The 72,089-nt window shown below is 44.1% G+C and overlaps 1 protein-coding gene across 1 annotated transcript; it reads right to left on the minus strand.

Annotated features, from left to right (window-relative positions):
* Positions 1–20,155: 20,155 nt before the first annotated feature.
* On the minus strand, positions 20,156–41,089 carry RBM18 (RNA binding motif protein 18). The gene is made up of 6 exons (XM_068103737.2): positions 40,654–41,089; positions 38,870–38,970; positions 32,421–32,547; positions 22,380–22,469; positions 21,795–21,883; positions 20,156–20,542 (listed from the first exon to the last, which is right to left on the minus strand). Exons 1-6 carry the CDS (start codon positions 40,669–40,671, stop codon positions 20,383–20,385), a joined length of 585 nt encoding a protein of 194 aa, XP_067959838.1. The 5' UTR covers positions 40,672–41,089; the 3' UTR covers positions 20,156–20,382.
* Positions 41,090–72,089: the final 31,000 nt, after the last annotated feature.

Raw genomic sequence — 72,089 nt, forward strand, 5'->3', positions numbered from 1 at the left:
CCCTTGCACGAGGCCCTCCGGGGGAAGCCGGGCAAAGGTGACGTTACCTGGACCGAGCAGATGGACGCGGCACCGCCCAGCACCGCAGGCACGCCGCCCCCCGGTCCGGCACCCATCCCGGGTACAGCCGGGGGCATCCCACCTGGCATCCCTGCACCCCGGACGCCGCCGGTCGCCAGAGGGCGCTTCGGCCGGGTCATCCGTTTGCCCCGCAAACTGGCCCTCCAGGTGCGCGGGAATTCTGGGGGGGGGGGGGGGGGCGCGTGTGGCGTACACGAAAGCCCACTGGCGTGATGACATCATTCCTCGCACCAAGTGGGCGGCGGCCACGCCCGAGGGTTAGGCGTGGCCTCAGGATATACACCGGGCGCGCAGCCCGGAGCGCGCCAGTGCTACAGTGACCTCTTTGGAATAAAGAACTATAAACTTACCGCGTTGTCCGCTTCCTCCTTGGTAGCAAGTCACGCGCGTAGCACCGTGTGCTTCAGACGGATGGATGGACGGACGGACAACCCAAAAACATAATTAATATGTCTTCGTCCAGTATAAAAAATGTCTGATGATGCATGTGTGTGTGTGAATGTGCACCAGACATTGATTTTTTGGTGAGTTTATTTCATATATAAAATATATTTTCATTCCATAATGTGAATGTGTACACCCAAAATTATTAAACTTGGACAAGGACATTAGGAAGTGTGTGTGTATGTATGTGTGTGTACACGTGCATGTGTATACAAGTGTGTGTGTATGTGTGTGTATATCTGTGTCTGTGTCTGTGTGTGTGCGCGCGTCTGTGTATGTGCGTCTGTGTGTGTGTGTGTGTGTGTGTGTGTGTGTGTGCGCGTCTGTGTATGTGTGTGTGCGTCTGTGTATGTGTGTGTGTATGTGTGTATATATATGTGTATACATGCGTGTGTGCTTGTACAAGTGTGTGTGTGTGTGTATGTATATGTGTGTGTGTGTGTGTGTGTATGTATGTGTGTATGTATGTTTGTGTCTGTGTGTGTCTGTGTGTGTCTGTGTGTGTCTGTGTGTGTGTATATATATATATATGTGTGTGTGTGTGTGTGTGTGTGTGTATGTGTGTGTATGTGTGTATATGTATATGTGTGTGTGTGTGTGTGTGTATGTATGTGTGTATGTATGTTTGTGTATGTGTGTGTGTGTGTCTGTGTATATATATATGTGTGTGTGTGTGTGCACACGTGTGTTGGTGTATACGTATATATACACCTAAAATGAAGAAATAAATATACACATATACATACTCTGTTTTCACCTGTGCCTGGTCCACTGTCCGCCCCCCCCCCCCCCCAACTCCTCTTTTCGAACTTGACTAACTTCTAATAGGACGAGACAGGGATGAAGCGGCCGGTGGGGGAGGGGGGGGGGGGGTCTCAGAGTCAGATCAAGTCAGATTTTGCAACAATGGTTGACATGACACAGAAGAAGGATCATCTGTGTTGAGCTTGTCTGGTGCAAGACATTCCTTTTGGGGGAGATCCCTTCGACTCTGTCATCAGTAAGACGTCACTAACAAAACCACCCTGCACCCCGTAGTCACACGAAAAATGTACCAACCACCACCTGGTGGGCTCACTTAATGAAGACCTGGAAACGATCTGTTTGCCATGTTTCGGTGCAGACGAGCCCCCCTCCCACTCCACCATATTAAAGATAAGTACCTCTATTTCCAATAGTACAAAATTATACGATCATACAGGTATCCTACCTGTGCACCATGCTGTGTTACAAATTGATTCTTTGATTCCAACTACTTGTTTTCACACCTCGTCTGCAGTTTGTGTCCTAGTTTTACAATGACAGTAATTCCTATCCCTTGACAGTACCAGTACCAGGAGCTGGTGAGTTATAGTGAATATGCTCATTTGGTTCTTCTTCCAGCTCTGTACGTGGTACATTAATGTGTCCACACTATCAATCAGCACAATGTGATCGATGCAACCATGACATCACCATCCTGATCAGTTCATCAAACTCGAAGGAATGCGTATGTGACTGGGGTAAGAATAGCATTGATCATGTGACCGTGGAGGTTAGATTACCCTTGTAGCAGGGGACAATGTCTGATTGTCGGAGTGCGAAACGTGCACCGAAGACGTAGTGAGTTTTAACTTCAGAAGAAGGTATCAAATAAGTTTGTGTAAAACCTGTTTTGGGCGAGGCCAGGTAGGACTTGGACACAAAACACGTGTATTGTGCTTTAGGAGGAGACAGCGTGAACTGTTTGATTAGTGGACTGTCGGCCAGCCCGAGATGGGTCCCCGGCTCATAGAAGCGGTATGCATCACCCAAAATGGTGGCGCCAAAGTTTACCAGGGACATAACCACGGCTGATCACAGCAGTTCCGAGTTGAGTTCAGTATGAGTTCCACAGCGTGCAGTTCTGTTCGAGTTCCGCAGTGTGGAGTTCTGTTCGAGTTCCGCAGCGTGCAGTTCTGTTTGAGTTCCTCAGTGTGGAGTTCTGTTTGAGTTCTGCAGCGTGCAGTTCTGTTTGAGTTCCACAGTGTGCAGTTCAGTACGAGTTCCACAGTGTGCAGTTCAGTACGAGTTCCGCAGTGTGCAGTTCTGTTCGAGTCCGCAGTGTGCAGTTCAGTACGAGTTCCGCAGTGTGCAGTTCAGTACGAGTTTCGCAGTGTGCAGTTCAGTATGAGTTCCGCAGTGTGCAGTTCAGTATGAGTTCCGCAGTGTGCAGTTCAGTACGAGTTTCGCAGTGTGCAGTTCAGTATGAGTTCCGCAGTGTGCAGTTCAGTATGAGTTTCGCAGTGTGCAGTTCAGTATGAGTTCCGCAGCGTGCAGTTCAGTATGAGGTCCGCAGCGTGCAGTTCAGTACGAGTTCCGCAGTGTGCAGTTCAGTATGAGTTCCGCAGCGTGCAGTTCAGTACGAGTTCCGCAGCGTGCAGTTCAGTACGAGTTTCGCAGTGTGCAGTTCAGTATGAGTTCCGCAGCGTGCAGTTCAGTATGAGTTCCGCAGTGTGCAGTTCTGTTTAAGTGCCGCAGTGTGCAGTTCTGTTTGAGTTCCGCAGTGTGCAGTCCAGTACGAGTTCTGCAGTGTGCAGTTCTGTTTGAGTTCCGCAGTGTGCAGTCCAGTACGAGTTCTGCAGCGTGCAGTTCTGTTTGAGTTCCGCAGTGTGCAGTCCAGTACGAGTTCTGCAGTGTGCAGTCCTGTTTAAGGCCCGCAGTGTGCAGTTCTGTTTGAGTTCTGCTCAAATTAAGTTCAGTGGCTGTTCTGTCTAGAGCAGTTTGAGTTCAGTTTTGCTGCTCGTTCTCAAGGATTGCAGTTTGAGACTTCGTTTAGGCTTGTTGTACACCGCTTCTTACCTATTCCATTTCCAGGCGCCACATGACGTAATCGCCGGGCTTCGAAGGGGGCGTGGCGATGACGCGAGCTGAAAGGGAGTACTCGGTTTTCACTCCGGTTTCTTGTTTGTTTGTCCAGGCAATATCTCAGCCATGCTTTGAGCTAGAAAGCTGAAACCTGGGCAAACTTTGGCAAAAACGGTATTTTTTGATTAATAAATGAATTGATTAATTACTTAATTATTATCGATGAATTAAGTACTTATATATTTCCTCTCTTCTGGGCATTATCTCAAGCACCTTTTGAGTTAGGAAGCTGATATTTGGACATGCCAATGACCAAGTGATTTTGCTGCAAAGGCTATTTTTGATTTATTGATTAATCAATTAATCGATTAATTATATTATTTAATTATTCAATGAATGACTATTTTTAATTTTTTTTTAAAGATGCACATTCGGATGAAATGGTAGTGGTTTATGTATTCTATTTAATTAGCCAATTGATGAATTATTTGATTTTTATGACTATTATTTATTTATTTTAATTATTAGTCATTTATTTATTTTCATCTATATACATATTTCCAAGTGTTTGTACATTATTCTTTCATGGCCGAACCGTAGCACCTCGAGCCCCCAAATTTTGGGCGGAGGTACTTCAGAATTTGAGCAAGTCTTTAAGCTCCCACATGTTGGCCTTGAAGGCAGTTTTTAGGCATCCAAAGGCCGCTATAAAGTGTATATTGGGATGTGGGTTCAGGCAGTGCTGCCACCAGTCCGCAAGAAAAACGGTAATCACCATGAGGTCAATAACTCCATAGCTTTTCAATGTTCATCATGTCCGAAAGCCACCGCTTGGAAAAGCTCACCCAGGTGGACAACGCAGGTTATCCACCCCTAATCTCGAGCAGTGCCGGGTATAGCCCATGACAGTTGTATATCAAGTGCATGTCCTTGCCCACTTGTCTTTTGAGGGCCTGCTCTGTTCCGATTATTTATTTACTAAGGGTATTATTTCTTTAGGTACGTGGATGACTGAATGGCACGCTCTCCTACCAGTTCTTCTCAGCTAAGTAACCCCGACCATTTATGTTGAGTTTTAGTTTCCTTTTTTAAAATTTAACCTCCGCTACCAAAGGTGGATGGAGGTTATGTTTTCACCCCTGTCTGTCTGTGAACAAGATATCTCAAAAAGTTATGGACGGATTTGGACCGAACTTGGTGAAGATCTGAATATGGATTCGGATACGAGAGTTATTTAATTTTAAGCGATTCTTCACCATTGAAGGATCGGGTGAAAATCGACACATGATATTTAACAAGTAGACGAAAAAACATGTTTTAGGGCTACACACTTTTATTTTATATTTTTACTTTGTAAGCCAAATTTTTTTTTTTTTAATTAAATTTTGATAGATGAAAATGTACCAGAAAAGAGGACCGTGGGCCAAATTTCAGCTCTCCAGGACGTATGGAACCTAGTAAACGAACGGCTCAAAGATTTAAAATGGGACAAACAAAGATCAGATGAAGTTAAATAAAAAAAGGTATGGATGACTTATGACTAAACTAGGTGACAGGTGACGAGTTGGTTAGGTGACAAGAACAATCCAATTAGATTTTGGTCCAGATCCGAATCCAGATGCAGCCAATCAGTGGGATACAAAACAAACTGTTCAGCCTGGCGGAGGTATGCGCTCCACAGTGCCCTTCTAGTTGTTCCTGTTCATGATTTTTGTCGGTTTCTGTCCCAACAGTGTCCTGCTGTGTTGAATCGTTTGATTCGTCTCTGCGTCGAGTCTGGGCCTACCTACTGCAAGCATAGTCAAGTGCGTTTGTATACCATTCATTTATCTACAGTCCTTCTCTCCTTGTATTCCCCATTCATTGTGTCACGGATTCGTCACTTCAGTCATTGTGGTTTTCATCTACTGTAAGCATTTTTGGATCCATGTACGATTATTGTTATCGTTTAAGTGAAATGGAGATAACTGTTTTCAAAAGGTGAAAAAATTAGTTTTAAAAGAAATCGGAAACCGGATCGAGAGAAAACCGGAAGAAGAAGAGGAGGAAGAGAAAAGCGGAGCAAGAGAGGTCGGGAAGAAAAGCCGAGCTACTTTGAGGTCTCGAGGAGACGCTGGCGAACGTGGGTCACGAGCGAACTTTGGTTTTCCCGGGAAAGGGATTCCTGCGACAGAGTTGATATCGCTGTGACAGATAAACCTGCGTGTCGGGTTTTGCGGTTGATTCCGAAGAGAATCGTTGGAGTACAGGTACGCCTCCAGTACGGGCCCGTCGGCCATTTTGCCTCGCTCCCGCCTTTTCGCATCGCTTCAGCCTTTTCACCGCGCTCCAGCCATTTCACCGCACCCAACCGTTAGCCTGGTTTGCATGTGTAACGTGGATTTTGATTGGGAATTTGTGGTTCTCCGTTTGGGAGCCGTTGAACGTTCATACACGAAAGTGTGATTTCCCAATCGCATTTTGAGGGCACCTTTGCGCCTCTTTGGCAGCGTGACTGTCAGCCGACTTGGATTCTGGTCTCGAAACGACATTTTTCTTGCGATCACCGGAGCGTGGATCGACTTTGGCAATGTTATTTTCACTCACTTGGAGCACAGTGAGTTATGTTGTAAGAAACTGATGGTACCATCATAGGAATGATATAATACTTGTTGTACAATTGATTAATATTGTTCTTGTGCTGTTATTCTTGTGTGACCTTAATACAATACTTGTTTGTTGGTAACAATTGGTGTGGTTTCACCATTGGTCATAGACACACAGAATAACACATCTTTCTGCAGTGACTCCTTTCGGGGCTCGGAGGTACACCCTGACCGGGGTTTGAGGAGGAGCACGTAACTGAAATTGGGGGCCTTGTCCGGGATAGAATTCCCTAACATTCCCAAATTTGGAATTTTCTAACATTCCCAAATTTTTCAAAAATTGGAATTTTTTTGTGTGAAGGTTAACAGGTGCTAACTAAGTCACCATGGTGTTTGACGCAGAAAAGTTTGCGGCGTCCCCTAATGAGGCACAGTTCCAGGTGTTAAAAAGATCGGAACTCATATAAATTGGCCAAATATTGTAACTTGGAGGTCCGAGTTAGTATGAAGAAAGCAGAGATTCAGACATTGGTGGTAGAATCTCTAGTGGGACAAGCAACATGGGAAGAGGTAGCCTTGGATTGGTTACCAGAGGAAAAAGGAAATGTGGAGCTCCGGAAAATGGAGATGCAACTGCAGAGCCAGGAAAGGTTAAAAGAGTTGGAATGGAAAGCGGAAAAGGAAAGAGCAGAACGGGAACGAGAACTCGAGGAGAGAAGAGCCGAGGAAAGAGCAGAGGAAAGGAGAGCTGAAAAGGAAAGAACAGAACAGGAACGAGAACTCGAGGAAAGAAGAGCAGAGGAAAGAGCAGAGGAAAGGAGAGCCGAAATTGAGTTAAAGGAACGGGACATGGATTATCAGAAGGAACTTAAACTCAAGGAGCTGGAATTACTGGGGGAACGGGGAGAAGTAGTATCCATGCCGGCTAGTTCGACAACCAGTCAGAACTCTTGGGATGTTGGTAGGCATGTGAGGTTGGTTCCACCCTTCAATGAAAAGGAGGTAGCCAAGTTTTTTTTTTACACTTTGAGAAGGTGGCTCAAATGTTAAAATGGCCTGTGGGGTCCTGGACTATGTTAGTGCAAAGTGTTCTGGTGGGTAAAGCTCAAGATATATTTTCGGCTTTACCGATTGACCAATGTGCAGATTATTAGATAGTGAAGAAAGCCATTCTCAAAGCCTATGAATTGGTCCCTGAAGCTTACCGACAAAAATTCAGGAATGCCAGGAAGAGGGAGAGTGAGACCCATGTGGAGTTTGCCAGAATGAAGGAAACTATGTTTGATAGGTGGTGTGACTCGAAGGAGATTGGGAAAGACTTCAACCTTTTACGACAATTGATATTGGTGGAGGAATTCAAACAATGTGTCCACGTGGACATTAAAGTACATCTGGATAAAAAAAAGTACCCGAGTTGTATGAGGCAGCAACAGTGGCAGATGACTATGCCTTGACACACAGGATGGGGTTCCACAAACCTAACCTCCCACCTCGAGTTAGCCAGGGAAGTTACGGAAAATCAGGTTCGAAGAACAAATTTTCATGGAAGCGGCCTAGAGAGGACTATGGGGAAAAATCTGATACCGCGACTTTTAGGGATCAGAAGACTGAAGTTCCAAGACATACCTATCTTCTGGGGGGCTCAAGGCAGACCACGAGTTTTTCCTCCGGGCCTACTTGCGCTTTTTGCAAGAGACCTGGGCATTTGATGTCCCAATGTTACGCCCTGAAAAGGAAAAATCAAGAGCGGAGTCAGACTAGTGCAACTCCGAATGCTTTGGCCAATGCGAGAAATCGTTCTTGGAGGACAGTGCCTTGTGAATGTTCCCATGCCAAAGTTACGGCATCACAGAACGACCTTGTCCAAGAGGGTTACAAACCTTTTATTTCCGAGGGGTTTGTGTCACTGGATGGAGACTTAACGCACCAGAGACCTGTTAGGGTATTGAGGGACACAGGAGCACATCAATCTTTGATGCTTGAGGGCATTTTGCCCTCATCAGAGAAGACGGCAACTGGTGTTAGTGTTCTTTTACAGGGGGTTGGTGGCTATGTTAAAGCTCCTCTTCATGTCATCCATTTAAAGTCTGATTTGGTGTCAGGACCGGTCACTGTGGGGTTACAAGCCACTCTTCCTGTGGAGGGAATCTCTTTCATTATCGGGAATGATTTTGGCCGGTGGTCGAGTTTCTGGTAGCCCGATGTTGGTTGAAAAGCCCAGTATGGAAAATAACAGCACAGTTAGAGCAGGAGATTCCGGGTATCTTTCCATCCTGTGCAGTGACTCGTGCTATGGGTAGGAAGCGCTCTGAAGAGAAGGAAGGCAATGTGGATTTGGGTTCCTTCGAGGTATTGGAGGAAAAGTCTGGAAGAGATAATAGGAAAGACAGTGACATCAAGGAACCGAAGGAAAAGGTGGCATCTGGATCAAAAGATGAAATGGAGTGTCCGTCGGAGACATCTGGGAACGAGGCTGAACAAACAGTGCTGGTCCGAAAGAGACTTGTTGAAGAACAACACGGAGATTCGGAGCTCCGGAGTTTGATTGATAAAGCCATTACAGAGGAAGAGGCTATGAAGATACCTGTTGGTTACTTCATGAAAGGGGAAATACTCATGAGAAAATGGAGACCACCAGAAGTGCCAGTAAACGATGAGTGGAAAGTCCATTACCAAATTGTGGTGCCACCACCGTACCGGAAGGAGATATTGAGTTTGGCGCATGAGACACCTTTGGCCGGGCACCTTGGAGTGAACAAGACATGTGACAGAATTTTGGTACATTTTTTCTGGCCAGGATTGCGACGTGATGTCGCTGAGTTCTGTAAATCTTGCCATTCTTGCCAGATGGTGGGAAAACCTAATCAGAAAGTCCCATCTGCACCTTTAAAACCAATTCCAGCTTTTGAAGAGCCATTCAGCCAAGTCATTATTGACTGTGTAGGCCCTTTGCCTAAAACTAAGGCTGGACATCAGTATTTGCTGACCATCATGTGTGCTTCCACGAGGTTCCCAGAAGCAGTGCCTCTTAGGAAAATTACTGCGGCAGTTATTGCGAAGGCCTTGATTAAATTTTTAACTTTGGTTGGCCTACCTGAGGTCATCCAGTCTGATCAGGGTTCCAATTTCATGTCAACGCTTTTTCAGCAAGTGCTACACCTGTTGGGAGTGGAACAAGAAAGATCAAGTACTTACCATCCCAAGAACCAAGGGGCCTTGGAAAGGTTTCACCAGACATTGAAGAATATGATCAGAACGCACTGTTTTGAATGTGACAAGGATTGGGATGAGGGAATACCCTTATTGTTGTTTGCTACGAGGGAATCTGTTCAGGGGTCATTGGGATTCAGTCCTTTTGAACTCGTGTTTGTACACGCAGTTCGAGGACCATTGAAATTAGTGAAAGAACAGTGGCTACAGGAGTCGCAGTCAACAGTGGTAGAGTATGTGTCAACGGTTAGGCACAGATTGGCAAAGGCTTGTGAAGTTGCGAGAAGAAACTTGAAAGAGACACAGGATAAAATGAAAGTGAGACATGACAAGAAATCTCAAATAAGAAATTTCAGTCCGGAGGACCGAGTGTTAGTGTTGCTTTCTGTTCCAGGTCAGCCACTACAGGCTAGATATTTTGGTCCCTATGCAATCAAAAGGAGGGTTAATGAAACAGATTACGTGGTGACAACTCCCGACCGACGGAAAAAGCGGCAGCTGTGTCATGCCAACCGACTGAAGAAATATTATGAGAGGAAGCCTGTGAAAAAAATGGTTCCTGTCTCACCTGTAGTCGAGGTGCGTGAGAATCCAGAGTTAAAACTCTTCACTGATCACAACCCCTTAACCTTCATTCAAAAAATGAAAAATAAATATCAGAGGTTGATGAGATAGAGTTTGGCTTTGCAGGAGTTCAACTTGGAAATTGAGCATGTAAAGGGCAGGGACAATGTCGTTGCTGATGCTTTATCCAGAGTGAACCAACTTTGAAAATTCCTGTAGGTTGTTTGGAAGTTTTGTTGCTTTATTCTGGGGAATATTAATTATTGTTGCTCACATGAATTGATCATTTGGGTGTGAGTTTTACTTTTGTTTGTTAAAATGGTTTTTGCATGAATAGAAAGTTTTCACGATGTTCCAACTTTTTCTTGAGGGTGGGGAGTGTTACGGATTTGTCACTTCCGTCGTTGTGGTTTTCATCCACTGCAAGCATTTTTGGTTCCATGTACTATTATTGTTATCGTTTAAGTGAAATGGAGATAACTGTTTGCAAAAGGTAAAAAAAATAGTGTTTTAAAAGAAATCGGAAACCAGATCGAGAGAAAACCGGGAGAAGAAGGAGGAAGAGAAGTCGGGAAGAAAAGCCGAGCTGCTTTGAGGTCTCGAGGAGACGCTGGCGAACGTGGGTCACGAGCGAACTTTGGTTTTCCCAGGAAAGGGATTCCTGCGACAGAGTTGATATCGCTGTCACAGATAAACCTGCGTGTTGGGTTTTGCGGTCGATTCCGAAGAGAATCGTTGGAGTGCAGATACGCCTCCAGTACGGGCCCGTCGGCCATTTTGCCTCGCTCCCGCCTTTTCGCATCGCTTCAGCCTTTTCACCGCACCCAGCCGTTAGCCTGGTTTGTGTGTAACGTGGATTTTGATTGGGAATTTGTGGTTCTCCGTTTGGGAGCCGTTGAACGTTCATACCTGAAGGTGTGATTTCCTAATCGCCTTTTGAGGGCACCTTTGCACCTCTTTGGCAGCGTGACTGTCAGCCGACCTGGATTCTGGTCTCGATACGACATTTTTCTTGCGATCACCGGAGCGTGGATCGACTTTGGCTTGGTGCAGGGACAAACATTGGGAATGTGCTTTTCGCTCACTTGGAGCACAGTGAGTTATGTTGTAAGAAACTGATGGTACCATCATTGGAATGATAAAATACTTGTTGTACAATTGATTTATATTGTTCTTGTGCTATTATTCTTGTGACCTCAATACAATACTTGTTTGTTGGTAACAATTGGTGTGGTTTCACCATTGGTCATTGACACACAGAATAACACATCTTTCTGCCGCGACTCCTTTCGGGGCTCGGAGGTACACCGTGACAATTGTTACTACTGATCCCTGAGTAAAATCCATTTCCCCTCCTCCCTTGGAAATTCAATGCCTCCAGTGTCGGCTGATCCGTGCATTCGTGTGTGTCGTATATGCTAACAAGAAGTAAAAAGACAACCATTGTAGAAAGGAATATGTCCTTCACTCGGATAAAAAAGCAAGGTTATAACTTGAAATTATTTATAAGATTAGCATGTAGTCTCTCCCCCCCCCTTACATAAATAATTTTAATTTCAAAGGCAAGTTTTCCCATTTTCCTGCCTCTTGCACAAACACAATCAGTTTTGGCCAAGTTTGGGTGATTCTTGGGTAATCGATTAAGTTAACACAGTGCTGTACTATAGTGCGGGAGCCCAGAAACATTTGTTTCACATCTCGAGTACAAAAGGTTTGAGGCCTGGAATATATGCATCTATGATAGGAGACCCCAAAAAGGCAATTCTTAAGTTCTGCAATTCTGCACAGCAACCAGGGGGCGCCACCAAAGACCCCTAAATGTGACTCTTAATTCACAATTTGAGTACATCTTTCAAACTTGTCTTAAAATGTTCTCTATAGGAGTGGAAATCAGAATTCCCAATTCTTAAGTTTTCAATTTGTGTATTAGGTCGCTTAAGAACGACCTAATTAATGCTAATTAACGCTAATTAGCATTTTTAATTCACAATTTGAGTACATCCATGAAACATATGGCAATGTATTCCTTAGGTCATCCTAAATCAAGATCAGTCATTCTTAAGTATCCATTTCATGTATTAACCCACTTAAGAACGCAAAATGTACTCATTGACCCCGTCCCTGGCAAGGTGAGTGTTAATTCACAATTTGAGTACATCTTTCAAATTGGTCCCAAACTGTTCAGTAGATCATCGTGAATCAAGAACAGCAATTCTTATGTGTCCATTTCATGCATCAACCCACTTAAGAATGCAGTCAGTATTGTAACGGAATTTGGGTTGTCACTGGCTGCTATCCCCCCTCCACTCCCTGGCTGGCCCTCCCTTATATGCAAGGGAGGGGCTGGAGTGCTGACCTGAGGGCAGGCCCCAAGTAGACACCCACACCAGTGCTGAGCATGCACACACCTGTCTGGCTGGCCGGATCGAGGGTGTTCAGTTTTGGTTAAGGAAGGAGTTTTGGCCTCCCAGCCAATGGGGAGGCTTCTTCCCTAACTTGAGCCAATTACACCCTAAACAGGAAGTGCCTCTCTACAGAAATGACTGTCCTGCAGTGAATAACTGGGACCAATATACAACATTGTTTGGGGAATAATAACCAGTGACTTAAAGGGAAATATTAACACATTATCAATCCAGGTTTGTGACACTATCTTGAGGGACGAACTTTCTGGGACACCCTGTAGAGGGAGTTGTCGGTTTATCATAGGACCTAATCATGGGGAATCTCCTGCTCTTTCCCTCCATAGATTCTCTGAATCGGCTGCAGAATGTCTGATGTTGCCTGCAATGCCTAGATCACTGCTTAGGTAAGTCAACAAATAGGGTTAGGGTTTGGGGTTAGGTGGCAAAACCCCGGCAGAGGTTGTAGAAGGTGACGACTCCTTGGATGGACATAAATGTGGGGCATTGCTATGGTGAACATCACTGGCGGCTTTAACAGGTGGCGTTTGGGATGAGATGGCGGTAAAGTTCTTGTAACAAGAAACATGGTAACCCTAACCCTAACCCAACCCTAACCCTAACCCTAACCCAACCCTAACCCTAACCCAACAAACAATACTATGCTGTAGGCCTAATAAGCATTCGGGGCCGATACAGAATTATGTAGCCCTAGGCCTAGGTGGCGCGCAGGAAATGTCCAGGCAGATGAGGGTATCCAAAGTTCTGTATGCATACCGATTTCAGGTTCGAACCACAGCTGAGTAGAAAATAATGACTTATTGCCTCAAAATTTGAAATAACTTCTTTTGGATTTCACTGACCAAAACTGACTGACTCGCCATGCTCACTGACCACCCGCTGTGATTTTATTTTTCAGACAATGATTTGAAACATGCAACCATGGAATCGGCCACCAATACTACGCCTACTGTCCAGCCTACTGTCCAGCCTACTGTTTCATCATTGGAACGCAGATGTATTCTTCACATCCAACGCAGTGCAGACAAGAAAGCTCGTCCAGACGTTCTACCTTTCAAGGATACGCAATGGGAAGCAGTAGAAACAGCAGCAGCTAATAGACGGCAAAAGCAACATTTCCAGGACTCTGTCTATTGTGGTGTAGTTCAGAGATTGCCTACGTCTCCTGCTGAAATGGATGGTTACCATGTTTCTTGTTACAAGAACTTTACCGCCATCTCATCCCAAACGCCGCCTGTTAAAGCCGCCAGTGATGTTCACCGTAGCAATGCCCCACATTTACGTCCATCCAAGGAGTCGGCACCTTCTACATCATCTGCCGGGATTTTGCCACCTGTTTGTCTATTCTGTGAGAAAAAGATAAAACGACTCAAAGGTGGAAGCGTCGAACTGTTGGGAAGATGTGAAACCATTGAAGCCGGTGTATCGATCCAAAATGCAGCAAAGACATTAAATGACAGTAAGGTTATTCCAAAAGTAGTTGATACGGATTTAATTGCCAAGGAGGCCCACTACCATCATTCATGTAAAAGTGCGTATTTGTTGTCAGCCAATCGAGTTTCCCAAAAGGACACACGTGAAACAAAAACGCCTTCTGAGACCAGTGTGTTGGACATTTTTGCATACATTGAGCAATCTGTAATAATAGACAACAGACCTGAACTTCTTAATTCTGTATATGAACGTTATCTTGATATTTGTTCGGCATCCGCAGAAACGCCCAGGGGAAGCGCCTTCAGCCTCTCTAGGACATTGATGAGTCACTTCAAAGCGCGCATAAAGATACAGAGTTCACTTGGGAAAAGGCTTGGAAACATCTTATATAATGCAGAAACCGCAGATGATGCAATTCGTGTTGTATATGATTACACATCTACTGATGAGAGAACAATCGCCAAAGCAGCATTGCTTTTGCGCAACCAGTTGCTCAAGGTTGAAAAGGTCGACCTTCCTGAATGTCCGACATTGGAGGATTTAAGAAACGGGGACTCGTCACCCCCAAAACTTGTAGTAGATTTTTTCAATATTTTGTACGGAGGGCTAAAACCAGAGCGATATACAGAGTCAGTAAAGCGCCGCGCAAATTCGTCGAGTCAGGATGCCTTGTTCATTGTACAACGGGGTCGCGCAAAACCTGCAAAACATGTAGCTCTTGGTATGAGTGTTAAGTCGGTCACTGGCAGTAAAAAAATGGTTCAAGTCCTGAACAGGTTTGGTCACTGTTTAAGCTACAACACATTGGAAGAAGTTGAAACTGCCACAGCTGAATCCATTCAAGAACAGAAGCTTGCTTGTCCAAAAGGAACAGTCGTAGGTAAACCAGTCGGATTAGCCTTCGACAATTTCGATGAGATGACTCAAACCATGTCTGGAGCCAATTCGCTGCACGATACCATGGGTATTCTGTACCAAAATGTGCCAGCACCTGATGAAGAACGTGAAGCATCTGCTGTCATGGCAGTTTCAACCTCAACTAGTGCTCGGCAAGTAAAGACAGGCAAAAGGAAGAGAACCCTTGAGAGTACAGATACTGCACTCCAGCCATATAGGAAGATACCAAAGATGACGAAGTTCAGTTACAAAAACACTGCAGTCTACAGCCTTCCAGATGTTAGCAACAAGGCTCGCCACCTGGACCTCGTGTGGATGATGAGCCATGCCATTGGCAATGATGTATTGCCTATTATGTGGGTTGGGTTTAATGCAAGCATTTGCAGTGACCACCTTCCAAAACAAGAGGTTCTATATATGCCAAACTTACGCCAGCCTATCACCAGCCTAGAGGTCGTGCAGGAGACTCTCCTCATCACGCAGAGGTGTGCTAATGAGACGGGACAGAAATACGGAATAGTCAGTTATGATCTGGGCGCAGCCAAGCCGGCACTTCAAATACAAGTGACTGAGAAACCGAAATTTGATAACATTTTCATAATGTTAGGCCCATTCCACATCGAAATGGCTTTCTTCAAGGCTATTGGGAAACTCCTGTCCAACTCTGGAGGACCAGAAATGCTGACTGAATCTGAGGTACTTGCAACCGGATCCTTAAACGGATTTTTGACGGGGAAACATTTCAACAGGTGCAAGAGATTGCACCCCATACTAGCCCTTGCTCTTGAGATGCTACACTTCTCATCCTTCTTAGACTCTTACCCACACAGAGAAGAAACAGAAGCATTGATAAGCAGCATTCAACTGACCACGTGGGAGCAGCTTCAGTCTGCTCTAGACTCGGACGTCTTCAAAGCATGCACAGCCGCGTATGAAGCATATATTATTCTGCTCTATCATTGTGAGAAATTCAGCAGCCACATCTGGATGGATGTCGGTACTACATCCAAGCGTAATCGGAGGCTCATTGACCTAACAGCGATATCCAAGTCACTGGGACCACAACTGTGCAGTTCCCTCCCTGCCTTCCATGCCTTTACCGGCTCGGATTACACCGCAGCATTTGTAAGAAAGGGCAAGGTTCAGCCCTTTAATAAGCTGGAAAAGATGCCGGATGTACAGCAAGCTTTCAAAGCTTTGTCAACAGATGGACTGCCAAGCGAGAAATGCAAGGACACACTCTTGAAATTCACTGCTATAATGTATGGAGCCAAAGAGAAGTCGAAGGAAACGTTAAACGCCTACAGGTTCAAGACCTTTGAAAGAATTTACAAGCCCAAGTTAAGAGGAAAGAACCCACTTGAAAAGCTGAAGGGAGCTGATGCCAGTAGTATTCCTCCATGCGAAAGAGAGGTTGCTGCCCACATAAAGCGTGTATCGCTTGTTTCAAGAATGTGGGCCAATGCTGACCAGCCAATCATCCAGCAACACCCATCAGAGGATGACGGATGGGAACTAGTGGGAGATCAATATAAACCCATCTGGTTTGAGGGAGACCAACTTCCGGAGACGCTCGTTCCAGATGATGAAGAATTAGCTGATGCTGACGATGATGAGGTCCTAGCGCAGTCATCTTCTGATGAAGAGGACGTTGAAGGAGATGGTGATGATGGTGATGTGTAGGTTTACAATCGACCAAACCTGTTCATACGATTATATTCAGTACGGTACATATCCAAAGCATCCTGACAGGGAATTTGTAATGTTTTTGAAATTTTAAGCAAAATAATGTTAGGAATGTTGGATAAAACAACATATATACAATCATGTTGATGTTTGAGATAAATTCAATAATTTTTCGTTGATATAGTTAGTTGAGTTTTTACATACATTAAAATTTGTTTTTAGTTCAGGGTAATTAGCTTAAACATGTTAAATAGTTTATAAGCGATAGTCAGAGATAAAACAGCAATATCGCTAATAGAGTAAAAGTTAGACATTAGGTATTAATTTTTATAAAATTAACATTAAAAATTGTTTTTTGTTCCGAGATTTGAGATTTAATTGTTGATGGGCGGTAGAACCAGGACGCCAATTTACTACATGACTTACTATGATCTGATTTTGAAGCATAATTCATGCATACTAAGTACATTTTTGTGTAGTTTATAAAAAAATAAAACATTGTGTTTGTATACAATCTATGTTTCTCCTTTTTGTCAGTGTGCATTCTTAAGTGGGTTAATACATGAAATGGATACTTAAGAATGACTGATCTTGATTTAGGATGACCTAAGGAATACATTGCCATATGTTTCATGGATGTACTCAAATTGTGAATTAAAAATGCTAATTAGCGTTAATTAGCATTAATTAGGTCGTTCTTAAGCGACCTAATACACAAATTGAAAACTTAAGAATTGGGAATTCTGATTTCCACTCCTATAGAGAACATTTTAAGACAAGTTTGAAAGATGTACTCAAATTGTGAATTAAGAGTCACATTTAGGGGTCTTTGGTGGCGCCCCCTGTTTGCTGTGCAGAATTGCAGAACTTAAGAATTGCCTTTTTGGGGTCTCCTATCATAGATGCATATATTCCAGGCCTCAAACCTTTTGTACTCGAGATGTGAAACAAATGTTTCTGGGCTCCCGCACTATATATTCTAAATGCCATTTCGGGATCCACAGACAACCATAGACCTCCACCCCAGAGTAGTCTGGGTTAACGGACCCTCTGATGTGACAATATATATATACATACATACACAGTCACGTGAAAAAGTAAGTACACCCCATGTAAAGTTTAGACTTTTTCAACATATTTCAACATACAGCTATTTGATCTTTATTTCAACAATATTGATAGATAAAGGTGATATAATATAACAAATATCAGGAAACATTTACATTTTGCAGTCCATTGTATAATTTAAATAAACATAAATGCAAATTTCACATGTGGAAAAAGTAAATACACCCCTACATTTATCACTACTTCAAATACCTAAAATTAGAATCAGGTGCACCAGCTCAGGTGCAAATGATTAGAACATCGTTACAGAGGATCTTGGAGGAACCTGTCTTATTTAAACCTCAGACATTGTTTGCTTTGCTCTTTGTTGAAGTGTGCAGCGTCACCATGCCGAGATCAAAAGAGCTCTCTGAGGCCTTCAGAAAGAAGGTTAGAGATGCCTACGAGTCTGGGAAGGGATTTAACAAGATCTCCAAGCAATTTGAAATCAATCATTCGACTGTCCGGAAGATCATCTACAAGTGGAGAAGATTCCAAACAACTGCCAACTTGTTCAGGCCAGGCCGCCCCAGCAAGTTCAGCCCGAGAGCAGACCGCAAGATGCTGAACGAAGTCTCTAAGAACCCCAGAATGTCATCACGGGACCTACAGGTAGCTCTTGCCACTGTTGATGTCAAAGTGCATGCGTCTACCATTAGAAAGAGGCTGCACCAATTTGATCTGCATGGGAGGTGTGCCAGGAGGACATTTGCTGTCCAGAAAGAACATCAGGGCAAGACTAAAGTTTGCCAATGAACACCTAGGCAAAGACCAGCACTTCTGGAACAATGTGCTCTGGGCAGATGAGTCAAAGGTAGAGCTATTTGGCCACAGTACCAGAAGACATGTTTGGCGAAAACCAAAGACAGCATTTGACCACAAGAACCTGATACCAACTGTAAAGCACGGTGGTGGAAATATTATGGTTTGGGGCAGCTTTGCTGCATCAGGGCCTGGGCAGCTCACCATCATAGAATCCACTATGAATTCTTCATTGTACCAGAGGGTGCTTGAGGATAATGTGAGGCCATCTGTCGGAAAGTTGAAGCTCAACCGAAGGTGGACCTTGCAACATGACAATGACCCTAAACATACCAGTAAATCCACCAAGGAATGGCTGAAAAGAAAGAAATGGAGGGTTCTGGAATGGCCAAGTCAAAGCCCGGATCTAAATCCCATCGAGATGTTGTGGGGGGATTTGAAATGAGCTGTGCATGCAAGAAACCCCTCAAACATCGCACAGCTGAAAGATTTCTGCATGGAGTGGGCAAAAATTTCTCCCAGTCGATGTCAGAGACTGGTAGACAGTTATAAGAAACGCCTACTTGAGGTTGTTTCTGCCAAAGGGGGCAATACCACCCATAAGAGCCAAGGGTGCACTTACTTTTTCCACATGCGAAATTTGCATTCATGTTTATTTAAATTATACAATGGACTACAAAATGTAAATGTTTCATGATATTTGTTATATTATATCACCTTTATCTATCAATATTGTTGAAAAAGTCAAAACTTTACATGGGGTGTACTTACTTTTTCATGTGACTGTACATACATACAGTGCCGGATTAAGCCTCGGCTGGCCCTAAGGCACATTTTGAAATTTTAGAGAATGGCCTGAACAATTTAAATTAGATCTCGGGCTCATGGAAATGGACCTCAGACAAAAGATGAACTGATTCATGAACAAAATATTTAATACAAAAAAAGACAAATATTTAATGTGAAAAGAAACTACTTTCAAACTAGCTTAGTCTATACAATTTGCAGTGTATGAATATATGCATGACGAAACACGCACAGATTTGGCACTTTGCTTTACAGTTTACTAGACCTTAGATTGTAACCTTGCGTGCGTTTACAACTGCAAACTCTTCAATTACGGAACTGAAGTCCAGTTCTCGGAGCAAATCACTTTCAATGCACAAAAGGGCCAACGCACCAAGACGCTGTTGCTGCATGGCAGAACGCTTCACATCTTTGGTTCTCTTTAGCTGCGAAAATGAGCGTTCTCCTGAGCAATTGGTGGCCATCAGTGCTAAGTATATTCGGAGAGCCACTGCAGTGTTTGGAAAGGCTGCATGAACTCCAGTGGTGTGCAGCAGCACTTTTATTATAAAATACAAACCACATTAATCACTATACAGTGATGTAGCGCACCTTGAAAATATTTGCGAAAATTGAGATACATATATTATCCTGGCAGGGACAGAAATTAGAAACAATTTGTTTAAAATAATAAAAATTGATGAAAACTGCTTGTCCATTTTTGTGGCCCGAATTTTTGGCTGGCCCTAAGGCACATGCCTTGTCTGCCTAATGGTTAATCCGGCACTGCATACATACATACATACATACATACATACATACATACATACATGGTGTCAGAATGGTGTGACCACATTTTGCTAAGCTATAAATTGGCCAAAAAATGATTCAAAACAGGAACACCTTTGCATGTGGGAAGCAGAATATCAAATGTATTAGGACATGCACTCAAAATGACCACCAGCAACGTCTAGGCGTTTTGAAATGGAATGACAGACATCTACAATAGTTTCTGGGTAACATACACAAGACAGAATGAGGGTAACATAATTCTGAGACACGCTGTACATCTCCGCAGGGCAGGTACCGTGCGTCATCCAAAAGGTGCAGTATGTAATGGACACGTCTGCATTGGAATCAACAACTTATTTTTAAAATACCGGACGTCGTGCAGACCTTTCCTGTAATGAACCCGCAACACATTCATTGTCCATTTACGATCAAAGTCGTTTGCATGTAAAAAAAAAGATCATAAAAATCTGATCTTCGAGTTCAATCCAAAGTGTAATAATCAGTGGGCCACCATTATAACACACTCTGGAAATAATAATAATAAAAATAAACAACCAGTTTGAAATTCAATTCATATTTATTGAAAGTGTTTTGAGTTGAGAGCAGGTGAGCCGTTTCATCGCACCTTCCCTCCGCATCTCCCAGTACGATTACAGCCATTGAACCCGATGAAACATTACAAAGTTTATTCTATTTTCATTGACCCAACAGGATCTGCATTTCTGGAACAGAAGGAACCGATTTAAAAGAAATGTGAAGGGGGGAGGGGAACCGGAAGCTGTGAGCTAGCGCCTCGGCCCTCTTCGTCCCCGGCCCCCTCGCGTGTTGGGAGACGTGGGGGGCTTGGGGAGCAGACGTGAGAGAACCGGCACTGGAGGTTCCAGATCTTCCTGTTGATCCATGAGCCGCAGTTTTGCCTCTATTGCCTGTATCTTCGCCGAGAGGCTGAAGAAGAAGCACACAATTCCCCTTTAAAATGTGATGCATCATGGTACAAACATCAAGATGGAAACAGCTAAAAAAAACTAATAAAAACAATCCTTATGGCACAATGAGAGAGGGCCCAGTGTTCAGGAATTAGTTTATTTCACTTCCCAAAGGATTGTGTGATCAGAAAGGCCTGAACTACCTGTGATGCCGTCCCAAACATATTCAACATGGATGCTAAATCAAACCCAAAATATGGGAAAAGCAGAATCATTGACATCGCAGGTCACGGCCTGATGAGCATCTGTCAAAGGGTCAATCAAAAACACCTCCACCGTAAGATGGACATCTTTCCTTTTGCTTTAACCAAGGCAGGTATAGAATTTGCCACAACTGATGAAATGCAGTCTGCTTGGTTTGTGTATGTCGTATTTGCTAACAGGAAGTAAAAAGGCAACTATTGTATAAAGCAAACTTACAACAAATATAATGGTCTGTAGATAATAAATATGGATGAGGCCCAAAGAGATGCTGCTGTACAGTATACAGTATACACCATACACCAGTCAGTGTGGGCATGGTCTCGTTGTTCTGTGACCTTCCATGAGTGTGGAAAAAGCCGATACGTGCATTGGTGCAAATTTAATAATCAAAACTGCTGCGGTCAAACCTCTCGACTGCTTCTTCGAGGATCGCAGCGCTATCGCATTTGGAGCACAACACCGTTTAAGTCTTCTTAAACCCATAATGCAGCAATAAGAGTCTGAAATTAGATCCTGGGGTCTTGATGTGGCTTCCCTTTATGGACAATCCAGGAAGCACAACTGCCACATTCCATAGCGAAGATAAAATTATCAGGCTGCTGCACAATCAAATAACGGGCCTGCTTCGGCATAACTGTGTTCATTTGTCAAAAGAATCTACAATCTCATTAGAAGTCAAAATAATCTACAATCTCATTAGAAGCATGGGCAGCCATCCTTGCATGTGCCTTTTGTCTCTACAAACTCGGATTCTCAGAACACGTGTGACCGAAACGAGCAAACAATCAACTCGCCCGTGTGTGTGTGTGTGTGTGTGTGTGTGCGTGTTTGTGCAATCTGTAAATGTTTTTTGTTTCTCATTCCTTTGCTTACGAAACAAAGCCAGACATATGTGCGAGCAATAGGATAAGATCACGGTATGGTGTTCCGACGATGACGGAGAAACTACACTTTTATTATGACTGCTTTTTCCTCAGATGCAAGATTTGGCAATATGGTGCACGTACGTGAGGGAGGATGCACAAGGAGGTTCCGTTTCCGTGGCCGACGGCTCGAGGGAACTGGGGAGGTTCGGCTCTCTCTGCCTCTCGTAAGTCTGAGCAAAAGAACAAGTTCCTATTACCACCTTGCTCAGATTTACATCACCACGACCACCACCATCAACTCCTGGTCAAAAATGCTCTCACATTACTTAAGTGGCCAAAATTAATCCAATCTTCTTATAGGGTAGACAAAGAGTGTTGGCCCAAGTTTCTCATGAACCGGCTGGCGCCGTCGATTTAGCCAGGGTATCGGCGATAACTCACCGACTCTGTGAAAGACACTTTGGTATAGTTCAGGTCACCAACTAATATTACCACACAAGAAAAGCAGCTGTTTCAGCCATCTGAGGGACAGTTCACTTCATGATACAACACCCTGCCTGCGAAGCACGAGTCCGATAGTTTATAGTCGAATCAGGAATCAAACCCAGGCCAGAGAACCTATAGGTAAATGTCAGTATACCCCCCCCTCCCCCCCCCTCTCCAACATCGTGTCAAGACCCTTCCCACAAGCCAGTATTCCGTACAATGTAAACGATACAAACGTACCGGTTGCTGTTGTGCATGTGCCCAGCGAACCACTAGGGGTCGAGACAGAGCAAGTTTGCCATTTAACTTCTCGATTGCTCTTTCTGCTTCCTGAAAGGATAAAATGTGAGTTAGGAAAGCAAAGAGTTCTAACTTCCTGAACTGGTTTGGTGCTAATACGAGCAAACGGAGTTAACACGACAATGTATCATCAACGTTGAGGAGTCGTAATCCTGATGGGCGTAGGGTACGGCGCACTCGACGTACAAACTGAAGCACAGCACGTTTTACGTACAAGCCAGAAACCATATTCTTGTTACCCTCGCCAGATATCCACTCAACTTCAAGAACTGCTGCCCTCTCTTGGCTGGCATCCCTGCCTCACACCTTGCTCAGCTTGATGCCATGGACACCAAAGCCTTCAAGGTCATTGCAACCTCCTGTACTGAAGCTTAGACTATGGGCCTATCACTTCGCCATCACCAGCATGTCGGTGGTTTCTCTGTCTTATCTTGCACCATCTCCTCGTTCCGTGCTTTGTTCTTCCCACCCACCCCCCAGGTTCTGCAGGGTGCATTCGATCCACCATCAACCCGCTTCTGGTGAAACTACCTAAATCCAGGATCACTGCTCACCTCCACTCATTCATTCCTCTTTTTTCTTCCCTGTGGAACCAATTTCCACATTCTCTTCATTCTCAGTCTTCCCTCCAGGTATTTAAGACATCTGTTCACCATCTCAGATCATCCCCAATCCAAAACCATTACCTTTTTTTTTTTTTAACCGTCGTTAACCCCCTCCCCTTCAACCCCTTTCCAAGCCCACTTCCTTTCAAAATTCCAGTTTGTCTTTCCTGAGTTTCCTTCTGTACCCACCTGGTGCACCCCATGTGTTCTTTCCTGCCTCCCATTCATTGTTTGTCCAAGTCTCCATATATTTTATTCTTCAGCTCCACTTTTAGTCCCCCCCCCCCTTCCCCAGTCTCTTTTTCTCACTGTTCCTTTTGTCATGTTATGTCCTGATCCGTTCAATGTACTCGCTCTTCCACGAGCCTCGACTTTGTATCCAAAAACAAAGAAGAAAAAAAGTTAAACCCTCTCACCTCCATTCTTTCTTTTCCCTCTTACCTTGCACTTAGAACTACATTTGAGCTCTTTCTAAATGAATTTCAGCTCTGCTGCCCAGTCACCTAACTGCCTTTACCATTTCCACCACTGAGTTTTACGACAGAGTCCCAGTCCCAGTGGGGTCCCAGTTCCCACAATTCATCCACTTGTGCTGTGTTGCATGTTTGTAGTCGACACACTATTTTGTCTCGATTCATTGTCCCCCATCGTTCTATGCTTCCATGAGCCTCAATACTTGTATTAATCAAACAAGACCGAAAGTCTAACAGTGGCGTAGACGGACTTGTTTGATACTTTAGTTGAAGAGGACCGTATGACCTGGGTGGAGATAACATTTAGCAAATAATGTAAGTATTTCATTATTTTTGCATTAAAACACTGGTTTATTCTATGTTTTGAGTCAACAATGAACCAACCATACACCACTTCAATCCAGAATCATTGCAATAACGACAAAGGTATTGCAGTGTTACAATTATATTTACTATATTAATAGTATTAACCCTATTACTATTATTATTACAAAAACAATACCACTGTATTAAGAAACCTGGGCTAATTTGTCTGAAGCGGCCTGAAGGTGAGCCATGAAGGCATGAAGCCTAAGGCCTGTAAGTACTGTGTCGTTGGAAGACCCGTAACGCTGATGCTTTTGATATTCATTTTAACAATCGGTTTGTTTGCGTTTCACACTGAATGAAAAAGGAAAGGTAGAGCATGCAGATTGTGATACATGACAGGTTTGACGATACGTTCGGCCTGAACGAAATTGGATTCAAAATGGCGGTGTGCAGAGTCAACCGCCATAATGACATCACATCACCCCCGTCATGTGACCAGATCCTCAGCTCTGATTGGTGTACATTTGAGGGGCCATACAGACAGACAAACACTGTTCTAGATGGCTTTGCTCTATGGGCTACGGTCAAAATAAAAACTAGAGGTTCCAGGGAACCTGAACTCAACTGGTCTATATCAATATGGTTAGAATATGCATAATAGAACCACAAACTATATAGTTTATATGTGCTAAAAATATATGACAAAAATTGATTTTCAATATGGCCGCCCTGCCGCACCCATTTTTGGGCGTGCAACGCCCAAATGCAATCCCAAACTAGTTTATGTCTTAAAGATGCTGCATAACAAGTTTCATCAAATTTTATCAATATTTGTGAGTTTTAGAGCATAGACGTCGAATTGTTTACAGACGACAGACAGACGACGGACACGGTGTCAACAAAAACTCAGCTGGACATAGTCCAGTTGAGTTAAAAAGGGTAGGAATGAAACAGAGGGATAGTTACAACAAACAAACCATACTCATTAGCAGGGATCAAAACAATAAGAAAGAAATTTGACGACACTTTGGGGAAAAAATGCCTTGCTTCATGTTTTGGGGCATTATTATTTTGTCTTTTGGGTTTTTTTTTTTCCATGTTCGCCAACTCTTTGTTAGGTCATGCAGTCACGGAGCAACATCACCCTCTGCATTTATGTTCAATAATTTCTCCGGGTTCTCTTTTATTTATTTTTTAACAGTTTTACAAATGCATAGCAATGACATTTTAAACTTCCAATGGTTTTTATGACTTCAATTTTATGAATTAACTTGGTTGTTTCAATATCTGACAAGACATTTAAGGAATATGACAAGAGCATCATGGAGTTATATTTACAGTATAACATTTTGTAAGTACAAATCCAGTCATGTATACTAGGGTGTTTCAATTTTCCCGAAGTTGCTATTTTCGTGTCACTTTTCTTGTCCCCATGGTTCTATTCATCTCAATGACCCTTATGCCAAATTTTAGACAAATTGAATAATATTTAGAGGTTGCACACTTCTATCACTTTTGTATGGCTTTAGCATTGCGTACACTGTGTTAAGATTGCGTCAGTGTTGCGTCATACGGGTCACTTAGATGAATAGAAATTGGAACTGGCGAGCAAATGGCACGAGTCATCATTCAGGAGTTGAACCGATTCGGTATACGTGACCGTATCATTGATCTCTCGTTTGACACTACGGCGTCAAATACAGGACTGATTCAAGGAGCGTGTACGAGGATTGAGAAGGAAGTTGGGCGAACTCTGTTGTGGCTACCTTGCCACCATCACACCCTTGAGCTGATCTTGAAGGGCGTCTCCGAAGAATGTTTCCGCGTGCCATGAAGTGGTCCTGACATCCAGATCTTTCGAAGGTTCCGAAAACGTTGGCACTTAGTCGATAAGAAGTCATATACGACCATACTGGATGAAGAGCCTGTCCAACGGTTTCTAGAAGACCAACGTCTGAAAATGGTTGACTACCTTCAAAAAGTCTTGAAAGATGCAAGCCATCCACAAGAAGATTACAAAGAGTTTTTACGTCTCCTCTTTCTTGGAGGTTGGACTGAAAGTGGTCAACTTCAGGGTTCCAGAAGCCCTCCATCAAGCAAGGTGGATGGCAAAGGCCATATATGCACTTAAGATTGTCCTATTCCCGTGGTTCTTAACCTGGGTTCGATCGAACCCCAGGGGTTCAGTGAGCCAGTCTCAGGGGTTCGGCGGAGGTCCTCCGAAACGCATTGCAAATATATATATTTTTTGTTTTTAAGTTTTGTATCAATTTTGAATCTATGTGTAATTACACTTATTATTAATATTATTATTATTTTGCTATGTATGTTACGAACGAATGGAAATGTTATTTGTAATTGTATTCCCATCCCATTCATGGTTTCTCTGGTCTGTTTAAGATAAGTTGTTTTACACTGACTGTAGTAAGTTGAATCAATGAGCAACTCGCTAATTATTCTGTTGATGGTGCTTACTTGCTTACTTACTTACTGGATTTTGGACTTTGCAGGTGTTCGGAAATTCCAGTGAATAGCCTCGATTAGCTTGCCGTGTGCTGTGCGTCATTGGTCGCGCCTTACTTTGGAGTTACTGATTAATTGAAAAGTAAGTTGGAAATGTTTGTGGATATGCAGGGCGGGTTCAGAGTTATATTAAAGTCAAAAGTGGATGGTGATTATAAAATATGATTGAATTACTCAGAAAATTAGGTGGAGGTGATATAACTCCGTTGGTCGCAATTCAAAACTAACAATTCGCAGTTTTCTATGTAATATTATAATGGGATTTGAGGTGACATAGAGTTGAGTAGATAATAAATCCCGTCATCGTAACTATAAGTTATGTTTTCTTCATTAAAATTTCTCAGTTTTCAGAGGGGCACTGATTATATTTAAGCATGTTCCTTTTTAAATTTTTGTCATATAATTATTTCCCCGAACTCAATTAAGATCAGTTTGTTCCTTTTTTTTTTTTTTTTCAGTATGTCGAGCAAAAAAAGGAAGTGGTCGGAGGATTACGTGCAGTACGGGTTCACGTGTTTGACGGAACGGGACGGAAGTCAGCGTCCTCAATGTATGCTTTGCAATGTCAAGTTGAGCAACTCAAGCCTAGCACCAGCAAAACTATGGGAACACTTCAAAAAACTACACAGCAAGGGGCAGTACAAAGACGCAACGCTGGACGAATTCAAATTGAAGAGAGTCCGATTCGACGCAAGTGCTACCTTGCCCACTCTCGGCTTCGTTCCAATTGACAAACTGATCCTCACCACGTCGTACCTGATCGCAAAGCAAGGCAAACCGCATACCGTTGGTGAGACACTCATCAAACCGGCTGCATTGAAGATGGCCAACATCATGCTGGGAAAAGTTGCTGAAAACAAGTCGTCTCTCGTTTCACTCTCAAATGACACCATCAGATGCAGAATCGACGACATGAACGACGACATCCTCACCCAAGTAGTTGCAGATTTAGTCGCGAGCCTGACAAAATTCAGCCTTCAACTCGACGAGACCACCGATGTTTCGAATTTGAGCCAGCTCATCTTATTTGTACGTTATGTCAAAGGAAACGAGATCAAGGAAGACTTTCTGTTCTGCAAGCCTCTCACGACGACGACGAAGGCAGCTGACGTGAAGAAGCTTGTGGACGACTTCTTCAGAAGCAACGGCCTCTCATGGAACATGGTGTCTGCAGTTTGCTCGGACGGAGGAGCTCCAGCCATGCTGGGATGCAACTCCGGGTTTGGAGCGCTGGTGAAGGTCGATGCACCACACATCATCGTCACGCACTGCGTCCTGCACAGACACGCGCTGGCATCAAAAACCGTGCCTCCAAAACTGGCCAATGTTCTGAAAATCGTCGTTGAAACTGTGAATTACACGCGAAGCCATGCTCTGAATCATCGCATCTGCAAAGAGCTGTGCAATGAAATTGGCTCTGAATTCGAAGTCCTTCTCTACCACTCTAACGTTCGATGGTTATCACGAGGGAAGGTAGCGAGCCGTGTTTTTGCCTTGCGTGTAGAATTAGCCCTGTTTTTGCGAGAACACCAGCATTGCCATGCAATGCACTTCCAAGAGTCAGAATTCATCCTCGCCTTTGCGTACTTGGCTGACATCTTCGACGCACTCAGTCATCTCAATTGCCAGATGCAAGGCGGTGGAGTGAATGTCATCGAATCTGAAGAAAAGCTGAGCGCTTTCCGAAAGAAGTTACCGTTGGGGAGGCGGCGAACAGAGAACGACAACTTCGAACTTTTCGCTACTGGACGAGTGCGTGAGCGGGATCGAAGATCAGTCTGAAGTTGGAGGCACTGCTGTACCGGGGGAGCTGAAGCAAGCGATTGCCACGCACTTGGATGAGCTGGTAAAGTCATTCGACGGCTACTTCCCCGACCAAGAGCAATACCCAGCATGGGTGCGGCAGCCGCTTACTTTCGACGTTGCAACGGCAGATGTCAACGACCAATACCTCGACGACCTCATCGAACTTCAGCAGAGCCAGACTCAACAACAATTCTTTGGCACAACAATGCTCTCAACGTTTTGGTGCCACCAAATGGAAGGGTATCCTCACATCGCCAAAAATTGCCCTTGAGATCCTCACGCCGTTCGTTACAACATATCTCTGTGAGCATGCGTTTTCTAAACTGGTGGACATTAAAACAAAGAAAAGGAGCAGGCTTGCATGCGAAAATGATTTGAGGGTGGCCCTTGCCAAAACAAAACCACGCACTTTGGGAATCGCCTCCCGAAAAGAAGAACAGAAAACGCATTAAGATGCAATTCTTCTTAATTTTTTGGTCAAATTTGAGGGGTTCCGCGAGTGTTCGGTGGGTTTTGTTATGGTTCGGCGCCTTTTAAAAGGTTAAGAACCACTGTCCTATTCAATGAACAACTGGAGTTGACTGATCGAGAATTGAAGGGAATGAGAAAAGTAGCGTATTTTGTCAGCCTCGTATATGTCCGCTTTTGGCATGAGGCAATTGTGAGTCGATGGGCACCAAATAATGACTTGGACACGATTCAACTTCTGAACTGTTACCCAGATAGAGATGTCAAGGAGAGTGCTTTGAAGGTGGCTAAGAGACACCTTTGGTATCTGTCAGAAACAAATGTTGGATTGGCTTTCCTGGATGAACGTATTACTCTGGCAGAGAAGGAAATGATGTTCCAGAATTTGGAGAAGCCGGAAAGGAAGAAAGAATCGAGACGATTAGAGGGAAAAAAACCTAGTCTTTCAAGGGAAAAACCTGAGCGACTTCGTCACCCGCCGTACAAAGACATTCTTTGGATTCTTCGGGGTCGGCGACATGGACGAATACTGCAGCGATGCGCTAAGAAGCTCCATCAATGCCCTTAAAGTGGTGATTGACACTGCAGAAAGGGGCATTGCCCTGATAAAGAAATTCAATGAGTCAGTCAGGGACGAACAGCAGAAGCAGTTCCTGTTGAAGATCGTCGAGCACCACAGAAAAGCCGTCACCAAGCGAACAACAGCAGGAGTTGCATCTTACAAAATTATCTGATGTAGTTAACATGAATGTTATTAAGTTCAGTTAAGTTTTTTGATGTTCAGTTTTGTTGGTTGTATTCTAGAATAAAAAGAATCAATGTAAATCATTTAACATTTGTGAATATTTGTACAGTCACATGAAACAGTAAGTACATCCCATGTAAAGTTTTGACTTTTTCAACATATTTCAACATACAGCTATTTGATCTTCATTTGAACAATATTGATAGATAAAGGTGATATAATATAAAATATCATGAAACATTTACATTTTGTAGTCCATTGTATATAATTTAAATAAACATAAATGCAAATTTCGCATGTGGAAAAAGTAAGTACACCCTTGGCTCTAATAGGTGGTATTGCCCCCTTTGGCAGAAACAACCTCAAGTAGGCGTTTCTTATAACTGTCTTCCAGTCTCTGACATCGACGGAGAATTTTTTGCCCACTCCTCCATGCAGAATTCTTTCAGCTGTGTGATGTTTGAGGGGATTCTTGCATGCACAGCTCGTTTCAAATCCCCCCACAACATCTCGATGGGATTTAGATCCGGGCTTTGACTTGGCCATTCCAGAACCCTCCATTTCTTTCTTTTCAGCCATTCCTTGGTGGATTTACTGGTAGGTTTAGGGTCATTGTCATGTTGCAAGGTCCACCTTTGGTTGAGCTTCAACCTTCCGACAGATGGCCTCACATTATCCTCAAGCACCCTCTGGTACAATGAAGAATTCATAGTGGATTCTATGATGGTGAGCTGCCCAGGCCCTGATGCAGCAAAGCTGCCCCAAACCATAATATTTCCACCACCATGCTTTACAGTTGGTATCAGGTTCTTGTGGTCAAATGCTGTCTTTGGTTTTCGCCAAACATGTCTTCTGGTACTGTGGCCAAATAGCTCTACCTTTGACTCATCTGTCCAGAGCACATTGTTTCAGAAGTGCTCGTCTTTGCCTAGGTGTTCATTGGCAAACTTTAGTCTTGCCCTGATGTTCTTTCTGGAAAGCAAAGGTTTCCTCTTGGCACACCTACCATGTAGATCAAACTTGTGCAGCCTCTTTCTAATGGTAGACTCGTGCACTTTGACATCAACAGTGGCAAGAGCTACCTGTAGGTCCCGTGATGACATTGTGGGGTTCTTATAGATTTTTCAGCATCTTGCGGTCTGCTCTCGGGCTGAACTTGCTGGGGCGGCCTGGCCTGAACAAGTTGGCAGTTGTTTGGAGTCTTCTCCACTTGTAGATGATCTTCCGGACAGTCGAATTATTGATTTCTAATTGTTTGTAGATCTTTTTAAATCCCTTCCCAGACTCGTAGACATCTATAACCTTCTTTCTGAAGGCCTCAGAGAGCTCTTTTGATCTAGGCATGGTGATGCCGCACACTTCAACAACAAAGAGCAAACCAAACTAAACGTCTGCGGTTTAAATAAGACAGGTTCCTCCAAGATCCTCTCCAACGATGTTCTAATCATTTGCACCTGAGCTGGTGCACCTGATTCAAATTTTAGGTATTTGAAGTAGTGATAAATGTAGGGGTGTACTTACTTTTTCCACATGCGAAATTTGCATTTATGTTTATTTAAATTATACAATGGGCTAAAAAATGTAAATGTTTCATGATATTTGTTATATTATATCACCTTTATCTATCAATATTGTTGAAATGAAGATCAAATCGCTGTATGTTGAAATATGTTGAAAAAGTCAAAACTTTACATGGGGTGTACTTATTTTTTCACGTGACTGTATATGTTGAATTAATATGCCTATATTAATTTCATTATTTTGTGTATGTTGAATTAATATGCTTATATTCATTTCATTGTGTTATGTTCAATGTTTTACAATTCTTTCGGTCTTATTAATTTTTATTTTGCAAATAAATCTTCTTCTTCTATATGAACTGGAGTAAAATTTCAAAAGTGTGCAGACTGTGCAACCACTAAATATTACATGATCTTTCTCAAAATTTGCAGACATCCTTTCCATATCAATAGGAATGAGGGCATGAGCAAAGTCAACAAAAATGTCATATTTTAATTTTAAACCTATAATATGAAACACCCTAATGTATACGGTATACAAGAGAGACCGAAGCAGGGCAGCGATTTTCGCCAGTGAAACTGCAAAGTCAACGTGAGCGACTATTTATTGTTTATGCCCAGTTTCAAAAATAAACAACACAGCCGTGCCCGCAAGTGGATTGCTAGCGATCGTTCGTGGAGCTGGGAACGAAAAATAAAGCAGACATAGTAAACTTGTTTGCTTGCTCTTCAAATTGGCAAAATGCATGCGGATATTCATAGGGGCGACTTTGTTTTTCAGCATTCTGAAATTTTCACCCCCGTCTTTGATTTTGAAAGCCTAGGGTTAGCTTAACGGTTAAGGCGGCTAGCTTGACATCTCAGGGTCCTGGGTTCAAGCTCCTGTCATGCTGTTGAATTAAAACCAGGTGGGTTGACTCAGCCTGTCATCCTTCCAAGGTCAGCAAAATGAGTATCGGCTTACTAGGAAGAATGAGCTGTTTTGTGTATCCTGCATCTGAGTGACGACCCATCCAGGATTGTGCCCAATAGCCTAGAAACTGCTTCAGCAGCCCAGTGCATCAAAAGAGGCAAAAGGAGTGGTGATCTTCTTCTTTGGTTTTGAGGGCGAATTCAGACCCAGCACAAGTGCGTATTTCACCCCCATGTATTTTGAGTCCTGCTCATCAGTCTACCAGTGCAATACACCAAGACCCTCTTGTCCCCCAAAATGGCCTCATTCAATATCTCTCGCCACAATACTGGAGATTGAGAAGGCTGAACCAACCTAATTGTGCAGAACTGAAAGATAAATCAAGTAGACATTTGTCATTCGGCACATGTCTACATAAAAACAGTCTACACGCACCTAACGTTTGCACAACTTTGTGCACAATTCCTTTAAAAAAAGAAGAAAATATAAATCACTCTTGCATTATCAGCATAAATATGGCCGACAGAAGTAGCTCATACTCTAACCTACGTCACATGTCATCGGTTTGTGTGCTCTTTTGGAAGGAAAGTTAAAAACAAACGAATTTGGAGAGACTCACTTGCTTTGAATTAAAGTTAACAAAGCAGTAACCTCGGGGCTGTCCCTCCAGAGGACCAGAGCGGTGGAACAGGAAGTCAAACTGCCGAACGGTTCCTATTCGCTTCAATAGCCTTAACAAGTGATACCTGGGGAGGGAGAGGGAACGGTAATGCGATCCTTCGTCATTTGCACAAAAAAAGAAGAAACTTTACCACAAACATTAAAGTGTCAATGAAATGGCAAACTCCTCTTGACTGTAACCTGGCCTACAAATCAATATTTAGTTTTACAACATTTGAAAGATCAATTCCTAAAGGCATAGCTAAACACACCACTCCCACAATTCACAGTTAGGCCTGAAGTTGACCTTTCACCGTCAGCTCATCCAGTCACAGCAAAGCATAATCAAAGCATCGGTTGAATGGTCGACTCGGCTACTAATAGGGAACAGAAACAAACGAAGCAAGAAACACACATCAGCTTCACACCATTGCCAACGGAAGTTGGCTCAAAACTTTGTCACCTCGTCATTCCAGGTTTCCTCCACATGATGCACAAGTTCCATTTGCGCAAGGCTTTCATAAAATAATTGGTGGCTGGCCGGGCCGGTTTTATCTTCTTCTACAGCTTAAATCCTGTGGAAAAAGTCTCAATTTCTCGATCAAGTGTGTCTTTCCTTCTGCAACTGAACACTCAGCTTGACCCCCACACATCTGAAGCATCCCCACATATCTGAAGATGCGCATTTTAGATCGCAATTCCAAAGCCATGACAAAAATCATAATCGGCGGTAAAAGCGTCCGCTCAGAATCTGGTAAGTTGGTGGTTCGATTCCAACCCTGAGGGAGCCGTACCAAAGATAATGGTACATGCTGCTTCCTCATTTGGCATTTAGTATTTAAAGGATAGAGCACAGACAAATCCTATGGGTTGATATCCATGGGGAGCAAGAAATTCCTTTTTAATTGTCCCATGGAGTGCAGAGAGGAAAGAGATATCATATAAAAAGATGGCGTCGTTGGTACCCGGAGTACTCTAGTGGGAAGCGACGTCACTTCGCTCAAGCCGAGTGGCTGTATTTGTCTGAAGTCAAGTCTGGTGTCGTATCATGTATATGCGTGATACGTGTACTATACTTGCTCCTCCATGGGACTTGGCCCTCGTGTAAAAAACAAGTCACATTTTCAAAATATATTAATTTCAATTTAGTGCTATTTAACGAAGGTCCAATTTCAAATATCTGGGCTTGCACCAGTCTCTTAATTACAGTAATACAGTTACAACAAATATCCACTCAGAACTTCTCTGTCAATGGTCAATATGACATTTGGATGTTCAATGCATGCCTAGGCCTATTTTTGGCCTTCTTTGCCACCACATATAAAACAGATTTGCTGACACTACAAGGCAGGCTTTTTATGATGGCAATAATAACAAAGAGCCATTTATTTGTTACATACACACGGAGGAGTCGGGAGCTTCTGGCTCGTGTATTACTATTCGGGAGGGAGGTGAGGGTCAATTTCCAGCATACGTATTTGCATAGGTAGCAAATATATGGTACCTTGGTGACACTTCTCTCAGTTGGCATAGTTTCGAGCCAAAGCTGCAAAAGACACAGTGCTGTGTGTTCTATTAAATCTCTGGCTCCTGCTTGGGTTTTTGGTTTTGAAAAATGACCCGATCCAGTAGTAAGGAAAATGAATGTGCTCAGATTGTGATTAACGTAGTTGCAACTTCGGGGCAAAAAAATGAGCCTGGTGTTTTCAAATTTGGAACCATAGATGTGCAGTACATATTCCAGTTTAAATTGATTACTCATGTTATAGTAGCTAAAAGCCCCCCCGCCCCCACCCCCACACGGTTTACAGCAATTTTTATGAAAAGATTAATGTTAAGAAGTTTTGTTCTAAAAAATATATAAAAATAGGAAATATCAGTATTTTCGCCTTTGATCTTTAAAGGCCAATATCTCAGGTAAGACAAAATAGATCAAAATTTTTACACATGAAAAGGAATAAAAGAGTTTTGAGTTGTTCTGTCACAAAAAATACTGTTACATTTGTGGGGGGTAGGCAATGAAATACCTAAGGGCCAGATAGGATTGTATAGGGTAGTGTCCTCCAAATGTCGCACCAAAGAAGAAGAAACCTGTAGCTTAAGTCAGCTCCGTGTGTTCGGATCAAGTGTGACCATACGGTGGCCATACGGAGGGTGGCTCTTGTGCTATGTAGCTTAGGGGTTAAGGGTAAATCCCCTGTATGTAAATGACCTCTGTGATTTTTCCCTTGTTCCTTATGACACTACACTACACTACACTACACACTACCAGCCAAGCCATCGGTGCGTAATTATAAACATTGAATAAAGTAACCGGAACCAGGACATTCGCCAACCGAGTCATCGCAACACCAAGCAGGCAGGGCCGTGAGGCCCCGCTCCAAAAGGTGATGATTGGTCCGGCCGATGGGGCGACGAGATGGACTCTGATTGGAGCACACAAGGACGTCATCGGATGACGTTCGAGACCCGGGAACAAAAAAGCTGGGGACCGCCATTTTCTTCCTCTTGCGTTGGGACATTCAATGCAGGCAGACGCGTCTTTCTCTTGGTCCGGGCGATTGGTGCGAGCGGACGCATTCTTTCCTCTATCGCTCTCTTGTGCTGGGTTTCATTACGAGCGGACGCACTCTTGGTTCGTGGCTTTCATCGCATAAAGTCTCGCAGTTTATATGCGTCTTGCGCTGGGTCCTCGTTGCATGCGGTGGCAGTTCAGGCTTGATCTTACCAGTGGATTCACGCACTCGCTCTGTTCCTGGCTGCGTGGAGGAGCAGATGCATCCTTTCCCAGATTCCTTGGTGCTGGCTTTGTGGCGGCTGGGCTCGGTGCCGGGTGCACCTGAAAGGAACGTCGGGGCTCAGGGCAGCCGAACGATGAGGACGTGAGAGGAGCTCAGGCCTGTTCGCTTGCGTCGGGCGTGGCAGTGAACGCGGCTTCGCGCCAAGGCGTGTTTTCCCAAACAGGGAACGGGGCATGCGACGACCCCGGACGGTCAAGGGGACCAGAGCTGAGTACCCGCTTTCACCACACACACCTTTCATTACTTTCGTTATTTTATTATCCCCTGGTGTTGTTTTACGAGTCCATCTGGGGGCGCCCCATTTAGGATTTTAGTTTTATCACGCATTTCTTGTTCCCTGTCATTTTAAAAATTAAATCCTATATTTGTTGAACTTTTAATTCCTTATAAATCCTGTCCTGTTTGTTGGTGGTTCAGAAAACCCGCTTCACACCCGTTCATCCAGGTAAGCTTCGCTACCCTCCACTACTCCCCCGTGCGTATCAACACCGCCCATAGTTTGATTGAACGCCTCGGAGTGTAAAGCTGATCGGTCATTTGTCCGAGGCCGGTCTTTATCGGCATGGACGCGACAATACTTTACGGTTGGAAGTATACTTTTAAAGATGTGTAATGCATTTTTAGGGTGTTATGTTTTTTTGACTGTTTATTGCATATGTAGTGCCTAAATTGCTCTAAGTTGTGACTTGTACAGTTAGTGTAGGTCATGTTTTCGTGTTTCAATGTAGAAATGCCTCCAAAGAAAAAGAAGTTCCATGCTGATGGCGATATTTTAAAAAATCGAATTACTCGTCTTCAGAGCGGACAAAACATTCTGAAATCCACAAGCTCCTGAAGAACATCCCAATATCTCTGCCTATCATGAAGAGAATAGGTCTACAGTTCCAGAAAACTGGTTCTACTGCAAGAAAGAAGGGATCTTGCAGGCCTAGACCCACTACAAGTAAAAATGACAGGTGACTGACATTCTTAGTTCTCCAGGAAAGAAAGAAAAACCCATGGAAACTGTCAGAGGAGTTCACAACTGCTGAAAACAAGACTTTTCCAGAAGGACCATCACAGGAAGGTTGACCGATTCTGGTTTTGCCTCAATATGTGACAAGAAGCCTCTATTAATTAATCAAAGGAACACATTCAGGACAGATTGCACTTTGGCCGAATATGGGAACTGTGGTTCAGACTGGCTTCAGCGAGTTCTGTGGAGTTATGGATCAAAATTTCAGATTTGCAGCGATTCCCCAGAACGTTGTCTTCGCAGATCTGGTGAGAGATTCAACCCTGAGTGCATTTCAACACCTGTGAAGCATGGAGGAGGTGGAATCATCGTTTGGGGTACATTTTCGTCTGCTGGTGTTGGTGAGCTGATAAGGTGTGAACAGTCAATTACTGCCAAGGCATACCATAAAAATATTAGAGAAAGGATTACTACCCAGCCTCCAGAAGTTATTTCCTGGATAGAAATGCAAAGAAGTCATTTTTAAACAACATAATTCCCTGACCTGTACTGCAAAATCCACCAAAGAGTTGTTAGAGAAAAAGTCCCTGAAATTTATGTTCTGGCCTGGTCAGAGTCCCAATTTGAACCCCATAGAGAATATTTGGGCCTATATTCAGCACAAACTTACTGGAAGAAAATTTGTAACTTCTGATTAACTTTGGGAAACTGTCAAACATGAATGGGACAATATTGAAATGTATTGGTGCAAGAGGCTTTGTGAAAGTTTGACCCAAAGACAGGATTATTTAAAGAAAGCTAAGGGACAATCTATTCTATACCGATTTGTAGTTATTTCTGCATGTTCTGGTGTTTTTGTGATTGTTTAATGTATGGTAAAATAGTTAGGATTATAAATATTAAAAAATTGACTTGGCTAAGTTTTTTTGGCCCGGAGGGTATATGTGTTGTGGTTATAAAGCTCAGAAAATTACCCTCGCCAGAGGACAGGATATTGCATTTGGGTCAGTTTGTTTGTCTACCTGTTTGTCCGCACAAAATGAGTATGCTTTTCTCACCCTCTCCGATTGACACGAAATTTTCATGAGGGGAACGCCTCCTTCTGTAGAATTTATTAATGGTAATTATGACGTCATTGGTCACAGGGTTTGACAGCCATATTGGATTCAACATAAATCTACGTCGTCAAAAAAACCACACAAACAGCAGCTAATAAACACCACACAAAATAAATCACATAAACACATCCTGGTGAGGGTCTGCAAACTCCGATATTTAATGTTCCAATTGTGCCCATTTAATGTCCCAAGGAATTGCCAAGATGGGCAAAAAAAAAAAAGTTTTCCAAACCTGGATGGAATCAAGCGAAACTTGCACAAGCAAACTTCAGAATGCCCTCGTGGATCTCTGAATGTTTGAGCTTCCTACGTCCAATTTTCTCGGAGGAGTCAATGATACACTTCACATTGGGTGTAACGGAAAGTAATGTCGTTTTTTAAGCTGTGAGACAGATTAAAAACTAAATTACTATCCGGTACACATAATACATACCTATGCTCCATTATATACAGATTGGTACCATTTGTAATTGGTGTTATGAAGACATTGTTAATGTATTATTAAATATTTAAACCAGTTCAGTTCACGTCCCTTTGAGTAAGAGTGGGCTATACGGGGGTCAAAAATACTTTTATTGTTATTCTTCTTTGATGACAGTTTTTTTATATTCCATTTGACCTATCTCAACATGAAATGACAAAATTTTCGGCCTGGGGTCCAACAAAAAAGTGTACAGGGCAAAAATTGTAGCGTCAAAAATAGACAATGTGAAATAAAAATAAACAATATAACTCATGTCTTAATAAAAATATGATTACTCAACATCGAAAACATCAAAAATATGTCAACTCAAAACATACAGCAAAAATATGTCGTAACTCAACATCTGAAGGTTTGACACTACTTCTAATTGCATAAATAGATTGCCTAACCCATAAACATAGGGTTAGACACCACAACCAAGTAAAAAGACCCAGAAATGACAAAGTTATGGCTAAAAATGTGATTTTTCAGGGAAAACGGCAGCCATTTTGGATTTTTGCCCTGCACACTGTTTTCTTGGACCCCAGGCCGAAAATTGTCATTTCATGTTGAGATAGTTTTTTTGTATTCCATTTGACCTGTCACCTAAGCAAAACAAAAAATGACCCATTTATAGCCCACTCTTACTTTGAGTGAAGGTCTGGGAACACATGACATTGCAAGGCTGAACATCCTTTAACAAATAAATTCTTTTCCCAAGCTATATTTGCAGGATTCATGTTTATTTTGACAACTGGAATTAGTCTCCAAGATTTGTCATGTAACAGTAAAGTAAAGGCAAAGGTGACAATTAACTCTTTGTGGTAAATTGCTCCGTTTGTTGCTCCCATCTCAGTATTTGGTCTAATAATGCTACGATCCAAGGACAACTTCCATGTACCATGTCAAGTTGTCCAGCTTCTATCGTCATTGCTATTTGTGTACGAGTACACCGTTCTCTCCATGTCCTTGTCATACAGGTGATACATGTACACGCTCTTCTATGAACGTTACATCACACACATGCTTTCAACAGTACAATCAAACAACAAAAGCACGTCGTTTCCTTACTCAGACAAGCGAAGGTCCAGGTTCCCAATCCACAGGCGATGGCCGTCATGTCTGCAGCCTTCAGACAAAACAGCCGCACTGTCTATTGCTAGTTGGGATGCCTGGAGAAGAATGGCAGACACAATTGTAAAAAATTTGGCCTATCGAGCCAAATTTAACCACCTTGGTGTATCGAGACACCTCATCCATTTTTATCACCTCCTCGAAGCAAACTCATTACTAGACCCACAAAAACGGGACTCAAACCACAACGTTAGCAAGACACAATTCCCAGAAAAACCGACAGGTCAACATTAAAAGCCGGACATGTCTGAGCCCAGGTGTTACTTGTACGAACCACCTGTGTGGATATCTGCAGCTTTGCCACATGTTGGGCTTCACACTTGGCAATATCGTGTTTATCAGGCAACTAATCTTCCAGTTAATAGAAGAGTACTAGTTGTAGCACTTCATTCCTGATATATATATATATATATATATATATATATATATATATATATATATATATATATAGATATCTCTGGGAAGTGGCCGTGTGCAGGAAGGGTGTCGGAGTGAACTCCATTCAATGTACAATGTGCGCTGAGTGGGTTCATCAAAAATGTAGTGGTCTGAGAGGGTCATTTACCAGTGTGGCAGCTACATTCAAATGTAAGGTGTGCACAGAGGGAGCTGCAGATGGAGGAAATGTTGAGTTGGATCTTGGAGACGGCGTGAAGCTGGAAGGTGTGAAAACATTTTGCTACCTCGGAGACATGCTGAATGGAGAAGGTGGATCAGACTCGGCAACGGTTGCTCGAGTGAGATGTGCATGGAAGAAGTTTCGGGAACCGAGTGGCGTGCTGATGAGGAGAAGTGTGTCGCTGAAGCTGAAGGGAAAGGTGTATGCTGCATGTGTGAGAAGTGTTATGATTTATGGGAGCGAGACATGGGTAATGAACGTAGAGCAGCAACGAAGGCTGGAAAGGGTGGATATGCAAATGGTTCGATGGATGTGCGGAGTATCGTTGAGAGAGAGGAAGACAAATGATGAATTGCGAAAGATGATGGGAATATTGCCTGTGATTGATGCTGTGAAGAGGAACATGTTGAGATGGTTTGGTCATGTGTTGAGGAAGGATGAAAGTGACTGGTTGAGAAGAATGATGGAAATGAATGTAGAAGGAAGTAGAGGACGGGGAAGACCGAGAAAGACTTGGCTAAAGATGGTGGAAGAAATGTGGGCAAGGGGGTTAACAAGGAGGAGAAATGCAGAAAATAGGGCAAAATGGAGAAGATCGTCATGGGGACCGCAAGGCTAACCCCGCTCTAGCAGGGAAAATGGCCTTAAAATGCCTGTTGTTGTTTGTTGTATCTATATATATATATCTCGATCAACATCGCATGTTCTGGCTATGACACACCGCATATACACCCTTTTGTTTTGAAAGGTATATCAGGTGGGGAACCAAGGGATCGGTGTAAATTGGCTGCTCAAAGAACACACTGATATCAGATGGGATACACGATCACAAAACCCACGGATGAAGGAATATACACCTTTACTTCGTCATCAAGACCGCACAGGTAACGCAGAGAGTTAACATTGTCACTGGAGCCAATTAACATGGTCACAGAAGGTGTGTTGTACGAAGCGTTGGTCGGTCCTTCATACAACTACAAGGATATTGTGCAAGTACAACCAGTTACATTGCAATCACTCACGGAAACGTGACGTCATTCCACGTGTACACGTAGTGCGTCAAAACATTTGATACTTTACTCACGAACACAGGTGTGTTTACCTCACGTTTCTTGTCCATGGCGAATGTGCTTCACACCTGCTTCATTGTACAACGAAACACAACAACTACAACTATTATTACTTAAAAACGGAACATCCCTAGCAACGCACTTCATACGTTCGAAATAGTTCAAAACTTTTACTGCCTTTCCACAGATTTCCGCGCCGACGAAATAAAAAATAGATATATTATTTTTCATTAAAGGACGTGCGCGGAAATGAGAACGCGCTAAGGCTAAAATAAGATACAAATAGGAGAAAAAAACCCGCGCAAAGTTCCGGGAATTAAAGGTTAAAGCCGTTCAGACGGAGATCCTCTCACGAAACGTTTCTAATCTGCTTTGAGAGATAGCAAATGGCGTTATTAGACGAGGCCCGTCAACATTCAATTTCACCAGCTATTATTGACGGCTCGACGGCCGACGCAGAACGGCTATGACGTCATCACGTTTTCCTTTCACATCGACATTTTATTTACCTCAATATTCGATGAATATTCGCTAGATTACATTTATATTCAAACTTATTACTGAGATTAAACGTCCTACGAGTGTAATTTAAATTTGTACTCGAGTATATAAAAATAAACGATTGAGGTGGGATACCAGTAGTGCTTATAATATTTATGCAATACACCACCATGACATCTATCCCTGTCGTGACTCGTGACTGTTATCGTGTTTTATTTGGGGCTTTAATAACTCAACATCTTGTATTTAAAAACTAATTTAATTTTTCAAACTACCATGTTTATTTACCAAGTCAGGTCAAGTTATATTAAGTACCGGTAGGTGGCGGATCTTTATTAATGGCATCGCCAAATGCACGCGTGAAATATCTTATTTGTATGGCAGAGCGTACTGAGGAAGCGAAAGGCAAATTATACGTGAGCCGTGAGGATGCATTCATTCGCTGTTTAATAATAACAAATTATAACGATGGTTGGAATTCGTCCATATCGGAATGAAAACCGCGTCAGTCCGTGTGCGCATCCGACCGGAAGTGGGCGGGGACGGCACAGTCACTCCACTGGAGCGCGTGGTCCTCGTGGAGTGGGCGGAGTCTTTTACATTTTTTTTCATTTAAGTGCCGCCCTTGCAGAAGCGGGCGGAGTCTTCTTCGTTTACACGACAGATTTATTCATGGTATGGTACTGTAACTACAATATTTTAAAATCCAATACATTAACTTGTATTAAATGACAATCTGGGACACACGATCAGGACCGGGTTAACTAGACTTTAGTAAACCATCGTGAAGATTGATGTTCCAAGATGTAGCAAAAATATTAACCCGAGAGTGCACCACAGAACTCAAATAGATGTAGAAGAACTATGCCCGTTCACGACACACACACAGCGGTGGCCCCGCTCGCGCGCTCACGCCGCCATTTTAGTTAGCGCAAGAACTGAATAGGCGAACGTGTGCGCTAGCTAGGCCTAGTGGAAGTGGATGAGTGGACGTGAATTTTTATATTGGACGGTGTTGTGTTGCTTTTAAACACTATTTTATGAATTCTATTCACAATTTAAATCTCTGTCGAAGCATTTTCCTGGCATCTTGACATAGTTTATCCGAATTCCCCGGTAGTTTTCCATTTCATCTCTAGCTGCTAATCTCTCACTCCTTACTATTTGCTGGTTCTTGTACCCCCTCTCCCTCTCTTTCTCTTTCTGCCTATTGCTCCTTTCTCATGTACTTTTTACCACTCTCTCCCTCCTTCTCTTTCCTGCTCCTCTCTTCCTCTATTATTTTCCAGTTCTCAACATAATTGTCTCTCCAGCTCTAAAAACAAACACACAACCCCCCCCCCCCCTCTCTCTCTCTCCCCCCCTTTCCACTCCCTTCTCATGCCAATTCTCAGTATGATAGTTTCTCCTTCACAGAACTTGACTTTTTTTGCTCTCCACTACCCCCCCCCCCCTCCTCCCCCTCATTCCTGTCCCTTCTCTCACTCTACTATCTTCCCTTCCTCCCCCTCCCTCCCCCCCCCCCCCCACACACACACACACACACACACTCACTCTCTCTTTCTCTCTCTCTTTCTCTCTCTCTCTCTCGCTCTCTCTTTCTACTATATGCTCTCTCCCTCTCTCTGTCTACTATTTGTTAATTCTTTAAATCTATTCTATGAATCTATAATGATGAATGCAATTTAATATGCACGTTAAAACACAAGAACAAACATGAATATTTTTCTTAGTTTTCTAGTAATGTATTTTCCAATATTTCCATTCAGTCAAAATACAATACAGATATATATATTTCCCATAGAAAAAGCATTAAAAACATATGATAAATGCTAGTACAAGTAATTTTGCCCAAGTCAAGTCTCTCGGAAAAACAAAATTGATTTGACAATATCGGGAGCAATTTGGCATCAAAGAACTAACATTTTCCATAAACAGGTAAAAATGCTCGACTGAGGAAAATAATTGACCTATGCAAGATTGTATTGGGCAAAGTTAACAGTTCAAAATGTTTGCACAGTGAAGTATATTGTACTGGAGTATTCAGTACTTGTGTTACAAACAATAATGATGCCATTACAACATGTGAATGTCATTTTCACAAGCCATCCGAAGAAATCTCTGTATAAAAGCTCACTGGTGTTTGAACAAGATTAATTTTGATAATTGTTTTCTTACAAATGGTCCACTCAACTTCTCATTCTTCAATCGGGCAAGATGATGCATTCGGATCTTGACGTACGATGAAGCAATACGCTTTATGAGAATGTACACATGATTCTTATCTGCCTCGCAATCAAACATATGATCGGACAGGGAACCAAAAATGGTGTGGCAATTCACTTCGGCAAGAACAGCAGATGAAATGGCCTGAGTAAGACGAGACGCTTGAGGGAGTTCACCTCCAGTCACACTTAGCATCCTCTGGAAACACCTCTCTGTTGTTTTACAGACTTTCACCACGTCTGGAGAAGGCCTCACTAGACCACCTCTGTTCTTCTTTTCCAGCAAGCTGCCGACCATCACTTCTCCAGTGGTTAACGAAGCAATACACTCTTCGCAAGAGAGATGTTTTTCAGTCATCTTCACAACATATCCAGCAACATAACCTATCACGGAGTTCTTGTACTCTGAAAGTGTAGAAACATTCGGCACATCCGCATAATCATGATCTGTCATTGCTGGGCTCCTCAAAGTCAAGTCATACTTCCTCATCAGAAGCATGTCATCATCATTGTTAACATCAGCAGCTGTTGTTATTGCACTGGAAACATTAAGTATGCTTGTCTTGTCTTGTGCTAGGCAGTTTCCATTGACGCCTTCAGTTTCATGCCGGACGAGCATCTTCCTGTACGATGTTGAGAATTCTCTGGCGGTTGGATTGTTATTCCTCCCTAAGGATGACTGCATAGCACAGAAGAAAAGTTCAAGATGATCCTGACTCATCTTGTAGGTGAGCAGATATTTGAGTCTGGGTTGATCCGCTGCAACTAGCTTCTCATACATGTTCTGGACACTCCTGATGCCAGCTAAAAACCCAATGATCGGGGTTTTCCGTGGAGTGGAAAGCATTTTCCTGCCGCCTGCATCTGTTAGGTTGGCAATGTAATCATATGCATCGGACAAGAACGGTTGCCAAAGATGGTGATTGGACTGCCTAAGTGGTCCTTTAAAACCACGAGCTATTGGGTTGCGGGAGTTCAAGACATCAAACAAAATGTCTATTCTGCGTATGAATTTCACTGTAGCTTCACATCCCTTAAATTGTGGAAGGCCTTGATGTCTTAAGAACTCGATGGCATCTGCAACACTTGTACTTAGCGTCTGGGCCGCCAAGTTCACCTTCATTTTTTGTTTTTGCCACTCCATATGGGCATTTTTCAGTTTATTGCCCAAGCGTAGGCCTTCGTGTTCTTGCACATTATAGAGCTCTTTGATGTACTGCCACTTGATGGAGTTGCCTTCACTGTCCTTGATGACGACATAGGAAGCTAGAGTGTTCCTCATTAGCTTTAACATATGACAAATGTCCAGGAAGACATGTACACGATGATTGGGGTTCTCAGGATGTGGAAATGATGGGGAAAGTTCTGGTACTGTCATCTTTGCTCCCAAAGTCTCCAGCCTAGATCCTTGATAACTGAACATGTTTATGCATCTCCTAACAGCCCAAAATTGTGTGTGGCTCAACAAAATTGGGAGAGAAGAGATTAAGAGCTAGAGTCCTTAAGTTCAAGCAAAGGCACGGCCTTTGGTTCAAGTCAAAATGCACTGACAAATCCGCAAACACACACACACACACAAACACACACAAACTAACAGATGGGACTACATAAACGAAAAACTACATCTGTGCATAACGTGAAAGTTTAACTAGAGTTTGGCGAGTAAACTCTTCATAATTAAGAAAAATAAATTACTTACCTGTGGAATGTTTTCCCAGAACCTTTCACAAGTCGATTTGTACAGTTTATTGCAGCACAAGAAGGCATATTGCTGATATTTGTTGAACATTCACACTGCTCATGTTAACAATAGGCCTATCTGTACGCAGAAAGCGGAGGTGTCTTGCGCTAACTAAAATGGCTGCCGCGTTGCGGCGGAGGGGCCACACAGCGGCCTGCATAGTTCTTCTACGTCTATTTGAGTTCTGTGGAGTGCACCTATGACATCATCATTAACATATTGTTACGGAACCCGACGTCGGCCTATGGTTCCCCTTTGAGGGGGGATTAGTCCCCTCGTTTGTTACTGACCGACGTGGTCCCTGAAGCTGCACCGCGACCTCCGGAAAGGCCGGTGCACAGCCCCGTTCGTGACCGCGGATAAGATGTTAATTTGCCGAGCGGATGGCAGCCGCGGCCCGAACCGTTAACAAAGACTAGACCCGATTCTCAAACGTTGGCCAAATCGTGCCACAGGTATTCAATTGGGAAAAGACAAAGACGACGGATGTGAAGAAGAAGAAGACAAAAAGGGTTTGCAATACGACTATAATTTATTACTACTATTTACAACCAAAATAAACCAAGGAGGAGGAAGGATAATAAAATAAAGACAGAAGGAATCAAGGAGACACAGTGCAACGCTAGCTTACCTACAGTCTTAATTAATACCCCAGGACAAGACACACAAAACGGACAACAATCAAACTCACACGAATGGGGAAATGAAGGCAGGAACGATTGGCTGGAAGGAGGGGAAGGTCCAAGTGGTCCACAGAGCTGGAAGGATGCGGGTGGTGGGTGTGATCCCGGCTCGAGTTGAGCAGCCGCCGACTCTCCCCAATCGTCTCCGCACGGCGACGTGGCTTCTTGGCCGCAACTGTCATCACCGCCGTCAACGCTCCAAGCTGCGGTTTGTTCACAAGCTGGGGGTTGTTCACAAGCTGCAGTGTGTTCACAAGCTGCGGTGGACTCTTTTGTGCGTCTCTCTCCGAAGCTCGTCTCACCTCCTCTGGACTTATCTCAGGCGCATCTCTCTTGGACTCAGAACTCATCTGGCGTGGGGAGCGTCCCGCTGCGGGTTATATAGGCCCCGCTCTTCAACCTTTGCGAACCTCCCCGATCGCTCTCTCTCCGCCCTCTCAAGCCAAACCCCTTTGGCTGGGTTGGTTGCGCGGGGCCGACTCACTCCTCCCCTCTATGACGAGGTGGAGACACGCCTTTCTTCTCCGAGCCGGAGCACATGGCAATGGCGGCGAATGCAGTTGGCAATCGAGGCTTTAGGAATGGGAATGAAAGGGAATCTACCCTATTTGAATTCGGTGCAATGGAGTATTAATTAATGGAAGACAAAGCCTTAACCTAATACACAGAATAAGGAAATAACTACCAACAAGCAGGAAATCTATGATTGGCTAAAGCGATTGTATATGACCTAACTAAGGGACGCCCTTTGACCTTTATACACAACTGGAGGAAGGAGGGTGATATTTTTACAACAATAAAAAACACAATTCTCATATCCACAACACTGCACCCTCCTCCTCTTCGGCACGTCCCGGGCCTATTACTTTTACTTTTTAGTGTGGCACGTAGGTGTAGTTCCCTCTACATTTAACCTGACCCTGAGTGTGACAGTTTTAAAACACAAATAAATATGTCCCGCTGCTCCATTGCACCCTGCCTAACAGACTCACGCCCACAGCTAACCGAATTGCGGAATGGTCTTCAAACTAAAACACTTACGGTGGGGGCGCATTATTTACAACGACGCTATTTTATTTACAAAATGCAACCCAGGACCTGTGATTGTTCTTTTGGGGGGGAGACAGTCTACCCTGCATCGACGCACCAGAAAACACCCAAAACGCACCAAAGCACCCTCAAGCACCAATCGGTGCACAGTCACCACACTCAAACACCCGCAACCTCCGCTCTGCTGGTACCAACCTCCTGACCCCCTCCATCCGGACCAAATTCAGATCCTGGGGGGACAGGGCCTTCTCCATCGCTGCTCCCACCCTCTGGAACTCACTACCTCACACCATCAGAGACTCCTCCTCACTCACCACATTCAAAACATCACTAAAGACCCACCTGTTCAACGCTGCATTCAACATTCAACCCACAGCATTTAACCCCTGACTATCTCTTCTCCTTCTCCCTCCTTTTGCTTTAAATATTTCCCTATTGATTCTTGTCTTGTCTTTTTGATTCTTGTCTTATATATATGCCGTATATCGCTGCTGTTTGTTTTCTTGATTCTTGTCTTTTTGCAATTGTTGTTTTCATGTATTGTTATGCATTATGTTTTCCACTCTGTCAAAGCGCCTTTGGGCTTCTGGAAAAGCGCTATACAAAATAAATGAATTATTATTATTATTATTATCACAGTTCAATAAAAATAAAAACAACAAACCCTTGGTGGTGTCTTGCTCTTCGGCTCCCTCTGCTGGCTATTGTTATCTTCCAGATGTTGTCAACTTCGTCATTTTCTTACTGGCAGCCTATTTGGACATAAAATGAAAGTGCACAACCGTGTCCATTTCTATTTATTTATGGCCCACAGGGCCGACTATTGTGGTTCACCTGTGTGGCATCGGTGCCCTGTGACCAACGTCCGCCAGCAAGATCTCGGGCCTTCATGGCCGGTTCCAGCAGAGGGGCCATGCCCCAACCCGTAGGGTCCATGAGTGGTGCTCAGCCACAGCCATGTGGTCCATAAGGTGGTGCATCGATGCAGACAGCTGTGGTTGCGAGAGTTTCGGGCGCACAATGGCGGACTCCCGCACGCTCCCCTCGGCGCCCAGTGGCGCACAGTCCTCATGTGGGAGACAATGGGGGGGGGGGGGGGGGAAGACAGGTGAGCGAGGGGTAAGGTCACAAGGGTACACATCAAACAAGGCAATGCAAGACGAGGTGCGTACGGAGAGCGAAGTGAGAAAGCTCGTCCCTACCGTACGTCACCCCCCCTGTCACCTACTCTACCCTTGCCCTTACCCCATATTTACAACAATCTACACATTACACTCCACCTTACAAATCCGTCGCTATCGTCACGTCTTCCCCATATTTCCCCTACACCAAATTCGTCTTCACTCCCCCTCTAACCAAATTTTCCATCACCCAATTCATCATCAATCCTCATAAGGAGGGAGAGATGGAACAACAGCACAATGTCACACCCACGTCATGATGCGTCTCACATTCCAAACATTTGCACAATAAAATAACAAAAAAAAACACATGGCATGGTGTGGAGTTCTGTCACCTCAGGTGAGTGGATGTAGATGGTGCGAGGAGATTCTTAATCCTAACTACTTCCTAAATGACTTTAACACACTTTACACTACCCGGGGTCTTTCCCTGCCAAACCACTGGCCATCTTACACTCTATGCGGTTTTAAGAACCAATTCCCATTGACCAAACTGTGGTGCTTCCTCAATTTGGGGTCTCACTCCCCCGATTCAACTCCCTGTGCCCTTGCCCAATTTCAGGACTGGGTCGTGTAGCTCTCCCAGCAGGTCTACCCACCTGCACACCTCCACCACTGTAGTTGCCACCCGAGCTTACCTAGCTCCTCACCCTAACCTATCTAACTGGGGAAGGCCCTCTGGCACTCTCCCCACTCGGTGCCCTCTCTGGCACTGGGCTACCCGGGTCCGTCCTCCGGATCCTCGGGCCCCATCCACAACAACTCTACCGGCTCCCAGAGCCCACCTGCGGGCCTCACCTGGCCGACATCCTCACAGTGGTGGAGTGCCCATTCAACTACACGCACTAACAGGCTACACGCCCAGCCATTTCCACGACACTAATGCACCCATTCAAACTCCATTCTTCCACACGCACCACAGATGCCAATATCCAACCACAATTTACCTGTACCCTCTACCTAACTCTTACACTACCCTCCCCGGGTATTCGTGATGGGGTCCATCCTCCTTTCCCCCATCCACACCTTCGCACCATCCACTCCACTCCACAGTTTCCACCATACTCACTCCACGACCATCCATTCCATACTCCATATATCCCACACAACCATTCTCCATACACCTGCAGTTCCACACCTGTGCAACCACTCCTATACCTGGTGCTTCCTGCACCCTCCTTCCTCCCAGGACCATTTGGTCAACACAACACACATCACCATCACTCACTCATACACTGCTCCATACACCTGTTCAGTTGCACACCTGTGCAATCACAATTGTTCCTCACTCACTGCTCCATACACTTCCACACTCAATACAATTCACAATCACCTTCTCACAATACACTTCTGGGTACACTTTTAAACACACACAGCATCATCTGACCTACCTGGTTTCCTGCTAACACTTGCGCTTCCCCGTCGCCCCTTACATTATTGCGCTCCCTCGTCATTATCATCCAACTACCCTCTTTATGTCCCCACTACCTGTCCAAGGTTGCTACCTAACCTTACCGTTGCCTATGGTCATCTTCTCTAGATCCCTATCATTTATCCTAACCCTCCCGGGCTAGTTTTCACTGCCAACCCCATAACTAGTGCTCCTTTGCCCCCGCTGTGAGGGATGGCAGAGTTGCCATCCCACCACATCGGGCATCTCTCACTACCAATTTGGCCCATCCAATTTAAGCCCATCAAAAATTTGCCAATCATCTATCTGCCAATCCTTTGCCAATCATCAAATTTTGCTTTTCAATTTCGGGTCCAAAACACTATCATCATCACAGTCTACTCATTAGAGCCTCTCGGTGCGCCAATTCATCTCCAAAGCTCGGCTTTGCAAAGCCGAGCAATGAATGCGGGTTGTTTGGTGCCGGCGGTTGGATGCGTCCGGCACTCGGTGCAGGGAAGGGGGCTTACCCGGGCCGAGATCCCATGCACCATCTTGGCACGGAGCCGTCCAATGGCCCGATCTCGCCCTGCCGGAACGCCTCAACCACAAAGGGTCGCCATGACGACCCTTCCTACCGGGCCGCCCGCTCCGCCTAGCGGAGCACGGACGCGGCCGTTCAGAGCGTGGCCCGGCGTGGATCCCGCACGGCGGTTCTTTCGAAACCGCCGCGGTCACGATCCTCGCGGGTCCCCGCTGCACGCAAACCCCGGCACGAACCGAGGGCCCGCTTCGGCTATAAGTCGATCTAACTGCTAACCCGGTTAACGTCGATGCTTCACTTGCATGCTCACACCCCGCAGCCCGTTCCTTGCTCACACATCCAGCCGTTCCCATGCTCCTAGTCATTGCACCTTCCCTGACACACCCTCCAGGTTCACTCATAGACTTCACACACCCGACCACCGCACACCTTAGCACACACTCGTCGTTCGCACACCTCACCAACACACCTCTTCGCACCCCCTCCTCGGTCACCTCCTCTGTGACAACCACAGGTGTGCACTCACTTGCACACCCAATCACGTGCTTTACAACTAACTTCAGCGTGCATTCCCACACGCGCTCGACCATCTCAGGTGTGCTTCCTTCCATTCCAGGTGTACATCCTCTCTCACCTGCCACAACCAACTCACGCTCCGTGTCACTCTTATTACTTTTACCACCACACTCGGTCGCGCATTCACCTTTACTTTCGACCGCGCACTCTGTCCTCATGCACTCCGCTGTTACACACCTTTCTCGCGCATCCTCTTGCGCACACTCTCCCGTTACACCCTCCGTAACACTCACCACAGGTGTCCATGCTTCCGTCACCTCCCCTGTAACACTCCCCATCCCGCGCTTCCATGTGCCCCCCCGCACACGCGCTACGACCAACTCACTCTCGACAGCACACTCACTCCTCGGCGCGCACTTTTTCCTCACACACCCCAGAGTCGGACATTCTCGCACACCTCCTCCTTCACACTCCGTACCTGTCGCACACTTCACCAGCGGCCTCTCACGAACACCCGGGTCCAAACCAACCCCCAAGCCGACTGAAGCTCCCCTCACACCATATACATTTCCATGTATATCGCCACTCACCTCGGCACCTCGTCTCCGCACCTCTTCTGCCACCTGCAAACTCTTTATTTGGTTAGTGAGCACATCATCATGATTTGAACACAGACCTTGCACATACTCCATCACTTCCTCCCTTATCTCCTTTTTAGTTTCCCTCCGTCTCTTCTTAATTTCACTCACCCCCTCTTCCACTTCCTCTAATTTTTCCTTTACCTCCTTCATTGCCCGGTGCGCCCCCTCAATTTCGTCCTCTAAGGCCACCTTGACAGTTTCTATGTGCGTCCTCACCTCCCGGTCCTTCGTCTCCATTACTTCTGTCACCTCGTCCAACCTCTTCGTCAACCCCTCATGTACCATCTGACATTCCTTATTTGTCGCTATTAATTCATTTTTTAAATGTCTTTTTGTGTCGCTTTTAACCCCCCGATTATTGCAGTGTTCTTTTCCACTTGGTCCACTAGTTCCTTTTGTCCCACCGTCAGCTGTTCTACTCCCCTCGTCAGACCCTCTATGCCCCCCTGTAACCTAGCCGTATTATTCCTCACCTCTTTCTCCATACGCTTCTCACCTCGCTTTACCTCCTCGCGTACCCCCGAGACCTCCTCGCTTACACCTTGTCTTATTTCCTCCCCCATCTCCTCCATTTCTTTAGTAGATGCCGCCCTCATCTGTCCCAATTCATTCCTCTGAGCATCCAATTTAGTGTCTAACCCGATTTTTACCTCCTCTATCTGCTCTCTCATTTGTTTAATTTCCCGGGCGGATTGCTCCCCTATTGCCCGCAATTTGTCTTCCATCCTATCTTCTAGCCCCGTTAACCCATTCTTTACCTCTTTTATCATGTTGTCTAACCCCTCAAATTTACCCTCAAATTTATTTCCCATATTGTTTAACCCATCTTCCATCTGGCCACCCATTTCTCTTCGCTCTCGGGTGGATTTATCACTTTGGGCATCCATTTTTGCCATCATTTGAATCATAAAGACTCGCATGTACTCTGGCATCTCGGGCTCGGCTTCCGCAACCACGTGCGAAGCGCCATTTTGCGCCTCCACAACCACGTGCGCGAGGGCGCCATTTTGTGCACCTGATACCTCCTCAACCACATCCTTATTGCTCTCCTCCATTTCTTCCCTGTGGTCCTGGGTTACCCCTAACCCCTCTTCTAGTTCCCCCACCGGCATCCGATCATCTTGACCATCCATGGCACGATTTTCCAATTTCGGATTTTATAAAACAAAATTTTCGGCCCACTCGTAATTTGAGCGCGCTAAGCGCTTCAGGTCCGTATCTCGCTCCCAACACCTATTGTTACGGAACCCGACGTCGGCCTATGGTTCCCCTTTGAGGGGGGATTAGTCCCCTCGTTTGTTACTGACCGACGTGGTCCCTGAAGCTGCACCGCGACCTCCGGAAAGGCCGGTGCACAGCCCCGTTCGTGACCGCGGATAAGATGTTAATTTGCCGAGCGGATGGCAGCCGCGGCCCGAACCGTTAACAAAGACTAGACCCGATTCTCAAACGTTGGCCAAATCGTGCCACAGGTATTCAATGGGAAAAGACAAAGACGATGGATGTGAAGAAGAAGAAGACAAAAAGGGTTTGCAATACGACCATAATTTATTACTACTATTTACAACCAAAAGAAACCAAGGAGGAGGAAGGATAATAAAATAAAGACAGAAGGAATCAAGGAGACACAGTGCAACGCTAGCTTACCTACAGTCTTAATTAATACCCCAGGACAAGACACACAAAACGGACGACAATCAAACTCACACGAATGGGGAAATGAAGGCAGGAACGATTGGCTGGAAGGAGGGGAAGGTCCAAGTGGTCGACAGAGCTGGAAGGATGCGGGTGGTGAGTGTGATCCCGGCTCGAGTTGAGCAGCCACCGACTCTCCCCAATCGTCTCTGCACGGCGACGTGGCTTCTTGGCCGCAACTGTCGTCACCGCCGTCGACGCTCCAAGCTGCGGTTTGTTCACAAGCTGCGGTGTGTTCACAAGCTGCGGTGGACTCTTTTGTGCGTCTCTCTCCGAAGCTCGTCTCACCTCCTCTGGACTTATCTCAGGCGCATCTCTCTTGGACTCAGAACTCATCTGGCGTGGGGCGCGTCCCGCTGCGGGTTATATAGGCCCCACCCTTCAACCTTTGCGAACCTCCCCGATCGCTCTCTCTCCGCCCTCTCAAGCCAAACCCCTTTTGCTGGGTTGGTTGCGCGGGGCCGACTCACTCCTCCCCTCTATGACGAGATGGAGACACGCCTTTCTTCTCCGAGCCGGAGCACATGGCAATGGCGGCGAATGCAGTTGGCAATCGAGGCTTTAGGAATGGGAATGAAAGGGAATGGGAATGAAAGGGAATCTACCCTATTTGAATTCGGTGCAATGGAGTATTAATTAATGGAAGACAAAGCCTTAACCTAATACACAGAATAAGGAAATAACTACCAACAAGCAGGAAATCTATGATTGGCTAACGCGATTGTATATGACCTAACTAAGGGACGCCCTTTGACCTTTATACACAACTGGAGGAAGGAGGGTGATATTTTTACAACAATAAAAAACACAATTCTCATATCCACAACAATATTTTATTCCCCATGGAGAGTTCTTTACAATGAGCCATGTCTCAATTTTTTCCATTCAGCGCTTTCAGAAATATAGAGGTGCAGTTTTTCGGTTTTACCAAAATGGTGCCATAGCACGTGATGTATGACGTCATAATTATCATAAAAAATTATACAGGTGGAGTTGCACCCATGGTGAAAATTTCCTGTCAATCGGACCAACGGTTGCAGAGAAAATCATATTTATTCTGTGTGGATAAACAAACAAACAAACAAACAGACAGATGAAAAATCACTCATATAATAGAGCGACACTTGGCATAAACAGAACAAAGTAGAATGGCACTCAGTTAAGCATCCTTTTGACCTCAAAAATAATTTGTGGTAGAATTCAGTGACCTGATATGCAAATCGTCTTCAAATTTTAAGTTAATCGGATGAAAATTGACAATTTTAGAAATTTGGCCTATGTTGACCTTTTGGCCTATGTTGACCTCAAATATAGTTGGTGGTTGGTTTCAGTAAGCTGATATGCAAATCCTATTCAGATTTCAAGTCAATCGGATGAAAATTGAGGATTTTAGAAATTCGAAAAAAGTGGTTGACCTTTAGCCTATGTTGACCTTTTGGCCCATGTTGATCTCAAAAATAGTTGGTGGTTGAATTCAGTAAACTGATATGAAAATCCTATTCAAATTGCAAGTCAATTGGATGAAAATTGAGGATTTTATGAATGTGAAAAAAGTAGTTGACCTTTGGCCTATGTTGACCTTGTGACTTATGTTGACCTCAAAAATAGTTGGTGGTTGAATTCAGTCACCTGATTTGTAAATCCCATTCAATTTTCAAGTCAATTGGATGAAAATTGAGGATTTTAGAAATTTGAAAAAAGTGGTTGACCTTTGGCCTATGTTGACCTTTTGACCTATGTTGATGTCAAAAATAGTTGGTGGTTGAATTCAGTCACCTGATTTGTAAATCCTATTCAATTTTCAAGTCAATCGGATGAAAATTGAGGATTTTAGAAATGTGAAAAAAGTGGTTGACCATTGAGGTTGACATATGTTGACCCTTTGACCTTTTGACCTCAAAAATACATAGGATTTTGTCGGACCACGAACTCTACCATTTGGTGAAGTTTCGTGAAGATCAGTTTCAAATTGTGACATGTAGGCAAGTATAAGTGAGCGGACAAACAAACAAACACACAAACAAACACACAAACCGGAGTGATCGACATACTTGTGAATTTTTTTATTTTTTCTGCCAAATAACAAACAAACGGACTCAAATGCCATACGCTGTGCTCAGGTGAGGGGAACTAGAGCAGCACTCGGTAGAGAGCATACCTCTGCCAAGCTGAACGGTTTATGTTTTATATCCCGGTTTAGAATAGGTACACCGTATCCCTGCGCATCGTAAGAGGCGACTAAGGGTTGGCGTCAGGAAGGGCATCCGGCCATAAAAGCATTGCCTCAAACAGGGAACCATGATTGTCATGGGGCCGCAAGGCTAACCCCCGCTCCAGCGGAGAAAATGGCCTTAAAACGATCATTCATTCATTCATTCATCCCACTGATGGGCCGGATCTGGATTCGGACCTGAACCAAAATCGAATCTGCTTCATCTTGTCGCCTAACCAATTCATCCACCAAGTTTTGTCATAAGTTGCCCACAACATTTTGAAATATCATGCTGCCCACAACTCAATGGTGACGGGCCGACAAAATGGAATGGATCCTTTCTCGTCACACATGCAACCTCTCCACCTAATTCCGTCTCAATCCATCCATAACGTTTTGAAATATCCTGCTCACAGATAAACAGACAGGGGTGAAAACATAACAGGGTGTGAATAAGATGGATATAGCCACAAACACTCAGCAAGGAGAGACTGGAAAGCTGGGAAGACAGTGGGGGGGGGGGGGGGGGGGGGTAAGGGGGAGGTACTGGGGGTAAAACAACATCGTGGATTTATATGGGGGGCGATCTGAGATGGTGATGAACTGCTGTCTTGAAAAACTTGGAGGGAAGAGTGAGATTGAAGAGGATGTGGAAGTTGTTTACACGGGTGGGGAAGAAGAGGAACGAATGAGTGGAGGTGTGCAGTGAACCTGGATTTAGGTAGTTTCACCAGAAGGGGCTTGATGGTGAATCGCATGTGCCCTTCAGAAACCTGGGGGGACAAAACATGGAAATGGTGCGAGACCAGAATGGAAGCAGAAAGGAAGTCGACTCTTGGACCGTTTGGGGAGGGTGAGAAGAGACCCCATCGATCACGTGATTCAAGCCCACAAGGCCGACATTCCATCTGGAAATTGCTCCATGCTATTTCAACCCTAACCTCTCCCCTTGTCCCAGTTGCATTGCCCGGTTGAGATGAGGATACCCAAGCAAACTCCTCCTCTCCGCTCCACAAACTCCCCCGTTTTCATTTCCTGGGTTCTTATTTTTCATTTCCTTCCTCGACGTTCCTTTTTTTGTTTTTTCCCGATCAGTTTTCCTCTTTTTTCTTGCACCGTAATTATTACTGGAATTTCTAATTATCCTCATATTTGCTGTGACATTACTTCGTGGATTTATTACATAATAATTACTTTGTCTAATTTAATTTTCTCGATTTCTGAGTCCTATTGGATTTGAAGTTTGCGGTTAATATCAGGATTAACAACCCCCAAGTTAATCGCGACTTCTTCTGTGGAGTTATTAACATTGAAGTTGAACAAAAGAATCGTTCATGCTGTTATTTTTGGTGTTTTATTATATCCGAGTACTGCCTTTTCAGGATAGGCCCACTCTATAAACTGCATGTCGTTGAAGTGATTAAAAAACCTGCTGCCCAGTGTTTCCTACTTGCATTTGCTGGAACAGCAACACCAACTTAGCCATCTTTGACAAATGAGCTTCCTTGCAATCATTTAGCGGGTACATTAGGCCATGGGGCATACCATTAAAATCCACTTTTTCGTGCAACAGGAATGGGGATTACTTGATTTATTCATGAAAATCAGCAAAATATTCGTTCCATTCAATATAATAATGTCCCCAATAAATATACCTGCACATTAAAATACAAATCTATCTATAATTCCAGTAATCTCTGTGTGTTTGTTTGTACGTTTGTTTGTCTGTGACCGCTGTTTCTCGACAACCACGGGTCCGATATACTTTAAACTTGCCAGGTATATTGCTGGGGACCCGAGGATGTGCCTTTTCAAGGTTTCATATTAATCGGACAATTACTTACCGAGCTATGTCCAAAAAACGATTCAACCAATCAGAGAGCAGCGAGCTATCGCGTGTGCCGAACGTGGCGAACACACTCTGCCTCGGATGGCACATTTGAGAGCGTATTCATTTATTTCCCGTCGGCAAACTATGTTGGCGCTATGTTGGCGTTAAACGATGTTTTAAAACTAATTAAAACCCCGGGGGGATTGTCACTGTACTCGCAAGCCGTTCGCCGTTCGCTTTGGCGTTGCGACTGGACCAAAACATTTCATGAACCAAACCATTTCATGTAAAGCGTTCGCCGTTCGCTTTGGCGTTGCGAATGAACCAAAACATTTCATGAACCAAACCATTTCATGTAAATAGAGGGGGGGATATAATTTTAGATATAGATATAGTACGGGCATGCCCTAGTAAAGAAAGAATTTCGATAAAAAAATCAGGTTTAAAATTCGCGGCCAAGGTTGTTCACGTGATAAATTCAGCGAATGAGCGCTCCAGATACGTCAGGTGCCGTAATTGGCCAATCACGCAGCTCATACTAAGCTCCGTTCGGTAGCTGACAAACCAAGATGGCGACGCCCATTGCTTCGGCAGTGACAGGAAAACCTGTTCAATTTTCGTCCAAATTTTGCGTGATGCATGTTGTCCATAAAACTAAAAGCAATTTCATTCAATTCAATGATAAAAACTGGGCCCGCTTTGTTGAATTTGCGAGTAAATGGTTGCTCTATGACTGTAAAGAATGCGATTTACTGGCCGACTGTGCGGTAAAGCTGGGGCTTGATTTTGCCGATACACAATCCTGCATTGAAGCCAAACCAGAAAATCCCAACATTGGCTACCATTATGATTGTTCACGTCGCTTTTGTGACATCAGTAAAGTGAACAGGCTGAAGGAGAAAAAGACCGAAACATCTACATCTCATGGTAAGTTAATATGATTATGTAGTAATTTTTTTAGTAAGCTTTAAGTTTAGCCTAAAGTTTCAATTGTTCTGCAAACATAGACATGATCATGATGATAGAATCTGATCGTGATGATAGAATTCACATTACATTGCCATATATCATGATCAAATAAATCATCATGCTTGATTCAAGCAAGTTAGTAACAAGTTCCGGAAGATTTGGAGTTGGCCTTAGAAGAGTAGTATCTTCAAATTCAATTGACAAATGTACAGCAGACTCAGCAAGTCATGCATGATGAAATGTACATTTTATGATTTTGTTTATCTATTTCAAGACTACAATTTATAATACAAATCGTACTATTGCAAGCATGCTCTTTTACTTTAGTAATAGTATCATGATATGTGGGGATATTGTGGTTTATGTCATCAGGCTCATGTCACACCTCATTACAGTTTTTAGGATCCACAAAGAATTAAGAAATAATTTTGTACATGTAGACTACACATTTTTACTAAATTGTACGGTAGGTACTTCTTACTGTCCTGTAAATGATGGTAATAAAAAGTATGTTTACCTTGTCGGAGAAGTTGTTAAAAAAACCATGATTTGATATTTGTTACTAAAAAAGACAGATGTTTGCAAAATTTTAAACTCTATAATTATAAACAATAAACACATGTTGAGTTTATTTTTATTTTGTATTTTTGTTTTGTTGTTGTTTTTTTGCGCGGTGGTCATGGTCATTAATATTTTTACTAGCAAAGCGTGTACAAATGTATAACAAGGGATGCACCAATAGATTCTTGGGGGGGGGGGGGGGGGGGGAAGACATGGAAGTTTTTTGAAGAAAAACGTCACCTACTATTGTATTGAGGCAAAAAAGAAAATTTACTCACTGATCTGAGTAGAAAAACAACAACTGAATATCAATGAAATACATTAGATATGAAAAACACTTTGCCGTCTTGGTGGCGGAAAAAAAACCCCACTTTGTTTTTAACAGTTCCCGAGAAATCCTTGAAGACGTCGGAGCTATCGACAATTTAAAAAAATAACATGTGGACTTTGTTCTAAACAGTTTCTCAAAAAATCCAGGAAGACGGCGGAGCTATCGACAATTTTTTGTGCACAGTGTGCATGTATACTTTTAAGGTGCAAATGTTTACTTGCACAGTTACTTTGAGTGTGACCGCTATTTTGTCAATGCATGGATGATGCTGCCGGCTTTATTTGGGGCAAATACCAACGTGAGATGGCACAAGTTTTTATTGTTGCATCAAATTGCACGTTCCATCCCATGATATCCTAAAGGCCAAACAAAAATATAATTGTTGTATTATATATATTTTTAAATATATTGTCAGAAAAAATTGGGTATACAAGTAACTGGAAGAAAAAAAATGAAAACAATTGTGTATATTTATGTTTAGACAATAATTCAATGGTTGGTAGGTAGGAAGAAAATAACTACATGTTTCATATTTGTTGAAAAAAAGTTAAATTCTAATCACTCAAAATTTGTTTCTTCCTTCTGTTTAATGCAGATGCCGGGACAGACATGAACGAACTTGACGATGGTCCAGTTGTAGTTAGTGAAAGCAGTGGAGAGCCCAGCAGAAAGAGAATGTTGCGTTCCTCAGATGCAAACAGCAGCCAAAGAGATTGGAGCAGGCGACATATGTTTCCTGAAGAGTGCATTTTCTGCCATAGCAACCAATACAAGCGCAGTCACATCTCAGGAAAGAGGTCAATGGTAAGGCTAGTAAAATGTGAACTCATCAGTGGAGGTCAACTTCTAAAGGCTGCAAAAGCAAAAGAGGATGTACAAATGCTGCATCAAATAGAAGGGGAGGACTTGGTTGCCAGGGAGCTTCAGTACCATCATGGCTGCTACAAGAACTACACAAGATTTTTGAGTAAACCTGGCAAGCCATTGACCCCAGTTCAAAATGGCTATATTGATGCTTTTGACAAATTCAGCCAAAACACCATCAGAAAGCGTCTAATTATAGGCAAAGAAATTCTTACATTGAGTAAACTCAATAAGATATTTATCCGCGCCATTAAAGATGTCAGCGGCATCGATGCACCATATCGAACATGGCATCTGAAGACGCGACTACAGAAAAGCTTTCCACAGTTAGTCTTCATCAAAGCCAAAAGTAGAAACATGAGTGACATTGTGTTTAGTGAGTGTCTATCAGCAGAAGATTTGGCCGAGGACTTGGTAGACGATACAGCAGGGAGTTTAACAGATGACAGCACAGATAATGAAGAGGAGAGTATACCAACTGTTTCAGAATCCAAAGTACCACCCACAAATGACGACTTACGCATGCTGTATAGCGCTGCACTTATCATAAAGGCTGCTGTCTCCAATAAGCCATCTTCACCACCACCATGGCCACCTACTTCTGACGACCTAACAGAAGATAAAGTAAAGGCAGAGGTTCCTTTTCAACTGTTCAACTTCCTTGCTTGGCTGATAGGTGTATCCAGTGAGCCGGTGTCATTGCAGAGGGATCAATTGTAGGCGTAATGAATGGCCATCACTACAATCGAAGCATGAGAGCGCATAAATTAATGCATGATGCTCTGAGGTATTTGCAGTGGGAAGCCTACTTCGACAGTGTTAGTGAAGAAGAACAGACAAAAGCAACTGATGTCATGAACAGGCTGCATTTAAGATACAACAAGAAGGAGATATCTGATGCCATAGACAGCGACTCTTTCAAGGACCTAGTGTCATCGTTTGAGGCTTTCATTGAGAAGAAGAGCTTGGAGTGTCCAACATTTGCATTTTGGTCTGACTATATTGACTGTGTTGAGAATGTGATGCTTCTCACTAGAGCTACAAGGACAGGGAATTGGGAACTCCACTTGTGCATTGTGAGGAAGATCCTCCCCTGGATGTTTGCCTACGATAGGCCAAACTATTCACTATCTATCAGCTTACTACCTTGAAATGTGCGATCTGCCTGAAACTCACTTCTCGGCTTATGTGGCATTAGCTGATGGAGAGTTTGCTGTCCAACGTCAAGAGGAATATGGTTTCGCTCAAATAGAGTGCGACATGTGCATTGAGCAGACATGCAACAGGGATGCTAAAACAAAGGGAGGATTGATTGGTTTCACTACTAACCATGGGGCTGTCCTGCGATGGCTACTTACACAACATGAGTGCTCAGCTATCACCAATAAGTGTAAGGAAATGGCTGGGAAGGAAAACCAAGCAAGATCCAGGAAAGACCTTGATCAAACTCACGTCAGACGTGACGAACAAGATGTTGAAGCTGTCGTCAACACAATACGAAGTATGGTCAATCCATTTGAAGTTGACGGTAATGAGCTGATTCATCTGTCTTCAGGCGTTGTAGCATCCGACAAGATACAAGAAGACCTACTGGAAGCTTATGATAAAGGTACTAAGAGCTTTACTTTGTTTTGCAAAGATCGTCTACAGGTGGAAAACGACTCTTTCTTCGATCCAATAAAGCGAATGAAGCTTGCTACGTTTGAGACGGCAAAAAAGACAACCACAACTACAGTGAAGGGGAAAACTATCACCTTGAAAGCAGACAGAAAACTTTTTGCAAGACTGATATTTATTTCCAAGGTGCGTAAAGTTGATTTACGCCACATGATGACCTACTGCCTTGGTCCGCTGCCATTACCTATAGCAACAGAACTAGGAACTTTAGTGAAGACAGACAAGGCTTCAATCATGCACCATCTGCAGAAATCTGCTGAGCCAACAGTGATTGTGGACAGCATTCCACAAGAAAGTGTTTGGATCATAGATGGTATGGCTATGCTACAGGCATTGCGTTCATCTGCACCAGCTACCTTTCATCTGTTAGCAAAAGATTTGTTTGATAAAGTGGTGAAGCTAGCAGTACGTCAGAATTCCAAAGAGATTCATTTTGTCACTGACACTTACCCAAGAATGAGCATCAAGAATGCAGAAAGAAAGCGGCGTGCTGCTACAGGAGTTCAGATTATACGGATTCAGGTGGACAACACCAACCAGAAGCGACCAATCCAATGGAAGAAGTTCCTCAGTGCCAGTGAGAACAAGGAAGCATTCGTGGAGTATCTTCTACATGTTTGGCAACAGTGCCCTCCTGACTCTTACAGAAATGTGAAGGTGTACATCGCACATGGAGAGCTATGTCATGCCCTCGGGATTGAGAATGGCATGGTAGTCTCAGAAGTAATTCCAGAGCTTCGTTGCAGTCATGAGGAAGCGGACACCAGAATCCTCTTGCATGCCGATTATGCACAGAAAAGGCTACAAGAAACTGACACAGCGCATAGAACGCATTCACCAGCAATTGTCATCAAATGCCAGGACACTGATGTCTTCATAATTAGTTTAGGTTGTGCTCATCAGTTTACTGTGCCTCTACTGTTTCACACCGGTGTCAAAGATAAGGTACGAACTCTTGATATGACATCTCTACAGAGCCAGCTGGGAACTGATGTAACATCTGCGCTTGTGGGATTTCACCCGTTTACTGGTTGCGACTCAGTTAGCGCCTTCAGAGGAAAAGGGAAAGTCACACCTTACAAGCTAATGATTAAGTATGACAAGTACAAAGAAACCTTTCAAGAGCTTGGGGTGTCATTCACTCCATCAGATGACCTAATTGCTAGACTGGAGCGATTTGCTTGCCATGTATATGGGCAGGAGAAAGCATAAACCGTCAACGAGGCCAGATATGATAAGTTTCGACTTGGTGTCCATGCTGGAGAATCCCTTCCACCAAACAGAGATTCTCTCATCAAACACATCATGCGTGCTAATTACCAAGCTGGTATATTTCGTCGTTGCCTAGAACAGCTGCCAGAAATTCCAGCTCCCAGTGAATCAGGATGGAAAGTTGAAGAGATTGATGGAACACCTTCTCTGGAAGTGGACTGGTGTAGTCTTCCACCTGCTCCTGATGACATCCTGGAGCTAGTACACTGTAGCTGCAAGAAGGGAAAATGTAAGCGTGCACTCAAAGATGACGTGCAGTCAGTGGCTGACGTAACATGCTGCAGTGAGCTTGGTATGCAATGTACAGAACTCTGTAGATGCACTGGATGCGAGAATAGTGAAATTGTATCCGATGAACCAGTTGCTGAGCCAGAGGAAGGAGCTGGTTCTGATGAAGAAGAATATTGAGGTGAAGTTCCTTTTTTTGAGGTCATATGAATTTATCAATCTTCATTTTTAAAGTGTCTTTTAGGTCAAGTGCACAAATATCTTCTGCATAATTTGCGAAGCTGGCCCCTCCTAGGAATAAAATTAATTTATTCTTAAGTACAATCATTTTTTAAATGAAAATCCTGTGTTCATGATTTCGACCTTATACCTGTGAATATAGTTAATAGTACAAATTTCTCAAACTTGAAAGCTGTAAATTGAACAATGATGTAAATTATAATGTAATGGATATCATAAACAAATTTGATTGTCTCAATTATTTATGTCTGTCTGCCTTATCCTGGCATGTATACATTATGTATTGAACATGGAAACGAAGCAAAAGTAACAGTACTCTTAAACACTGTTAATCATGCAAGCACTTTCCATGACATGCGTAATGTATACATGTTGTACTGTTTTAAATAAATAAGTTGAAAATGAATCTTCTAAAAAGTAAAAGGAGTCAGCCGTCAACTGCCACTCATTGCCATTCTTCAAATCAAAGAAGATGAACTGATCATAGAAGGTAGAAGTGAGAAGTTAATTTTAAAAAAGTAAAATAAAAATGATTTATTTGCGGCACAACATGTGTTTCAGCTGCGGCAGACCATATTTTCAGATTGGATTCATTTTCAACTTATCGCTATGACTATCTAGATACAAAAATATCATGTTTATTGGTGTATTTTAGTGAAAAGGAGGTCTAGAAACAATATCACAATCAATTTTTTTCATTTTACTCCTCAAACTATCCAGAAATAAAAGAAAATGCAGTAACGTATAGTTGATGAATATATATTTACTTGCATTTTCATCAAGTGCGCGTTAAAAATTAATGAGCACCCCTGGTGTCTGGGAACATGGTGTTTCTTGTTCAGGAGCACATCCCCAACCCATCTATAGCAATTTTAAGTAATCCCCTGCGTTGTTGCACGAAATTGTCAAATTGAGCACATTTTAGCCCTATGCCCCATGGCCTACATCAATCGGGCAAGTGGACAACTCATCACGAGCTATGGTTGGCAGCAACTGACCTCTCAGGTGAACTGTTGTTGGTTCAGGAAGGCAATGGGGAACCACCTCAACTATCTTTCTCCTCGTTGGTTGTTTGTGGTGCTAAAAGAAATGCAAAGCAGGGTTTGGCCTTTTTGAGGCACCTTTTGGTCCCCTTTTTGATGCCCTGCCTGATGCCCTTCCTGCCGCCAACCCTGTTGGTCACCTTTTGCGACACACAGGGAATTACCAGTGAGCTGGTACCCAATTTGCCGACCTCAGAAGGATGACAGGCTGAGTGAACCCCCTTGGCGTTAATTCAGCGATCGACCGGGATTTGAAATCAGGATCCTAGGATCCCAAGCCGGCACCCTAACCGCTAAACCGGCACCCTAACCGCTAAGTCGGCAACCTAACCGCTAAGCCGGCACCCTAACCGCTAAGCCGGCACCCTAACCGCTAAGCCGGCACCCTAACCGCTAAGCCGGCACCCTAAACGCTAAGCCGGCACCCTAAACGCTAAGCCGGCACCCTAACCGCTAAGCCGGCAACCTAACCGCTAAGCCGGCACCCTAACCGCTAAGCCGGCACCCTAACCGCTAAGCCGGCACCCTAAACGCTAAGCCGGCACCCTAAACGCTAAGCCGGCACCCTAAACGCTAAGCCGGCACCCTAAACGCCAAGCCGGCACCCTAACCGCCAAGCCGGCACCCTAACCGCCAAGCCGGCACCCTAACCGCCAAGCCGGCACCCTAACCGCCAAGCAGGCACCCTAACCGCCAAGCCGGCACCCTAACCGCCAAGCAGGCACCCTAACCGCCAAGCCGGCACCCTAACCGCCAAGCCGGCACCCTAACCGCCAAGCCGGCACCCTAACCGCCAAGCCGGCACCCTAACCGCCAAGCCGGCACCCTAACCGCTAAGCCGGCACCCTAACCGTTAAGCCGGCACCCTAACCGCTAAGCCGGCACCCTAACCGCTAAGCCGGCACCCTAACCGCTAAGCCGGCACCCTAACCGCTAAGCCGGCACCCTAACCGCTAAGCCGGCACTCTAACCGTTAAGCCAATACCAGGCTTGTGGTGCTAAATGGAAAGCAAATAATTAAATAACAAGGGCAATGAAACCCCATAGCCTCAGGATTGGAATGTTGTATTCGGCAGGCGAGGGCGCAAGGCCTCCCAGGTCGTCGACCTCCCGAAGCCTCACAAAGAAAACCACAAGACGACTGTGAAGATTGTTACGTGGAATGTGCAGACGTTGAGTCCAGTAAAGTTGGGAAAGGTGACGAGAGAAATCGGAGGAGCTGGCATCGGTATCATGAGGCTATGTGAGGGATGGTGGAGATTTCATGAGTAATGGTGGAAGAGCGACTTATGTCGGATTTGGTGAGAGCTAATTGGAGATGTTGCTGTCTTACTTGATGGTTTGACAGCAAAGTGGGTCAAAAATATAGACAAAGTGACATTAGTTTTGGTGGCGATGTCCACACTTATGATATTGTGATCATTCAAGCCTATATATGCTGATATCAGCACATAGTGATGAGGAGGACATGGTGACCTTGTATGAACAAATTGAAGATCTAATTGAGGCTGAGAAAGTTTGTGGCTGTATAATCCCAATGGGTGATTGTAGTTTGATAGTTGGTTGAAGTGGGAAAGCAAATTGTCAGACAGTTTGGATTAGGACAGAGGAATGAAAGAGGAGATGAGCTTGTGGCCTACAAAAGTATTCATCCCCTACCAATGATGCCACATTTAATGAATTTCCAAGTACAAATCAAATTTCTTTGGTTGCAAAAGTATTCAACCCCTTAACTCAGTACTTGGTGGAAGCACTTTTTGCAGCAATGACTGTTACGAGTCGTTTGGGGTACTCGGTCTCTACCTTTTTTGGGTAGTCGGTCTCTCCCTGTTTTGGGTAGTCGGTCGCTACCTTTTTTGGGTCGGTTTCTACCAGTTTGGCAGAGGGAGATGGTGAAATCTTTGCCCTTTCTTCACGTGATAATTGCTCCAGTTCTGCCAAGTTTGATGGGGATCGTTGATGGACTGCAATCTTCAAGTCTCGCCATTAAATTGGGTTTAAGTCAGGACTTTGACTGGGCCACTCAGGAACATTTACATTCTTCTTATTCAGCCACTCCAGTGTGGCCTTAGCTTTGTGCTTTGGATCATTGTCCTGCTGAAATGCGAATCTCCGACCCAGTTTCAGATTAATGACTCAGTCGAGCAGGTTTTCATCAAGGATTCTCCTGTACTTTGCACTGTCCATGCATTATCCTTTATTTCCCGACAAGCTTGCCAGTCCCTGCTGATGAAAACCATCCCCATAGCATGATGCTTCCCACCGCCGTGGTGATTTGTGCAGTGTTAGGTTTTCATCAGACGTAACGCTTTGAATTTGGACCAAAAAGTTTAATTTTTGTCTCGTCTGACCACAAAAGGTTTCTCCACAAGCCTGCAGTATCATTCGGATGCTTTTTCACAAACGCCATACGAGCTTTTAGATGGTTCTTTTTCAGGAATGGCTTCATTCCAGCCACCTTGTGAAGGGAACTGGATATTGTTGATTGATGCACACTGACCCCCATCTCAGACATAGAGCCTTGCAGATCTTTCAAAGTCGTTGTTGGATTTACAGTCATATCCCAAACTAGTTTCCTGCCTGACCGGCTGCTGAGTTTGGATGGGCGAAGAATGCACGCAGCCACCCAGTTGCGGATGCTGATTATATCCATAATCTAAGGACCCCTCCAGGTATACTACAGCAATATAATGCTTGTACAGTATATGCAATGCCCTCTTGGTTTGGACAACTGAAATTGTGGAAAATTTCAATTTCAAAAACATCTGGTTCTGCATCTCGGTGCTTCATCAAATGTAAAGATAGTGGTGTAGGAGCGAATGCTAAACAATGTGATAGGATGAAATCACAGGAGCACGTTGTGGTAATAAATCCCCAGTTATTATACCAGCCTCAGGTCACAGTAGCCTTTTAAATTCCAGCTTCACAGAATGTATACTTTGCTCTGTCGGCACTCACGTTTGTGGTTATGGTTCACGACAACGTAATACTGCGCTGGCGTTTTGATCTCGTGACGTTTGCTTGTATAACCATAACCGTGTGTGTGGCGTCCTCATATTTTTTTTTTTTTTTTTTTTTTTGTATACAAGATCGAGGCTCGTAAAAGAGCGAACATTAATCACACAGAAAAGACAAACAGACACACAAAACAAATAACATCGGGAGCGGTAGACAAGATGGGGAGAGAGGGGGAAGGACACAAACACAACATTTGAGAGCAGGGACCGAGAGACATGGAGACATCGAGAGAACTGTGGGAGGGAGAGGGCTTTGGGGGGAAGGCATGGGAAGGGGGGGGGGGGGGTGGGAGAGGTATAAAACATATGGACACTGCCAAGACTTCCAGGAAAGAAGTTGGAATTTCAAACAAGGTGGATCTGGGGTGAATTAGTGGGGGTAGAAAAGATCAAGGTTTTGGATGGGGGAAGATAAGAGATGGTGGTGAACAGCTGTTTTGAAGACCTGGAGGGAGGAGTGTGATTGAAGTGAGTGTGGGAGTTTGTTCCAGAGGCGGGAGAAAAGAGGAATGAAAGAGTGAAGGTGAGCAGAGAGCCGAGATTTCGGCAGTTTAACCATCAGAGGGTGGCTGGCAGATCTTGTGCGACCTGTAGGAATATTTGGGGGACAGAGCACAGAGAGAGCTGGGGGAGCAAGGCTGGAGAGGAGTCGGTAGAAGACAGAAAGACCACCTACCTGCCTGCGGTGAGTGAGTGAAAGGCCCTCAGAGATAGCTTCATCGCGGGAGATTCCAATGATTCTGAAAGCTTTGGATTCAACAGCGTGAAGCCGAGCCAGGTGTGAGGCAGGAGCACCAGCCCATAGGGGAGAACAGTATTCCATTGAGCTGCGGATGAAAGCCTTGTATGTGGTGAGGAGCTCAGGTGTGCCAAGGAAGGACTTCGCACGACGGAGGATGCCCAGTCGGCGACTGGCTTTGGAGGCCAGCTTGGAAATGTGGTTTTCCCAAGAAAGATCATGGCAGATGGTGAGACCCAAAAGCTTGAGCGACAGAACTTCTTGGAGAGGATTGTTGAGAAAGTAGATGGGAGGGTTGTCCAGTCGATCTTTTCGGAGAGACATAGTAAGAGTGTGAGATTTGTCAGGATTGAAAGACATGTTCCACATGTTTGACCAGTCTGTGATTTTGTCCAGGTCTTCAGAGAGTGAGGAGGCTGCAGACTGCCGATCTGAGGGAAGAGGAATGGAGCGGCAGAGAGTGGAGTCATCAGCAAAGAGATACAGAGGATTTTCCAGAGAGTCGGAGAGATCATTGATAAAGACCAGAAAAAGCACAGGGCCCAGCACACTGCCTTGGGGAACTCCAGCCTGAACGGGAAGGGGAGATGAGAGAAATCCATTCAGGGCCACACGTTGACTACGACCAGAGAGGAAGTCCGCAAGCCATGCATGGAGATTTCCATGGATACCATAGGAGGAGAGTTTGGTGAGCAGAGCTGGGTGCCAGACCGTATCGAAGGCACGTGATATGTCAAGGGAGACAGCTCTGATTTCCTGTTTGGCATTGAGGACCTCCATCCATTGTTGAGACAGCAGAAGCAGCATGTCCAGAGTAGAGTGACCTGGTCTGAAACCAAATTGATGATCAGAGATCAAGCCATTGGAGAAGAGGAAAGATTTCATATCCGAAGCAATGATGGATTCCATGACTTTGCTGATAATTGGGAGCAGGCTGATTGGTCTGTAGTTGCAAGGATCTGTTTTTGCACCTTTTTTGTGTAAAGCGGTAATGTTTGCTGATTTCCAGGATGCTGGCAGATGACCTTGAGCAAAAGATAGGGTGAAAAGAACAGAGAGAGGGTGAGATAGAGCGGCAGAGCAGGATTTTAGGACCCGTGGGCTGATGCCATCTGGTCCAGTTGCAGAATCAGAGTCGAGGTTTGACAAAAACTCCACCTTGTCAGGAGAGAAGGTCACAGACCTTGTCAGGAGAGAAGGTCAATTCTGTCTTTCTTCACCCTGTTTCTGTTCTTTCTCTCCAGTGCTGGGCTAATATAATGGTTGCCCTCCATAGCCATAGATCATCCTACGCTTGGATCTGGGAGTGTGAATTTGTTTATCTACTATAAATGGATGAGGTGTGTGTGTGTGTGTGTGTGTGTGTGTGTGTGTGTGTGTCATACTTTTTGTATGTATTAATTATGTACATCCATTAATTAATTACGTAATAGTGAAATGTACATTTTAACCCTTTAGACAGCTGAGACCCCTTCAATCTTTGAAGATCCTTTAGGAACCCTAAGATCCTTAAGACCCCAAAGATCACTGAATACCCTTAAGACCAAAAAGAACCAGAGCACCCAAGAGACCCTAATGTCCCAAAATACCCAGAGGATCTAAAATACCCTGAGGACCCAAGAGAACCAAAAGTCCCCGAAGATCCTAAATAACCCCAAAGACCTAAAAGTCCCTGAGGTCCTAAAATACCCAAAAGTCCCCAAAGACCCAAAATGCCCAAGGACCCAAAAAAGACCCAGAGGACCCAAATGTCCTCGAGGACCCACCGAGCCAAAAGACCCCCCCCCCCCTTCACGTCCAACCCCCCCCCCGAGTCCGGCAGGCATGCTGCAAGGTGGTGAAAATGTAGTGTCCGTAGCTTCAGTAAACAGCAACAGGAACGAGAATCAAGAGGTTTTCTTTATTCGGCATTTTCTCCCTTCTGCGCATGCGCACCCTTCCTCCATTAACCCACAATCACGTGGTACTCCGAACCAACAGACACAACAGAAAACCAATGAAAATTTGGTTCAACGGCCCACCACTTGTATAAAATACTCTGTACTCACACCACCCCCACATGCTGATAGCAAACACTGCAATCCCTCGTCTCATGGAGTATTGGAGACCAGCTCCCCGTGATTTTGGGTATGAATTTGTGTTTTTTTCAGGTGCTCTTTAATAACCAACAGGTTGCTGATACTTGGTCTAAAAACACTGTAGGATCTGTAATGTCCACCAACTAGTGCTGGCATACAGGACACCTAGTGGATTGGATTGTCCTTTTGAGGAACGGCAAACTTTGTGATGCATTGCCTTGCTTGCAAATCACCAATCCAACGTTTTATCTTCACGTCAGTTGGTGTAGGTTACTGCGCTATCATTGCGCTTTCGTGCTGGACTAGTGTTGGGTGATACCGCTGTCGTGGAAGTGTTGTGAGACTCAAGACTCCAATGATGTCACAGGTTTACAAAGTTCCAGACTTTATTAACTGGTTGTTCACTTCATTCCAATACCAAATAACTACCGTTTAACTCAATGGACCAGGTAACTCTATCCTGATAGTCCCTCTTACGTGGCCGATGTCTTCTCCGCAGCGCCGTACTCGTGGTACGCGTTCATTCCGTCGGGCAGGGCTTCTGAGGATGAGTGCTCCTTGACTCAAAGTCTCTTCTGTTTATATGGGCAAACTTCAGTTAATCTTCTGTGCGCTGAAATCGTAATCCCTTCTCCGCAGCAATGTTACTCAGTCATCCTGCTCGCCTTCCTGGCACCAACTCGCTCCTCCCTGCTGGGAATTTGCTTCATCCTCTTTGCATCCCAATGAAAGACAATAGTACGGGCTTGGGAATGTGTGTTAGCCCGGGGTCGTGCTAAAGCTACACAACAGGACTCCCAGCTTTGACAGGGCGAGATGCATTCCTGACATTCTTACGACCACCTGCTCGTACCTTGGTTCGTTACCAGTTCCAACCAATGAGTTACACTGAGTTACACTTCCACAATTCCCTCATCTTTTTGTTTTTTGTTTATATTAACCATTAATCTAAACATCAATATAAGTAAACAATCAATCACTACAAGTAAACAGCAATACAATTTCCTTAGGCATACACCGTCATCCTGCAAGACTCTGATCACAAAACATTTCGTTGGTCATTGACTCCTTCCATATTGTTAATTCAATCTATTTCATTTGCATCACAAATATCTTTGTAAAACAACACTTCATCATCACCAAGATACAACAATTTTGCTTCACCATTTTCAAGTTTTTAAGGCATCTGCAACATCTAGCAAAAACGTTTCCCTCCAAACAAACGTTGATTCTTTGTTTGAAAGGAAGGGTTGATCACTTGTGTTTGAATTCAGGTATGAAACATTTTCTTCTGTCTTTATAAACACCTGCACTACTTCGTGTAGGATTTCGCTGTTGTGGTAACGGTGCGGAGTCATAGACTGACCCTGCTCTCCATGTAGCATTCTTGCCACTCTTGCTGTGAACCATAATGATTCCTTGAACAAGGCCTTCGCCCAGTTGTAGTCGACTTGCCTCCTCCCTCATTATGAGTGGGCAGCAAGTGTTGGTGTAATGTTGATTGGCCAGCAAGATGTGGAACAGGGATGCCGGATGCATCCACAATGATGTTGGGACCATGGTGTTCAGGTCATTCATGGTCCATACCAGGAGCAACCAGCAGAATCGTGCACAGCTGTTGTGACAAGGGCACAGCCGTTTTTTGCAGCTACATGCTGGTTCCCCGGACGTTGGTGAAGTAATAACATATGTCCCCGCATTTCACAGAGGTTGCAGGTAAAATGTCGTTGTCCTGCAACTTCTGATGTGATGAATGTTCGAAGCCTTCGAACAAGAGTAAGTGATCGCCTTTCTTTCATATGTTGCAGTGTGATCCAGGCAAATGGTCACATAAATTTCCTTGGTGAAGGTAAGCATCCATCTCCAAGTTACACGGGAGAATGTCTTCATCATTCTTTGAGAAAGAGGGTGTATGCCACGATTAACTTCATTTTTTTAGCCACAAATTTTCTTTCTCGAACGTCTTCCCAATTCCGTTAGCACCCCCTTCAAATGTGATCTCGTCTTATCCTTATGCTCAGTCACATCTGAATCTGCTTTCCACACACACTGAATCAGATAGGGTACATCTTACCATGAAATCAGCATAATTATGTATATCTTCCGACAGTTTCACATTCAACAATTTGTTGTTTTCCCTTACAACATTCAAAAAGTTATATTCATTTATATGCGTCACACAAGTAATATTCAATCAGGTATGTATTTGACTACTAAACTAAGAATAGCATCCACAATT

Source organism: Myxine glutinosa, chromosome 2 (assembly GCF_964187855.1).
Source record: "Myxine glutinosa chromosome 2, kmMyxGlut1.1, whole genome shotgun sequence".
Taxonomy (NCBI): Eukaryota; Metazoa; Chordata; class Myxini; order Myxiniformes; family Myxinidae; genus Myxine; species Myxine glutinosa.

Bases quoted from the DNA above. Each gene is read 5' to 3' on its own strand.
- RBM18 (XM_068103737.2), bottom strand. The intron at 32,548-38,869 runs GTAAGGAAACGA...CTCCCTCCCCAG, and splicing joins CTGGACCTTCGCTTGTCTGA to GTATCACTTGTTAAGGCTAT. The intron at 21,884-22,379 runs GTACGTTTGTAT...TCTTTTGCTCAG, and splicing joins CACATGCACAACAGCAACCG to ACTTACGAGAGGCAGAGAGA.